Source organism: Salvelinus namaycush, chromosome 2, assembly GCF_016432855.1.
Source record: "Salvelinus namaycush isolate Seneca chromosome 2, SaNama_1.0, whole genome shotgun sequence".
NCBI lineage: Eukaryota > Metazoa > Chordata > Actinopteri > Salmoniformes > Salmonidae > Salvelinus > Salvelinus namaycush.
The window spans coordinates 41,986,663-42,058,427 of record NC_052308.1 but is presented as its reverse complement, the minus strand read 5'-3'; the positions used below and the strand labels follow the sequence as shown (position 1 = coordinate 42,058,427).

Below are 71,765 nucleotides of genomic sequence, written 5' to 3'. Positions count from 1 at the left end.
AAAAGGAGAAAACGAGAGAGAGAAAGTGAGAGGTAGCGTAAGAGGTCTACACTGAGGTGTACAAAACATTGGGAAGACCTTCCTAATATTGAGTTGCAACCCCCCTTTTGTCCTCAGAACAGCCTCAATTCATCAGGGGCATGGACTCTACAAGGTGTCGAAAGATTTCCACAGGGATGCTGACCCATGTTGACTCCAATGCTTCCCACAGTTGTGTCAAATTGGCTGTCATGTTCGTGGAACCATTCCTGGTCAATCCTAACCTTGTGGCATTGGGCATTATCCTGCTGAAGAACTACATTTGCAGATAGATACACTGCCGCCATGAAGGGATGCACCTGATTGGAAACGATGTTCAGATATGCTGTGGCATTCAAACGTTGCTTCATTTTTTATCAAGGGGCCCAACGTGTGCCATGAAAACACACCCCACACCATCATCCCTAGCCTGCAATGATGACACGTGGCATAACACATATGCAAAGACTCGTGGTTTTCTCCATACCCTAGTCCTCCCATCAGCATGAAACAGCAGGAACCGGGATTCATCAGACCAGGCCATGTTTTTCTAATTCTCCAGTGTCCAGTGTTTTCGTTCCTTAGCCCACTGCAACCGCATTTTATTTTTTTGCTGAAGGAAGTGAAACTCAGGTCATCGACTGCCATACCCCATTCGTGTCAAGGTACAACGAGTTGTGCATTATTTGATGGGTCTTTGGGCACCAATGTTGTACTGGACTGTCAGTTGAACTGTAGCCCGTCTGTTGCTCTGCACAATTCGTGTCAGCCTCCTTTGTCCTCTTTCATCAATGACCCGTTTTCGACCACTGGTCTGTTGTTGGCTAGATGTCCTTTGGGTGGGTGGTGGACCATTCTTGATACACACGGTAAACTGTTGAGCGTGAAAAACCCAGTAGCGCTGCAGTTCTTGACACACTCAAACCGGTGCGCCTGGCCTACTACCCTGTTCAAAGGCACTTAGATATTTTGTCTTGCTCTGAATGGCACACATACACAATCCATATCTCAAGGCAAAAAAAATCATTTTTTAACCGCTCCTCTCCTTCATCTACACTGATTGAAGTGGATATAACAGGTGACATCAATAAGAGATCATAGCTTTCACCTGGATTCACCTGGTCAGTCTATGTTACCGAAAGAGCAGGCATTCCTAATGTTTTCTACACACAGTGGAGAAGTACAGAGATATGAGGAGACTGAGGGAAAGAGAAAGTGACTGAAAAAGAGGGGGGAGAAAAACTGAGGAAAGAAAAGAAGTGGTGGGGGAAAGATGCAGGGTGTGTGTGTGTCCTGCTACCTGTGTGTGTGCGGACGTGTTTCTGGAGGTCTCCGGAGGTTTTGAAGGCCTTGAAGCATATGTCTTCAGGACACGTGTATGGTTTCTCTCCAGTGTGTGTTCGCAGGTGACTCTTCAGCCCGTAACCTGTGGCGAACGCCTTTCCACACGTCACACCCGTATGGCCGGGCAGCTGTGTGAGCCCGCTCATGCACCTAACAAGAGAGGGGGCAACGTTAGTATAACATTTACATCTTGTCATGTGGTAACAAGTGTGTGGTGTTTGGTATCTTGAGGTGGCGACGCATGTGGAAAGGACTACAAACGATTACGGCTTATAAAGGGAAAGCCAGCTGTGTGGCAAACACTGATGCCCTTCTCCCAGACCAGCTAAAACACTTTTTCTGACTCAGAGGTAAACAATACCGATCCTCCTACAAGGGCCCCCGGTGCGCAAAGGGACTGTGAGCTCTCGATCTCTATGGCCAACGTGAGTAAGACTTTTAAGCGTGTGAATACTCGCAAGGCAGCCGGCTCAGACGGTATCCCAGGCGGCGTCCTCAGAGCATGCCACAGACCAGCGGGCTGGAGTGTTTACGGACATACTCAACCTCTTCCCGTCCCAGTCTGTAATCCCACATGCTTCATGATGTCCGCCATTGTAACTTGCCTAAATGACTATCGCCCTGTAGCACTGACTTCTGTCATCGTGAAGTGCTTTGAGAAGCTATTCAAGGACCACATCAGCTCCACCTTAACTGACACACTGGACCCACTACAATTTGCATACCACTCCAATAGATCCACGGACGACGCAATCGTCATTGCGCTGCACTCGGCTCTATCCCACCTGGACAAGAGGAATACCTATGTGAGAATGCTGTTCATTGACTACAGCTGAGCTTTCAACACCATAGTCCCCTTCAAGCTCATTAAGCTCAGGCCCGGGGTCTGAACACCTCCCTCTACAACTGGATCCTGGACTTCCTGACGGGCAGACCCCAACTGGTGAGGGAAGGCAACAACACCGCTGCCACGCTGACCCTCACACAGGGGCCCCCCAGGGATGTGTGCTCAGCCCCCTCCTGTACTCACTGTACACCCACGACGACACGAAGGTGGTGGGTCTGATTGCCGACGACGAGAGAGACTACAGGGAGGAGGTTAGAGCCATGGAAGAGTGGTGCCAGGACAACAGCCTCTTCCTCAACGTCAGCAAAACCAAGGAGTTGATTGTGGACTACAGTAAACAGGGGGGGAGCAAGTCCCCATCTGCATCAGCGGGGCTGCAGTAGAGAGGGTCAAAAGCTTCAGCGCCTCTTCAACCTCAGGCAACTGAAGAAATTTGGCATAGCCCCTCAGATCCTCAAGAAGTTATACAGCTGCACCATCTTGACCGGCTGCATCACCACCAAGCTCCCTGCCCTCCAAGGGAAGCACAGGAAGATCATCAAGGACTCCAGTCACATGAGTCACGGACTGTTTACTTAGTTACCATCTGGCAAACGGTATCGGAGCATCCGATTTGACTGTGGTGAAGGGTGTGTGTGATGTAATGTAGAGTAGTGGTTCCAGGGGTACTAGGACCACTAGGGGAAATTGGCCTATCTACAGGGGGTACTTGAGAAGACTCATGAGACCTACTGGTAAAATGCACGAGGGGGTACACTAACCGAAAAGGGTTGGGTGGAGGGTGTGTGTGTGGTACCATGAGGTGGTGTGCTGTGGTGTAGAGGCGTCCACAGCCCTCGTAGTCACAGCCGAAAGTCTTCTTAGATGTCTGCTGACCCTTAGGGGAACCCCTGTACGATGGGCTCTATATCCTGGAGTCCATTAGTACGGTTCATGGTCTCATCCACCTCCACCTTTGACCCAGTCATCTAGGGAGAAAATGGTCAAGGGGAGAGTTGGCGTTATAATGAATCAAAGTCCTACATTGTTTATGTCACCACAACAAGTACAACTGCTTAGTATGAGAGAGAGAGCAAGACAAAAAGAGACCGGGGAAGAAAAACAGAGCCTGCAAGAGAAATAACTGAGAAAGAGACAGAACGAATGCACACAAAACAGGGACATGTGAGATGAGTGATAGAACAGACTGAAAAAGAGAGACATTGGCATAGTTCTCCAGCGTGGTGATGGTGTCCGCGGTGTCGTCCGCAGCCAGCTCCTCCAGGCTGCAGAGTCAGGATTGTGCTGCCAAACTGAAAGCCCAAGGGGTGGTGGATGTACCCTGTGCTGCCATCGTCCAGCTGCACTGCCTCCACAGCACTGGGGTCATACCCATCTGCAGGGGTTAGAGGTTAGTGGATGTTTGAGATCCCTTTCCTTCCATCCTTTTGAGAAGTAATACTAACTGATGTGTGAGGGACTGGACCAAAGAAAACAAGGTGACAACAACTATTGCTTTCACCAAGCCTTTCCTGGAGTGGTGAATGCAGTATCTGGCCCAGGTTTGATGTTAATATACCATTGGGAGTGTGGTGGATGTATGCGGTGGTCCCGTCCTCCAGCAGGTTTTCATCAAAAGCTCTCTCTGTACTTTGCTCAGTTCATCTTTCGCTCAATCCTGACTAGTCTCCCAGTCACTGCAAAATATCCCCACAGCATGATGCTGCCACCACGCTTCACTTTAGGGATGGTGCCAGGTTTCCTCCGGACGTGACGCTTGGCATTCAGGCCAGAGTTCAACCTTGGTTTCATCAAACCAGAGAATCTTGTTTCTCATGGTCAGAGTCCTTTAGGTGCCTTTTGACAAACTTCAACCGGGCTGTCATGGGTCTTTTACTGAGGAGTGGCTTCCGTCTGGCCACTCTACCACAAAAGCCTGATTGGTGGAGTGCTGCAGAGATGGTTGTCCTTATTGAAGGTTCTCCCATCTCCACAGAGGAACTCTGTCAAAGTTACCATCGGGTTCTTGGTCACCTCCCTGACCAATGCCCTCCCCTAATTTCTCAGTTTGGTCAGGCAGTGTTCTTGGGGACCTTCAATGCTTCAGAAATGTTTTGGTACCCTTCCCCAGATCTGTGCCTCGATACAATTCCCTTGACCTCATGGCTTGTTTTTCTTTGCTGACATGCACTGTCAACTGTGGGACCTTATAGACAGGTGTATGCCTTCCCAAATCATGTCCAATCAAATGAATTTACCACAGGTGGACTCCAATCAAGTTTTAGAAACATCTCAAGGATGATCAATGGAAACAAGATGCACCTGAGCTCAATTTCGAGTCTCATAGAAAAGGGTCTGAATACTATAGAAATAAGGTAGTTGTTTTTATTTTTTTATACAATTGCAAAAGAAATTGAAAACTTGTTTTTGCTTTGTCATTATGAGGTATTGTGTGGAGATTGATGAGAAAAACAATTAATTTAATCCATTTTAGAATAAGGCTGTAACGTAACAAAATGTGGAAAAAGTCAAGAGGTCTAAGTTACTTTGAATGTACAGTATGATATACTTTATGTATTTATCGTATGCACTATAGGCACTAACAGTGCTTTGAAACGTTTATGTAAATATACTTTCCTGTGGATATATTGTCTCACATTCCTACCTTCCAAAGGACCTAGCACACAGAGAACTGGTAAAGTAAGTTAAAATAGATTTTTATGTCCCGATACAAACGCTCATTTATGACCGACGTAGAATTCAATGAAATTCAACGTCGTGTTTCCAGGATATGGGGAAGGCAGATTAATATTTTACTGTTAATGGACATAGCTATCTGCTTATGTTCAAATTGACAAAAGGGTTTATGGCATAAGCAGTATGCCATCATTGGGTGCATTTCCAGGTTGTCACTATCGGTTTAGATGGGTTCTTTTGGTAAATGAGGGATATGTTTGCGAATGGCTGAATGAATTATTCTGCAGCAGAACTGGTCAGGCCACACAGCTACCTTTCATTTTAGTAAGTTATTGGGAATAACATTTGTTGTACATTATAGTAGGTGTAACAATATGCCTTGAAGTCTAAAATGTAGCTTGTCAAGAAGTGATGTGGACTCAATAGTCAATTTAAACTGGTTCACAAACTAGGGGTCGAGTGACAACTAAGTAGCTAGCTAGCAAGCTAACGTCGTCATTACACTGAATGGCAAGTTTACCTAGCTAGCAACTGACAGGCTATCTTCAAGAAGCACATTTTCTTCACCGTTGTCGTTACAACTAGTTTAAAAATCACATAACACCAATGATATCAGCAATCGTTGAATTGCTAGCCCCCTAACCTTGACTACATTTGCAATGTCTTTTGACATGTTGCTAACTACTGTAACTAAAGCGCGCGCGAAAGTCTAAATACAACCAGGTCTCATCATTGCAACACGTTTGAGCTCGAATCAGACATTTGTAACGCAACATGGTTACTCCCATCGGAAATAATCGATCCCTAACAAAGCGTCTTCTTTATCTTAATATTTCACCTCAAACTCAAAAGAAATCCAGAAATTCACAAGCCCTTCTTTATTTCCCTCTTCCTATCCTCCATGTTTCTATCCCATCTCTTCCTCGGCTTGACAAGTTGCAACGCAAGCTGAGATACTCACCTCCAGCAGAACGCTAGGCACCAAATAAGCACCCGGGAACCTGAATGGTATGAAAACGAGTTGGGTCACAACACTGATCTATAGTCTGTTTTGTTATGGTGACTTGATAGGCTGTGGCGATTTTACCATGTACATCTTGGTGGGGCGCAGAAAAAAATAAAAGTGGAATGCATGCCACTACAACACTAAACAATATACGAATTGCACTATAATGGTGACAAACGGTGCCCACAAACTGTTAGGGCCTACATAAAGCTGTCCCAACATCTTACCACTGCTACACCTGGCTATCAGCGGAGCGTTGTCTGGCAGCGAAACAGTTCATTCAGCCTCATTTACTGTCTTTATAAAAACATAGCTGATATGGCTGACTTGCTTAAACAACCTCTTTGGGATAGGCGTGCCGCTAGCGCACCATCTCGACAACATCCGGTGAAATTGCAGAGTGCCAAATAAAAAAATAAAAATTCGTAATATTAAACATTCATGAAAATACAAGTGTCTTACATCGTTTAAAAGCTTAACGTCTTGTTAATCCAGCCGCGCTGTCAGATTTCAAAAAGGCTTTACGGCGAAAGCATACCATGCGATTATCTGAGGACAGCGCCCCGCATACAAAAGCATTACAAACATTTTCCAAACAAGCAGAGGTGTCCCAAAAGTCAGAAATAGCGCAAAAAAAAATCACTTACCTTTGATGATCTTCCTCCGTTTGCAATCCCAGGGGTCCCAGCTACATAACAAATGGTCCCTTTGTTCGATAAAGTCCTTCTTTATATCCCAAAAAAGTAAGTTTAGTTTGCGCATGATTCAGTAATCCACCGGTTTCCCTCATTCAAAATGCATACAAATTAATCTCAAAAGTGACCAATAAACTTTGTCCAAACAAGTCAAACAACGTTTCTAATCAATCCTCAGGTACCCTAATATGTAAATAAACAATAACATTTAAGATGGAGAATAGTATGTTTATTACTGGAGAAAAAATAAAGTGCGTGACATGCGCCACAATACTACAGTCAAAATGGGAGCCACAGAGAAAAACTACAAATTCTAGCTCATTTTTCAAAAAACAAGCCTGAAACTCTTTCTAAAGACTGTTGACATCTACTGGAAGCCTTAGGAACTGCAATCTGGGAGGTATTCCATTGATATTCCCAAAGACAGCCATTTCAATGAGTGGTGAGCGCAACAACAAAAAATTCCGGATGGATTCTCCTCGGGTTTTTGCCTGCCATATCAGTTCTGTTATACTCACGGGCATTATTTTAACAGTTTTGGAAACTTTAGAGTGTTTTCTATCCAATACTACCAATTGTATGCATATCCTAGCTTCTGGACCTGAGTAAAAGGCAGTTTACTTTGGGCACCTCAGTCATCCAAACTTCCGAATACGGCACAAATGTGGTTTCTAATGACAATTGAGATGTACAAACTATTGCATAAGGGGACGACAAGTAGTATAAGAGGCAATCCGTAATTTCGATTAAGACAATGAGCGAGCTAGGACAGATATAACGTTAGTCAATATAACTATTTGTTTAGCACTTTTGAAATGTACAGCGACAGAATTCAGAAGATGGGCGTTCGTACAGTGCTCTCCCTGTACACCAAGTTAGAACTGTAGGATAAATAAAAGGGGCATATAAGCAGACAATGAAAGCTCTTACAATATTCAATGATTACATTTCTCTAAAACAGGTTATAGGCTACAGTAGAACAGTCCGAACAGGTGCAATTATGAGGGGTAAATAGACCAAATTATTGGGGTGAGGCACATGGGCTACTAACATCTTACTACACAATATACACCTAGTATTACTTTCTTAGCTACAGTATACATATCTCCCTTGCATGTTACGAAGCAGCATACAATACATTTCTGGACTCACATTGTTGTGCTCGGCTCATTTGAACAGGAAGGTGGCGCGGCGGTCCTCCAAGTTAACAGTTGTTTTGTACGCGGCACAAATCATGCTTCATTGACAGCATGGCCAATGTTGAAGGTTTATCATTTTAAACTTGGAAAAGAGCCCCTTAATCCCAGATTTGGGACCACAGCCACTGTCACGGATTCCTTCCAAACCACTCATTGAATTTGCAATTTTCCAACTTGTGTAATGTTTGTCCACCGATGCGTTTTATCTATAATTTATCTTCAATAGCAATGATTTCCCAGGATTTCCCAGTAGATTCGACTTGATTCATGATGACTGCTAGCTAAGATTTTTAAAGTATGACGTTGACATGATCAGTTCAATCAAAGCTACTGTAGATATAACGTGATTTGACATCATTTTATCTGTGGCAAATGACCTCTGAGCCTTCTTGGATGGGCACTTCTGTGGCAGCAGCTGAAGGGCTAGAACTTTCAATGTCTCCTCTTACATTTGTCAGTGACGTAAAGTCTCCATGAGTGACAGAAAACTGAGCCAACCACAGCGCAACGCTCCGTATTTTCTGCTGGCTTGCCCAAACACCACAGAAAGCACAGCTTGGCTGAAACACCTGTATTTTGGAGCTGCCAAAAAAGGAACGATGTTTGTACGTGGCTTTATTAACTCAATGATATATATTGTTTGATATGTTACACATATTAATGCCAAAATAACATGCAAAACAGGCAAGCCCCCCCCACAAAAAAAACAACAACAGGTGGTGCTCTGCCCTGAATGACGGGTCGCGACTGGATAGGCTAGGGGTTGATACAGGGGTGGGAAGGACTGGTTCTCGATATTTGTTTTTAGGATCAGCTCAGTGACTTTCAACGTGGCACAATCATTGAATGCCATCTTTCCAACAAGTCAGTTTGTGAAATTTCTGCCATGCTACAGCTGCCCCGGTCAACTGTGCATGCCCGACCTCACTAATGCTGCTGTGGCTGAATGGAAACAAGTCCCTGCAGAAATGTCCCAACATGTAGTGGAAAGCCTTCCCAGAAGAGTGGAGGCTGTTATAGCAGCAAAAGGGGGGCCAACTCCATATTAATGCCCATGATTTTGGAATGAGATGTTTGACAAGCAGAGGTCCACATACTTTTGGTCATGTAGTGCATTTCAAGGACCGGCAACTTCAGTCTTCGGGGGCTGGAGAGGTGTCTCACTTTTTCCCCATCCATAGCAAACACAGCATATGAAACAAATTACATTCTAAACTGAAGATCATGATTAGTTTCAGTTTCAAGTTGTATTAGTCGTATGTACGGGATACGCATGGTATACATCGTCCAACGAAATGCTTACTTGCAGGTAAGTAACGTCACGCCAGGCTAAGCCTACACGAAACACAGCCCTTATTTTAAGTGTTTCTAAAATCCCTTATGGGAAAAATGAATGGTATAACAACTATTGGAATCATTTCCCTGTTTGACCGCTAGGTTTTATGGGAATTATGACAACTCCACTGTGGAGCTCTATAGTGATTATTACTTTTTTGATTATTAGAGTCAGGTGTGTTAGCTGGGGCTGGGGCAAAAGTATGACACCAATCAGGCCCTCGAGGACTGGAGTTGACCATCAATTACATATTTAGATCCGTGTGTAAAAATAATCACATTTACTTCTGGAAAATATGTAGCTATATAGGAAAAATCCCTGAATGATTTTAGTATGCATAGAAAAGCAAAGGCTAGCTTTTTCAAACAGAAATTTGCATCCTGTAGCACAAACTCCATGGAGAATAAGACCACCTCCTCCCAGCTGCCCACTGCACTGAGGCTAGGAAACACTGTCACCACCGATAAATCTACGATAAACGAGAATTTCAATATGCATTTTCAACAAGCGGCTGGCCATGCTTTCCACCTGGCTACCCTGGTCAACAGCTCTGCACCCCCCACAGCAACTTGCCCAAGCCTCCCCATTTCTCCTTCACCCAAATCCAGATAGCCCATGTTCTGAAAGAGCTGCAGAATCTGGACTCATACAAATCAGCTGGGCTAGACAATCTGGACCCTCTTTCTAAATTTATCCGCCGCAATTGTTGCAACCCTTATTACTAACTTGTTCAACCGCTCTTTCGTATCGTCAGATTCCTAAAGATTGGAAAGCTGCCACGGTCATCCCCCTCTTCAAAGGGGGAGACACTAGACCCAAACTGTTACAAACCTATATCTATCCTACCCTATCCTTCTAAAGTCTTCGAAAGCCAAGTTAACAGATCCTCGACCATTTCGAATCCCACCGTACCTTCTCCGCTATGCAATCTGGTTTCCGAGCTGGTCATGGGTGCACCTCAGCCACGCTCAAGGTCCTAAACGATATCGTAACCTCCATTGATAAAAGACAATACTGTGCAGCCGTCTTCATCAACCTGGCCAAGGCTTTCGACCCTGTCAATCACCGCATTCTTATTGGCAGACTCAACAGCCTTGGTTTCTCAATTGAATGCCTCGCCTGGTTCACCAACTACTTCTCAGATACAGTTCACTGTTGTCCGGATCTCTGTCAGTCTCTATGGGGGTGCCACAGGGTTCAATTCTGGGGCCGACTCTTTTCTCTGTATACATCAATGATGTTGCTCTTGCTGCTGGTGATTCTCTGATCCACCTCTACGCAGACGACACCATTCTGTATACTTCTGGCCCTTCTTTGGGCACTGTGTTAACATACCTCCAAACGAGTTTCAATGCCATACAACACTCCTTCCGTGGCCTCCAACTGCTCTTAAATGCAAGTAAAACTAAATGCATGCTCTTCAACCGATTGCTGCCTGCACCTGCCCGCCCGTCTAGCATCACTACTCTGGACAGTTCTGACTTAGAATATGTGGACAACTACAAATACCTAGGTGTCTGGTTAGACTGTAAACTCTCCTTCCAGACTCACATTAAGCATCTCCAATCCAAAATAAAATCTAGAATCGGCTTCCTATTTCGCAAACAAAGCATCCTTCACTCATGTTGCCAAACATACCCTGGTAAAACTGACTATCCTACCGATCCTTGACTTCGGCGATGTCATTTACAAAATAGCCTCCAACACTCTACTCAGCAAATTGGATGTAGTCCATCACAGTGCCATTCGTTTTGTCACCAAAGCCCCATATACCACCCACCACTGCGACCTGTATGCTCTCGTTGGCTGGCCCTCGCTTCATATTCGTCGCCAAACCCACTGGCTCCAGGTCATCTATAAGTCTTTGCTAGGTAAATCCCCGCTTTATCTCAGCTCACTGGTCACCATAGCAGCACCCACCCGTAGCACGCGCTCCAGCAGGTATATTTCACTGGTCATTCCCAAAGCCAACTCCTCCTTTGGACGCCTTTCCTTCCAGTTCTCTGCTGCCAATGACTGGAACGAATTGCAAAAATCACTGAAGCTGGAGACTTATATCACCCTCACTAACTTTAAGCATCAGCTGTCAGAGCAGCTTACCGATCATTGCACCTGTACACAGCCCATCTGTTAACAACCCAACTACCTCATCCCCATATTGTTATTTTTTTGCTCCTTTGCACCCCAGTATCTCTACTTGCACATTAATTTTCTGCACCTCTATCACTCGTGTTAATGCTAAATTGTAATTATTTCTACACTATGGCCTATTTATTGCCTTACCTCCCTAATCTTACTACATTTGCACACACTGCATATAGATTTTTCTATTGTGTTATTGACTGTATGGGATATTATCCCATACAGTCAATAACTGTTACGCATGTTTATCCCATGCGTAACTCTGTGTTGCACTGCTTTGCTTTATCTTGGCCAGGTCGCAGAGGTAAATGAGAACTTGTACTCAACTGGCCTACCTGGTTAAATAAAAGGTGAAATAAAATGAAACATACCTGACAAGCAACCTCACTCACAGTAGATCGGAAACACATTTATTTATAAATATTATCCTAACATTCAGCGTCTGACAGATGTCATGACGCTAGCCCTTTAGCAGTGATGTGACCCCCCCTCCTGTCAGGAGGGGGCAGTTTTTGCAACAGCTCCATAAATTCCTGGCAGAGGCCCTCTTCTCCCTTGCAACATGCAGTATAGAGTGTCACAGTAAGACAAAGGGACTCTCCCGCCAAATACTCCTACGTCCCGAATTGGAGAATTAAACATTATTCCTAATTTAGAGAATGTGGAAACAGTCAGTGGAGAAGCCAGCTACGACCCGGTCTGTTTTGTTTCATGTTTATGACCTCATGAAAGACAACACAGCCACATTACCCTAACTCTGTTTAGACAGGTTCCTCAGTTATGAGGCTTGCATCTGAATGTGGGATAAAATGTCTAACGAAGTATAAGAATGCTTTTGAAAAGATAATGTGATTTAGTCTTCTAAAATGAAAATCTTTGTTTTTGGTAACTTGTGCCCAGTCAGTAGCCACGCCCAAGTGAATAGACATTGGTTGGAAATGATGAACCAACCCCTTTTCCACTCTAGAATATAAGCTCCTGTGACGAAAAGTCACCTCAGTTCCAAATACTGTGAGGTCCTCATGTTTAAAAAGGGCTAATTGTAATTTCCACCCTGCAGGCCAGAACACATGAGAGCTTGCTCCACACTTGAAATGGTATGAACTCTGAACTATTGATCACTCAAGAAGTGAGTCCTAGATTACAGACTGCAGCTGGAAAGGTAGCAAATCTAGTAAGAACATTGACCGACGCAGAAAATCACATCATCTCACTCCACAACGACCCGGAAGAATCTACAAAGGACAATGGCGACATCAACTGGGCAAACCAGAGCCTCACACCACCAGCTCAACTATCGAAGCCAGCTTCACATAAATACAATGCATTACCTTTCTCCGAACGAGCGATCATTAGTGGCATGGGTATTTGTGAGAATAGCTTCCCATGTCCGATAGAGACCCTTTCCTTAGTCTTCCTTCTGAACCTCCCCTTTTCCTCTGAATCTATTGTGTTATAACCAAACTTTTTGTTTAGTCCACTAGGGACAGTATTTACTGTATAATGTTATTATGTATTGTATATTCTGTAATTGTTTAATTAGTTAGTAAATAAATAATTGAGCCAATGTGTGTACGGATGATTCATAGTAAAGGCTGGGTTCGTGCAGATAACCAAGAATTTTACAACTTTCAGATGAGACTGATATTATGTAAAGAATAATTAATGACTGATTGATCTTCATGTATTTAAAAAAAAAAATGATTGAACCTTTATTTAACTAGTCAAGTCAGTTAAGAACAAATTCTTATTTACAATGATGGCCTAGGAACAGTGGGTTAACTGCCTTGTTCAGAGGCAGAACGACAGATTTTTACCTTGTCAGCTCAAGGATTCGATCTAGCAACCTTTTGGTTACTGGCCCAACACTCTAACCACTAGGCTACCTGCCACCATTTAAGAATGGATTTGGGAGATAGCCGCTTTATATAAACTAACTCTTCCGTGGTGCACCAGGTTATTAATGAGTTAATTGTTGCATGGTTTAATTCAATCACATAATCAATCAAACGTTAGGTAATCGATTTGATAATAGCTTGGCATCACATTAAAGAAGCCAGAGACGACACAGGAGTGCATGAAATCAAACTATTTGATATAATGCTCTGATTTTAAGATCCAACATGGAAATTATTGCACATTTTATAACATCATGATTTAAAGGGATATCAAAAATACAATAGTCAAATTAAAGTGTTGATTTCCATGACACCTATTAAGCACACACAACCAAAACAAGTGTCCAATTCTTGACTCACATTGCAATTTGATCATACAAAACTATTGTTCAAAGCCAATAAAAAAAGGTTGAATTGCCACTTTCACCAAAGTAATCACATTTAAAGCCAGTGATATACATTGCCCCGTTTCAATACAAAGAACCCACAGTGGACTGCTTGAAGGACACCAAATTAAGTAGCCTTGCGCTTGCTAACAGAAAAAGAAAATAAAACAGGGAGAATATTAGCTACAGATAGTATGCCAGTTAATGTGATATAACCTATTATAAGTCTTTGGTTACTGGACCCCAATTTTTTTTGGTTATATCACATTATCTGGCATACAATCTGTAGCTAGGATAATATATGCAATGACATACAGTGCACTATAAGTAAGGCGTGATAAGAAAAAGGCAAGCTTGAACTCAAGGGAAATGTGTCAGGTTTAGGAAGGAGGTGATGATATTGGTTGGTCAAAGCCGAGGGCCTTGAACCACAACTATATTTTGAGTGGCAAAGAAGATGTAATGGTAAAGATATCTCACCCACCCAACTGGGTTTCAGACAGGAGAGAGAACCTGAGAGCCACTTCCTGTGTGGATTCTAATTTATATCCACCTAGAGAACTTTGATGGGTGGATATAAATGGCATGTTATGGAAGGGTCCAGAAACTTTTTTGCTATTTCATTTGTTTTTGAGAAACTTACCCCAACCAGCAATTCACTTCCTCGTTGTGCAGTATGGTGGCACTGGAAAAAACATGAACAAATCTCCAAAAACATCCAAATACTTAAAAACGGAAAAGCTCTCAGTATAGTGATGCAGTTCTTTAGATGTACATTGTCTCAGCAACGTTATATTCTATTTTGGATAAGTTCCTCAAAAACAAGTGAAATCGCAAAGAAAATGTCTAGACCCTTCTAACATGCCATTTACATATATATATAAAAAAATCGAACTTCTTTAATAGACTATTTTTGGCACTATCCTCCGAGTTCATACGAAAGAGGGAATTGGACATGTGTACTACCAAAGAACAGATGCATTCATAGTATGTATTATGCAATATGGCAGTAGTACATGCCAATACATCCACAGTCATGAAGAGATGAACAATAATAACCACTTAATAGCTTAGGTTCCAGTACATGGACATCATTTGAACTTGAAACAATAAATAATGATAAAAGAAGACAGCTCCAACAGGGAAGCTGAAAAACAGATGAATTTAAAATGTTAAAATATAGCTTAACAATAAGGCCATAACGTGACAATGGTGAATTCTGAGAGATTAAAACTCTATAAACATTATGTTGACAATAGAACAGGATCAAATCTCTGAACATCGATAGTCCATGTCGCTATTCACATAATAAGGAATTCCCCTCAACCATGCCCACAAATTGGGGAAAACAAAACTTATTTCCCAATAACCCCCAGTGTAAAAGAGCCAACTTTGTCATCCATTTTTTGGTAGACAGAAATAACAAAACATGGAGAAAATCTGCTGTGTTGTTCAATGTACATGTAACCAGGTCAAAAATCACGACCAACGGTTCCAAATGCTCCCACACAGGGAAATGGAGCCTGCAAGAAGAGCCCTGTGGCTTCAGGCTATTCTCGGCGTGGGAGATGTGGGGACCTGGTGTCTAAGTAGGCTAAAGGTAGCTGTGTGTGGAAAACATTTAATCATAGGTAAGACATTTAACTTGTTTAGTATAGTCCGTTTGTAACGCCACTCACTACTTCTTTTTGTGTGTGTTTGTCTTGGCTAGCTTAATGTTCCGGTCGGTAGCCGGTAGCACTCACTCGGCTGCTAGCACCATCATGTAAAGGCGCATGAGGGAAGCCCTAGAATATTTGTTTTTTCTAAGTAGTGAGAACGCAAGCAATGTTGAAACAACAAGAAAATTGCAGGGCCGCAACATTTGATCTAATACCGACTGGGACTATAACGTTAGTGACAAAACATCAAACACTGTGACATCATCAACAAATTCTGGCTTGTTAGTGCTCACGCGGGAGACTGGATGACATAGGAAAAAGCAGTGACAAAACAAAAACAGTTAGTGAAAAGAACCTTAAGAAATAGCATTTCAGTCTTTCTGAAATTATGGCACAAGCACTTATCGTCAACTATATATTAAATACAATATCTGCACTTTCAGTAATCAAATGCAATTCACCAAACTGACAAATCAATTTCATACATCCTCCTAACCAACTGTCATTGTTACACTAGCAGCGACATGTTGAACTTAGGTGATGAATACGGTCCGGTATAAGAGTGAGTAGATGAGGGGAGGGCAGCGCCACAAAACTGTCCCATTATTCCTGTTGTGGCTGTGTGATTTGATCACAACTAAAAAACATAACCAAAACAATCTTGAACATTTCAACTGAACAAAACAGAGGCATGACCTTCTGCTGTTAATCAGTCACTCTCTCCATTTTTCCTCTGAGGCAAACAGTCCGAGTTTGGGAACATTCCAGCCTCTTCCTCATCGAGACACACACCGCCAAGCCTGAGAGTGGTCTCTCCCTGCTTACAACCATCCAGTTGTCTTAGATCTGCGAAGGGATATCAACGAAGAGGCACAAGTAGGGGCTAGAGAGGAGTTTGGTATTAGACCAGAAAGGGGTAAGGGTTAGAGATGAGTTTGGTATTAGGCCAGAGAAGGGTAGGGGAGATGAGGTGTTCAGATTTCTTCAGTCTATCTTGTGCCTGTGGTGAGTGTTCTTTCCCATACCTAGAGGAGGGCGGGACTAGCCTGCAAGGGACGGTTAAAAGGTCCAATCACACTCCGACTCTACAGGAAGTGATATTCTCAGCCAGTATGCAGATGTCTGGACTGGAGTGGAGTTTCAAGAGTTCTGTATGACAGAACCCTTCACTCTCTCCCTCCGTCTTCCTCCCATTCTGTCTCATTCAGTTGTTCCTCTCCTCCCTCAGAAAGTGGAGCCGTCACAAACTATGTTTTGGTCTCGGCCGGGGAACAGCTCCATCTGCCAGTAAAGCGGGTCAGCGTACACTGGCAGGGTCAAAGCACAAAGGTCACAATGAGGTCAAACTAAATGCACATTTGTATAGGTCTAAATCAGGCTTTGGTTACTGCCTAGCACAAACACACGATTCAAATAATTAACTAATAATGGTCACAGTATACTTACAATATTACACAGTATACTTGCAGTGTGTGTGTGTGTGTGTGTGTATTCTTCTCACCCATATCTCCAGGTCCCAGCCAGAGGTTGAAGGAGCTGCAGTGTTTCTGACAGTGGTGGACAGGGAGCACTCTAACTGTGGGCAGGCCCTCTCCTACCACCAGCCAGCCCAGCACTCGCACCCCCTAAAACACACACGCAAAAAACCACTGTAACAGCACACGGCTGAATCAAGACAAACACCATAACAACAAACATACAGTGCCTTCGGAAAGCATTCAGACCCCTTGACTTTTTCAACATTTTGTTACAGCCTTATTCTAAAATTGATTAAATAAATAATTTGCTAATAAAAACTAAACCTGAAATATCACATTTACATAACTATTCAGACTTTGTTGAAGCACCTTTGGCAGTCATTACAGAATCGAGTCTTCTTGCGTATGACGCTACAAGCTTGGCACACCTGTATTTGGGGAGTTTCTCCCATTCTTCTCTGCAGATCCTCTCAAGCTCTGTCAGGTTGGATGGGGAATGTTGCTGCACAGCTATTCAGGTTCCTCCAGGGATGTTCGATCGGGTTCAAGTCCGGGCTCTGGCTGGGCCACTCAAGAACATTCAGAGACTTGTTCCGAAGCCACTCCTGCGTTGTGTGGGCTGTGTGCTTAGGGTCGTTGTCCTGTTGGAAGTTAAACCTTCACCCCAGTCGGAGGTCCTGAGCGCTCTGAAGCAGGTTTTCATCAAGGAGCTCTCTGTACTTTGCTCTGTTCATCTTTGCCTCGATCCTGACAAGTCTACCAGTCCCTGTTTCTGAAAAATATCCCCACAGCATGATGCTGCCACCACCAGGCTTCACCGTAGGGATGGTGCCATGTTTCCACCAGACGTGACACTTGGCATTCAGGCCAAATAGTTCAATCTTGGTTTAATCAGACCAGAGAATCTTGTTTCTCATAGTCAGAGTCTTTAGGTACCTTTTGGCAAACTCCACCCGGGCTGTCATGGGTCTTTTACTGAGGAGTGGCTTCCGTCTGGCCACTCTACCATAAAGGCCTGATTGGTGGAGTGCTGCAGAGATGGTTGTCCTTCTGGAAGGTTCTCCCATCTCCACAGAGGAACTCTGGAGCTCTGTCAGGGACCATCTGGTTCTTGGTCACCTCCCTGACAAAGGCCCTTCTCCCCCCGATTGCTCAGTTTGGCCTGGCGGCCAGCTCTAGGAAGAGTCTTGGGTGGTTCCAAACTTCCCCAGATCTGTGCCTTCAAACAATCCTGTCTCGAAGCTCTACGTACCATTTTTTTGACCTCATGGCTTGGTTTTTGCTCTGACATGCACTGTCAACTGTGGGACCTTATATAGACAGGTGTGTGCCTTTTCAAATCATGTCCAATCAATTGAATTTACCACAGTTGGACTCCAAGTTGTAGAAACATCAAGGATGATCAATGGGAACAGGATGCACCTGAGCTCAATTTCGAGCCTCATAGTAAAGGGTCTAGTGTAAATAAGGTACCTTTAAAAAATATATTTTTTTATAGATTTGCAAAAAATCTAAAAACCTGTTTTCGCTTTGACATAACGGGGTATTGTGTGTAGATTGCTGAGGATTTTTTGTATTTTTAATCCATTTTAGAATAAAGCTAACATAACAAAATGTGGAAAAAGTCAAGGGGTCTGAATACTTTCCCGAAGGCACTGTACATGCTTGTCTATTTGGACTTCGTTAGAGGCCAGACTCACTCTGCTCTGAGAGTTGGCACTATGCGTGACCAGGCAACGCTGCAATGTTGTTCCGGCGCTGTCCAGTAGGGGACATAGCTCAGCCTTGGGGAACAGCCACCTTAACACCTTCTCTCTGGCCACAGATGTAAACCTCCTAGAGAAAGAAGGGGAGGACACTGAGAAATGCATCCTTATTTTCTTCCTTCCTTAAGACCTGTTTACTGAATGACTAAGTCATGCTCATTCATATGCATATGTGGGTGTGGTTGGGTTTCTCTGTGTGTGCATGTGCATATCTGCACGCAAGTGTGTGTATCTACATCAAATTTTATTTGTCACATGCGCCGAATACAACAGGCCGTACAGTAAAATGCTTACTCACAAGCCCTTAACCAACAACGCAGTTTTAAGACAAATACCTACAAAAATAAAAAATAAAGTAACAAATAATTAAAGAGCAGCATATATGTGTTAGTGTGTGTGTACCAGAGCAGGGTGAAGTTTGCTGGGCCCTGTGGAAAACACTCGTCATGTGACAGTAGGTTGTCTTTCTCCACTAGTATACTCATGGAGCCGGAGTGCGCTGAGTAGAGCTCCTCTAGCTGCTGCCTCTGCATGCACAGATACTCCCCACCCTGCATAAAGACAGAGGACATACGTCAAGCACAGGGCAGAAAAGACTGCCGACGTTAGCTAAATGAACTAGCACAATATTTATATGCTGTGATGGACCTGTAAACAATAAGCAGACTGAACACTCACTTTCAGGTACATTGTTGTTTTTACAGTCTAACTAAGATTTTCAGTCTAACAAAAACTTTTCCTTTAAGTGATATTGTTGTTTTCCTGTTGAACTAAAATGTATATTTGAGTAAATTTGTATGGTGTTAGTGTTTCAAGTTTTATTAGCCATACAGTATGTACGGGACACGCATGGTTTACATCGTCCAACGAAATGCTTACTTGAATTGCTTACTTTCAGTGGTGGTCATACCTTAAGCAGCACAGGCTGTGGCCCCCTGCGCATGGCTGCAGACTCTCTGAGGGTCTCGGGGACCTCCAGCACAGAGGAGACCTCTGCACAGCCAGAACAGTTGACCAGGCCCTGCCGCAGAGCCCCCACACTCCACCACTCATGGAAACCTACAGGAGAGACAGTCCGGAAGCTGTTATTACACACACACTGGCTAGGAACAAATATCCATCTATAGTGAACAACTAAGAATAGTGTCTAACATAGGTCTTTTCCCTCTGTAACTGTACCTTGCAGGTTGTACTTCTTGGCGATGGGCAGAGCTAGTAGTCTGACGTGGCTGAGGGGGGAGGACCAGTTGTGTCCCCCCGTGTACATCACACCTAGCTGGGGCCGAGTGTGGGGGTAGGTGAAGGCCAGCACCACCACCAACAGAAAGCCTACCGCTACCACAAACTACAGTAAGGAGATGAGGACAAGTGAGAGGATGGTTGATCAATGCAGAGATTGACATTAAGGGTTGCCTTATTACCGGGGCAAGTGACCCGAGTAGACCTGCAAGTTGAGCCTGCTCTGAGGTTTCCACCTTGGGCAGGTGATTTTTGGACTGATAACCAAAATGCAAAGAATTCCAGTAGTCTGGTCTTGCTGGGTCCTCCCGTGTGTAGGTGAATAGCCACTTTACATTTTCAGGCAAGTGATCATAATCTTCCGGCAACCAAAAAAATGCTCCTGACTTGCCCAATTGGGCGAGTGCCTTTCAAACCTTAATGTCAATCCCTGCAATGTGCTTTTGATATGTTGACTGGCATATTATTAGCTGATGGACATCGAAAGTCCCATTGCTTGATGTATGATCTGTGGCCACCACGTGTGTGTGGTGTGTGTGTGTGTGTGTGTGTGTGTGTGTGCATCTTACCTTGATAGTGGCTCGAAGGATGGGGAATTGTGGCGGGTCTCTTCGAGGCTCGTTTGTCTCCAGGACTTGTTTGATAAACTTCTCGATCTCCCTCTCCGACATGCCATAGCGATACCCCGACTGGCGGAGAATATCGATGCTCTCTGACAGCTTGTCGTAGATGCAAGGCTCACTCAGTGTGGTGCCCATGACAAACGTGGTCCAACTGAATCTAGTCAACAGTTATTTTAGAAGGGACAGTGCCTCTAGTCTTTGGTTTGTTGCTGTGTAACTCATATTCCCTCAGAGGTTGGGAAAAACAGCACTTCCAAAGCCCCAGACAGAAGTTACACAAACAATCCAGATGATATAGCAGAACTTGGCCTTGGACTGTGGTCAAAAACATTCACCGTGTCAATGTCAACACAAGCATTCAGAGGCCCACGTGAACTGTAAGCAAATTTTTTTTTTTTAGATTGACATAGAGTTGAACTTGGTAGACGCGTTCTGTACATTTGTAGTTTTATGTTAAGGACATATGTCTCTGCCTGCTTAGATGTTCTCCCAACGTTTTCAACCTCTCAATTGTTTGTTGACAATATTGTCATGTGCACAAAAATGTAACCTTTATTTAAACTAGGCAAGTCAGTTAAGAACACATTCTTATTTACAATGACGGCCTACCCTGGCCAAACCCTAACGCCGCAGGGCCACAATTGTGCGCCACCCTATGGGAATCCCAATCACGGCCGGTGGTGATACAGCCAGGAATCGACCCAGGGTCTGTAGTGACGCTTCTATCACTGAGATGCAGTGCCTTAGACCGCTGCGCCACTCGGGAGCCCCAGTGAATCCAGTTTTTATCGTTTTACCTTTATCATGAAATGAGTGTGTCAGTTGCAGCAGTGGGGTAAACAAATAAAGCTAGCTAAGTGGCTAGGGTCAGATATTTAAGAAAATTAGTCTCTGCTAGGGTTACTAGCTAGCTAACTTAGCTACTAACAGGTGTAGCTATATTTTATAAGATCAAGTAAACATCATATGTCAAACAGTGAACACGAACTCACCGTAATTAACGGTTAATGTGCAATTACAGATCTAGTTTGTCTTGTTCATATTTAGCTTCGTGTCGACCAACCAACCTTTTCCCACTTTTCTTGGTGCTTGAGAATTTGCGATGTCACTTGACTTCCCTGTTTTACAGATTCAAGTTGAGAGTGTCAACATCAGATTCGAGTAGCAAAACTCAAGATTGATGTTTAAATATACCGTAACGACCCTATAATTAGTACATTTGTATGAATTAAAACTAACGTATATTCTTACTATTGTTTGTCTTGTATTGGCAGTATTGTTTCGCATGTATAAAATAAATAAATAGACGAATCTGCCACAAAATGTTATATTTAGTGTAATATAACTTATCAACCGGTAGAGGGCGCACTTTCCAGAGTGACTCGTTTTTACACCTCAGTGATCGCAACTGCAGCTACTCATATTTGCTCCTTTCATCAAAGCGCCCCTTTCCGCGCATTGTTTCGTGGATCAGCTGTGCATGGATCTAAAACCCCACCCGATTAGGAAGGAAAGAAGGAAAAAAAAAAGCAATAATGACCGCAAGAAAATAAGAGGCTTTAAAAACAATTAACATTCTGTAAGGCGTAAAATCAAAACACCGCCGTTTATATTGCGATCCTTGAGGACTGAAACGGGTTACATCTTCGCATTCCTCCCATTTGATCGCAGCGGCGGTGAAGACATTCAGTCAGTTGATATTTTGCTACCCTAGCCACTCTCTCAAGATGATAGCCCTTTTTAACAAGCTGTTGGACTGGTTTAAACAGTTATTTTGGAAGGAGGAGATGGAGTTGACACTGGTCGGTCTGCAGTATTCGGGGAAAACCACCTTCGTCAACGTAATAGCGGTAATTTCTCAGTTTACTCGCTTCGTCTGTGTGTGCACCGATTACGATGGGAATAGACCTTTGCATAAAGTAGAGGTCTCGTGATTGAAACGCCGCTCCTCCTTTCAATTGGTACAGTGTCGCAGCATTATTCGTAATCCGGACCTTTTCGTCCTGGCTAGAAACAAATAGTCTCTGTGTGTGTGAATAATGTCTAGATGTAATTGAATAGGACGATATGCTATATTAATTGGCCTATATGATTTATTGAGGGATGAAGACTGCATTACAACCTTGAAATGGTGCACTGTTATTTCATTGTAATCCAGAGTGTAAAATGTGTTGGGGCTAAATCTGCCCAGGAATGTCCAAACCAAGGTCTTGGATTAGGATGCTGATACTGTTTACATGGATGTATGACAAGGAAGTAGAAAAGGCCAAGACTAGGACCAGAAATGATCAAGGCATAGGCCTACATTGGTTGTAGTACTTTTACACACTGCAGGCTACACCAGGCCCTAAAATATTGTATCTCAATTCAATTGACTTTATTGACATGGCAAGTTCATTATTACTTACATTGTCAAAGTATACATATCGAAAAATCAAAATCAAATATATATGTATATATATACAAAATATATATATATTTATATATAAATAAATGGTGGGACCAACAGCAATAATAATAGTAGTAGTGGACATGGGATTACCATTAATAACAGCTACAACAACAATATTAATCAGAACAACATTACATTAAAGCAATGGTAGTAGACCAGTGTCAACATGACTGAGAAGACATATGACCTGGTATGAAAGACATCTCTCTGACATACAACCAGTAGGTCACAGTTGGGCTGTACATTCAATATTGGCCTCCACTTTGACTGTATTCATTGTATCACCCACTCCTCATTTGCTTCTACTTTGTGGCAACAACAACAGCCCTTTCACCTGCTCCATTGCAACACTGTATCAAGCCTCTCACCAGGCAGCGTGCGATTGTAGTGATATCCTTGCAGTGTGGTATGTCAATGGGTGTATAATGGTTTGTACATTCTACAGGTATTTTTGTATGATGAGGACATGATTAGCCTATATTGATTCGGTGTTGTGTTAATACTGTAGGTGTGTGTGTGTTCATCCCTCTACCAGTGCAGATGAGTATTCCCTCTGCGAACAAACACAAAACCAGGCTGTGCAGAAGAAGGTCATATGTGTATAAATTCACCCGTTTATAGAGCGCATAAATTAAACCTGGACCTCACCTCCTTGCATCTGCCTGCTCCAGCTGAGCCCAGCTGAGCCCAATCTCCCAGCCCTATCTTCATCCCCTAGCCTAGCAAGCTGCCTGATCTTGCGAGCTTACATGAATGTTCGCTGCACGGATATGCAGTAATCGGCCTTATGAGGCTACCCAGGCCCTGCCTCAGACCCTGCCCTTGCTCCTACCCAACCTGAGCCCAATCCTCATCCCCTGCTCCAGCCCATCCCCAGGCTCAGCCAGCCCCAGCCAATTACCCAGCCTCAGCTCATTCTGCTGCCCCATTCACAGCTCCAAGTCCAGACGATTTCCCCATCACCATCCCCATTTTCTGCCCCATACTCAGCCTATTCCCGGCCCTGTGCCCATCCCCCAGGCCCACTTAGTTCAGGGCTCCCTAACTCACTGTCCGGGGCCATATCCGTCTGGTTTCACAGACCGTCCAATTCCCAACTTCCTGATCCTTATGGCGTATCTGTTGAGCTGCCACAGGTGGCAGTGAGTGGGGTTGTGCTGTCTTGTTTGAGGAGTGAGAATCAGAAGGCTGTCAGCCCTGGCCCTGGCTCCCCACTGAGTGTTAGACAGGGACTTGGGAAGATGGTGACTTAGTGACTCATCCTTGTTTGTCAGATCCTCCCATCTGGCAGTTTTGTGTCTCGTCTGTCTCATAACAGTCCCAGTGAGTGGCAGTTAAGTGTCCTTTATCGGTCTGCTTTTATTACACAACTGAAGGCCCAGAGGCTAACTCAGCCATGCTCTGATCAGTATGCACAGGTTATGGGTGACTGCAGTATGATCACATAGTAGGGAAGTGTATTTTTAATGGTGTAGTTTTCAAACTTTTTGGGATGACACTTTCAGATAGGGATGTAATGTATAGAGCATAAATGGCGTTCTGTTCCATTTTAATACAGAGGGAATCATATCAGTTCTAGACATTACATTTCTATGTCCAGGTTGTTGTGAAAGCATTGACGCAAGATCCCACTCGTACTAAGAAATCCAAGTACAGATCTGTAGGCTAGGCTATAGGCTATGTAACAAGATGGCGCCGACAGACATGGTCGCCCTGTTCCTAGCTCCTAGTCTACTTTGCAGTATTTATTTTTTGCTGTGTTATTTCTTACATTATTTGTGCTTAATGTTTCTTGCATTATTACATACAGCCGAAAATAACTTTTGTATATTAGATCGGCAGTCACTCACCAGCATTTCGATCAGAAATGAGACTTTCCTGAATTGGATCTTTTGTTTGTACCCCTGAGGGAATTTCACTCATCCCAGGGGCTGCTCAAAGACGCCGTTGATGGAAAGACGAATATGGAGTGGGCTTTAAGTCTGACTCAGGATGCGTACATACCATCCACCGCTTCCGAGTATATTACTCGCTAATGTTCAGTCACTGGACAATAAAGTAGACAAGCTCTGGGCGAAGAGCTCCTTCCGGAGAGACATCAGGGACATACTTTGTAACATACTTTGTTTTACGGAATGATGGCTCTCCGGATATACTGTCCCTATCCATACAGCCAACAGGCTCCCTTCATCGTGCGGACAGGAAGAAAGAACTATCTGGGGAAAAGAAAGGTGGAGGCGTATATTTCATGATTAACTACTCATGGTGTGATTATGGTAACGTACAGGAACTTAAGTCTATTTTTTTTCTCCCAATCTGGAACACCTCAACATCAAATGCAGACCGCATTACCTCCCGAGATAATTCTCTTCGGTCATCGTCACGGCCGTGTATATCCATTCTGCCCCTCCCCCCCCATAGACAGAAATCTTTGGTCTGACCAATCAGAATCTATGCTTCTAGATTGTTTTGATCACACAAACTGGGATATTTTCCGGGTTGCCTCCAAGAATAGCATTGTCGTATAAACTGACTCGGTGACTGGGTTCATCAGGAAGTGCATAGAGAATGTTATTCCCACTGTGACGATTAGAACTTATCCAAACCAAAAACTGTGCATAGATGGCAGCATTCGCGCAAAAGTGAACGCACAAACCACCGCATTTAACCATGGCAAGGTGACTGGGAACATGGACGTGTACAAACAGAGCTGCTATGACATCCATAAGGCAACCAAACAGACAAAACGTTAGTGCAGGGACAAAGTGTATTTGCAATTCAATATCTAAGATGCAAGACATATGTGGCAGGGACTCCAGAAAATCACAGATTATAAAGGGAATGCCAGCCACGTCTTGGACACCGACGCCATGCTCCCAGACAAGCTAAACACCTTCGCCCACTTCGAGGAAAACACAGTGCCACCGACGCGAGCCACCATCGCCCACAAAGACTTTGAGCTCACGTTCTCCGTGGGCGACGGGAGTAAGACATTTAAAACGTGATAACATTCGCAAGGCTGCCGACCCAGATGGCATCCCTAGCCGCGTCCTCAGAGCATGTGCAGTCCAGCTGGCTCGAGTGTTTATTGACATATTCAATCTCCCCGTCTGTTTTCCCCACTTGCTTCAAGATGTCCACCGTTGTTCCAGTACCCAAGAAAGCGTGGCCATGCACGTCTCCAACTCATTCACCAAGTTCGCAGACAACAGCAGTGGTAGGCCTGATTACCAACAATGACGAGACGGCCTACAGGGAGGAGGTGAGGGCCCTGGCAGAGTGGTGCCAGGAGAATAAATAACATCTCCCTCAACGTTAACAAAACAAAGGAGCTGACCGTAGACTTCGGGAGACAGCAGAGAGAGCGCGCCCCCATCCACATCAACAGGGCCGCAGTGGAGAGGATGAAACGCTACATGTTCCTCTGCGTGCACATCACGGACAACCTAAAATGGGTCCATCCTCACAGACAGTGCGGGGAAGAAGGCACTAAGACCCTCACAAACTTCTACCGATGTACCATTGAGAGCATCCTGTCGGGCATCCTGTAGGGCTCTCCAGAGGGTGGTGCGGTCAGCCCAACGCAGTACCTGGTGAACGCTGCCTGCCCTCTTAAGACATCTACAGCACCCGGTGTCACAGGAAGGCATTTACAGCCACCTGAGCCACGGCCTGTTCACACCGCTACCATCTAGAAGGCGGAGACAGCTGGGACCGAAGAAACAGTTTTTCAATCTCTATCTCCAGGCCATCAGTCTGTTAGTCACCACTAGCCGGCTTCTGCCCAGTACCCTGCCCTGAACTTAGTCACTGTTACTAGCCGGCTACCACCTGGTACTGTACCCTGCACCTTAGAGACTGTTGCCTTATGTACAGTACATAGTCATTGAACACTGGTCACTAATGATGTTTACATACTGTTTTACCCACTTCATATGTTCATACTGTATTCTAGTCAAGACTCATCCTATATACAGTTGAAGTCGGAAGTTTACATATACCTTAGCCAAATACATTTAAACTCAGTTTCTCACAATTCCTGACATTTAATCCTAGTAAAAATTCCCTGTCTTAGGTCAGTTAGGATCACCACTTTATTTTAAGAATGTGAAATGTCAGAATAATAGTAGAGTTTACATACACTCAATTCGTATTTGGTAGCATTGCCTTTAAATTGTTTAACTTGGGTCGAACGTTTCGGGTTCCCTTCCACAAGCTTCACACAATAAGTTGGGTGAATTTTGGCCCATTCCTCCTGACAGAGCTGTTGTAACTGAGTCAGGTTTGTAAGCCTCCTTGCTCGCACACGCTTTTTCAGTTCTGCCCACAAATGTTCTATAGGACTGAGGTCAGGGCTTTGTGATGGCCACTCCAATACCTTGACTTTGTTGTCCTTAAGCCATTTTGTCATGAGATGTTGCTTCAATATACCCACAAAATTTTGCTTCCTCATGAAGCCATCTATTTTGTGAAGTGCACCAGTTCCTCCTGCAGCAACACACCCCCACAACATGATGCTGCCACCCCGTGCTTCACGGTTGGGATGGTGTTCTTCGGCTTGCAAGCTTTCCCCTTTTTCCTCCAAACATAACGATGGTCATTATGGCCAAACAGTTCTATTTTTGTTTCGTCAGACCAGAGGACATTTCTCCAAAAAGTACGATCTTTGTCCCCATGTGCAGTTGTAAACCATATTCAGGCATTTTTATGGTGGTTTTGGAGCAGTGGCTTCTTCCTTGCTGAGCGGCCTTTCAGGTTTTGTCGATATAGGACTCGTTTTACTGTGGATATAGATACTTTTGTACCTGTTTCCTCCAGCATCCTCACAAGGTCCTTTGCTCTTGTTCTGGGATTGATTTGCACTTTTCGCACCAAAGTACGTTCATCTCTAGGAGACAGAACGCGTCTCTTTCCTGAGCGATATGACGGCTGCGTGGTCCCATGGTGTTTATACACTGCTCAAAAAAATAAGGGGAACACTTAAACAACACAATGTAACTCCAAGTCAATCACACTTCTGTGAAATCAAACTGTCCACTTAGGAAGCAACACTGATTTACAATAAATTTCACATGCTGTTGTGCAAATGGAATAGACAAAAGGTGGAAATTATAGGCAATTAGCAAGACACCCCCAATAAAGGAGTGGTTCTGCAGGTGGTGACCACAGACCACTTCTCAGTTCCTATGCTTCCTGGCTGATGTTTTGGTCACTTTTGAATGCTGGCGGTGTTTTCACTCTAGTGGTAGCATGAGACGGAGTCTACAACCCACACAAGTGGCTCAGGTAGTGCAGCTCATCCAGGATGGCACATCAATGCGAGCTGTGGCAAGAAGGTTTGCTGTGTCTGTCAGCGTAGTGTCCAGAGCATGGAGGCGCTACCAGGAGACAGGCCAGTACATCAGGAGACGTGGAGGAGGCCGTAGGAGGGCAACAACCCAGCAGCAGGACCGCTACCTCCGCCTTTTGTGCAAGGAGGAGCACTGCCAGAGCCCTGCAAAATGACCTCCAGCAGGCCACAAATGTGCATGTGTCTGCTCAAACGGTCAGAAACCGACTCCATGAGGGTGGTATGAGGGCCCGACGTCCACAGGTGGGGGTTGTGCTTACAGCCCAACACCGTGCAGGACGTTTGGCATTTGCCAGAGAACACCAAGATTGGCAAATTCGCCACTGGCGCCCTGTGCTCTTCACAGATGAAAGCAGGTTCACACACACGTGACAGACGTGACAGAGTCTGGAGACGCCGTGGAGAACGTTCTGCTGCCTGCAACATCCTCCAGCATGACCGGTTTGGCGGTGGGTCAGTCATGGTGTGGGGTGGCATTTCTTTGGGGGGCCGCACAGCCCTCCATGTGCTCGCCAGAGGTAGCCTGACTGCCATTAGGTACCGCGATGAGATCCTCAGACCCCTTGTGAGACCATATGCTGGTGCGGTTGGCCCTGGGTTCCTCCTAATGCAAGACAATGCTAGACCTCATGTGGCTGGAGTGTGTCAGCAGTTCCTGCAAGAGGAAGGCATTGATGCTATGGACTGGCCCGCCCGTTCCCCAGACCTGAATCCAATTGAGCACATCTGGGACATCATGTCTCGCTCCATCCACCAACGCCACGTTGCACCACAGACTGTCCAGGAGTTGGCGGATGCTTTAGTCCAGGTCTGGGAGGAGATCCCTCAGGAGACCATCCGCCACCTCATCAGGAGCATGCCCAGGCGTTGTAGGGAGGTCATACAGGCACGTGGAGGCCACACACACTACTGAGCCTCATTTTGACTTGTTTTAAGGACATTACATCAAAGTTGGATCAGCCTGTAGTGTGGTTTTCCACTTTAATTTTGAGTGTGACTCCAAATCCAGACCTCCATGGGTTGATAAATTTGATTTCCATTGATAATTTGTGTGTGATTTTGTTGTCAGCACATTCAACTATGTAAAGAAAAAAGTATTTAATAAGAATATTTCATTCATTCAGATCTAGGATGTGTTATTTTAGTGTTCCCTTTATTTTTTTGAGCAGTGTACTTGCGTACTATTGTTTGTACAGGGGAACGTGTTACCTTCAGGTGTTTGGAAATTGCTCCCAAGGATGAACCAGACTTGTGGAGGTCTACAATTATTTTTCTGAGGTCTTGGCTGATTTCTTTTGATTTTACCATGATGTCAAGCAAAGAGGCACTTTGTTTGAAGGTAGGGCTTGAAATGCATCCACAGGTACACCTCCAATTGACTCAAATTATGTCAATTAGCCTATCAGAAGCTTCTAAAGCCATGACATAATTTTTTTGAATTTTCCAAGCTGTTTAAAGGCACAGTCAACTTAGTGTATGTAAACTTCTGACCCACTGGAATTGTGATACAGTGAAGTAATCTGTCTGTAAACAATTGTTGGAAAAATGACTTGTGTCATGCACAAAGTAGATGTTCTAACCGACTTGCCAAAACTATAGTTTGTTAACAAGAAATTTGTGGAGTGGTTGAAAAACAAGTTTTAATGACTCCAACCTCAGTGCACGTAAACTTCCGACTTCAACTGTATCTACTGCTGTACACACCTTTTCTATTCATATACTGTCCATAATGTCTATACACACCATCATAAACATATAGATTTATTCCGGACTCTGACATTGCGCGTTCTGAAATGTCTTAATTATTTTCTTTTTTTGGATTTGTGTGTATTATTAGGTATTACTGCACTGGAGCTAGAAACATAAGTATTTCGCTGCACCTGCGATAACATCTGCAAAATATGTGTACGTAACTAATCAAATTTGATTTATGTACAAATATGTTTTCATATAGGATGGGATAGATGAGGTGAGATACACCCTCCCACCCCCATATAGCAGACTGGGACCAACAGAGCTAAGTGCAATCTATTATAGCTAGGGCCCTTACTCTTTTCTTACCATGTGACCTGACCAGGACAACCTCAAGGCCTAATTCCTTTTCTGGTCAGGTCATGCAGTCAGGAAAAAACTCAGGACCCCAATTATATCATCATCTCTAGACAGGGAGTGACATTATGCTTAAATGGCATCTGACTTAACAATGAGTTCCATGTGACGTTGATACAATGTTGTGAGGTCATGTGAGGACAATGGCCCTCCTTGACAGGATGCCATGACAGGCATTCACTGAGAGGTTTTTATTTTTTATTTACCTAGGCAAGTCAGTTAAGAACAAATTCTTATTTACAATGACGGTCTAGGAACAGTGGTTTAACTACCTTGTTCATGGGCAGAACAACATCTTTTTACCTTGTCAGCTCGGGGCTTCGATCTAGCGATCTTTCGGTTACTGGCACAGCGCTCTAACCACTAGGCTACCTACTCTGGGATCCTCTCCAATATTTAGGTCAGATGTTGTTCAGTGGTTATGAAGGAGGAACAAAGGCCTCACTTATTTCCTCCCAAGTTGATATGAAGTCACTCCATGATCAAAACAGTAGGCTTGGCTGTAGGCAAATCCTATTGACCTTTTTACATAGGCTCCCTGTTTGGGGTTTCTATATCCAGGAATGTTTGCCCTTTGAATAAAAAGTGATTTCTCTAGTTTTGCTATCATTTCATTTGGACTGTTATGGAAGTTTACAACTTAATCTTAGGGATTTAGGTCAAAATCACAGTTTTGATTGATTCCATGTGAACTTTGAGCTCACAATCTTTGCATTGGGCCATATGCAGCTTTTGCATGAGGAAATACACAACAGATAAAGCTCGCCACAGTTGCGTCCATTGATCCCAATTGATCGTCGGGCTATTTATTATTTGAAATACACAAACAGGCTACACACAGTTCAGATAGGCCTACACACAGTTCAGATAGGCCTACACACAAGTGTATGAACCCCCTGCCTGCCCCGGAAAGTCTGTGCGAGACTTATTCCCTTGGCTGAACAGGTCTTTGCTAGTAATGTGTCGGTCTGGCTGAAATATAGTTCCAGGTTGCATTAGTCTTGTCTGAGCCACCTCTACAGCATGATCAGGTCAACACATTGCCCCCGGGACGACGGAAATTACACTAGTCTCAGGACCCTATAGAGTGAAAGTGGAATATTGATGTCAAGTAGAGATATGGCTTTGTGCCCTAGTGTTCTACTTTGACTTAGTATACTTCTTTAACCTTTGCCTCAACCGAACTGACTTCATAAACATCATGTTGCATCAGGTGGTGGTGTGTAATAAGCTAGTTTTGTAATGATGATGCTCTTTAAGTTGTTCATTTAATGTGCAGCCGTTCCCTCTGCTTCCTGTGTTGCTCTCAACTCGAAAAGGTCGTTCGTCAGAGAGAGTACAGTAGCAGTATTCCGACTGTACACGATGAAGGCTTTCTTCTTGAGTTAACCTACAAGCGCCTCCAAATGGAGTCTTTTCATAATGCATTTTACTCATATTTTTCACTATTTGGTTTATATTTCTAAACTGATTTAGACTTGGAGATTAACATGACACGACCACTGCGTATGTTTAGTCTCTGGTGTCAGCATTCTGCAGATTTAATGACTAGTCAGAAATGTCAGCTCCGGGGTGAAGTTTCCCCTAGGTACAGATCAAACATCCACTTTCCCTCCCCATTCCTAACCTTCAAAAGGGGCAATCTGCAGTTTCCACATACATTTTTGGAATTGTAAATGAATGATATGTACTCATTGATTCTTGAAGAATATAACTTATAAATGCCTCATGAGCTTAGTTCAACTGTCGTACCCCATCAGAAACCCATATATATATATATATATATGCTTGTTTTACCTTTTTGTTTGTAAACAAAGTAAATGTAAACACACACTATATAGCCTCAAAACATGGTTTAATCTATCACTTTGATATCATGGATGGTCAGTCCTTGCACCCATAGCTCTGTCTATGAATTTGAGAGCGGTTACATTTCTTCAGCCCCGTCCCTCAGCTGTTTACCAAACCTGTGGTGGGCGGACTGCTTTGTTATCGCTTGCTTGAACCGCACATTTGCCCCTTTTATAGAAAGACCTATTGACAGAGTCATTGGTATTACTACCTCATTTGATAATGTTAGCTTCCCTTTAGTATAAAATAGAAAGTGAGGCCTATTTCGTTGTATCCAAAGGTGGCTAGATAATTCATTGATCCTGCTTCATGAAATACGCTACCACCTTGCTTTCAGGTGAGAAACAAAGTACATAGGCCTATCCACTGTACACTGAGATCTGAGTGTCTACGGTACAGGAACCCTATTACCTCTTCTTCATACACACCTCCCAGGATGCATCTGATGACGTAGCCTGGGGAGTGTGATGCAAGTGCTGCTGGCCGTTGGGATCAGGTGACTTGCAGGCATGTCTCTGAGTTATGCATCATCGTCCAATATGGCTCATAATAATGATGAATGTGTCTGCTGAACGGTACTGCGTGTCTAACGGTCGCTCTCTCCGTCTGTCCTCTCTCCACCCCCCCCTCTCTCTCTCTCTCCCGCCAGTCAGGGCAGTTCAGTGAGGACATGATTCCTACAGTGGGCTTCAACATGAGGAAGATCACCAAGGGCAACGTCACCATTAAGGTCAGAGCATCAGACCTGATGACGAGAACACAGGCAATGTTTTGATGATGAGCTGGACTTGTCCTTGGTGCTCATGCTGATAGTGTGTGTACGTGTCAGGTTACGTGAGACTGAGAGCGAGTCCACGTGTGTGTGTGTTTGTACGCTTACATTCCATTGTTCTCCAGCTGTGGGATATCGGGGGTCAGCCTCGATTCCGGAGCATGTGGGAGAGATACTGCAGAGGAGTCAGTGCCATTGTGTGAGTATACACACACCCTCATCAGAGATCCATGTACCCTTTTTACCTTTCACATGCTCATACAGTAATACGTAATGCTGAATCTCTCTCCTCTCTCAGTTACATGGTCGATGCTGCAGACCCAGAGAAGATTGAGGCCTCGAAGAATGAACTGCACAACCTCCTAGACAAACCCCAGCTACAGGGGATCCCAGTGAGTACAGCCTTTTACAAAAATATGATATTGGTATCGGTGTGTCGAAGTTACTGAAGAGGTCAAGATGAGTGTAGGTATCGCAGAGTATGGAGGAATCGGGCAGCAGTGGCTCAACTTGACCTGAGCCGTACACAAGTCGAGGGGCCGGAGGAAGAGAAAGAGTCGAGGTTTAAGAGAGACAGGGGAGAGCGGCGAATGGACAGAGCAAACAACTGGGTGGTGGTTGAGCAGTGGAGGTTTACTAGCATCTCGAAGGCTAGTGCCGTAGCAGTGCTGGAGGGAGGGATGGATGGAGGCGGAGGGAGGCATGGAGGTGGGGGAAGGACAGAGGGAGGGGATTGTGTGACTCTGTCTGGGGCCGGACGTGTATTGACTTGGGGGGGGACCATTAGCAGACCTGGGCAGTGCAGTGAGATCCAGACAGGATGGCAAATGATTCTCAGACTATTGTTAGTATCGGGTCATCTTTACATCTTTAAACACATCACTGCTCTCATAGACATGACGATAGGGGCCTAGCACACAGGGATGGATGACACGAGTCACATCACACATGCTGCTGACCGGGGTGAGGACATGTTTATTTAAAGCCGTGGGGAGTGTGGCTGTCAGCCATTTTAAATGAGAGAGGGAAAATGGATAACGTTGTTCTGACACTAGCTAGCTACTTCTCCTCACATCAATTCACTTTAGCTGCCTTTGTTTCTCCACTAGCAGATATTGGCTTCCAACTGTTATTTGGAATGAGCTCTAGTTACTGTGTTACAGCGTTAGCCTGTGAAATGTAGTTCACAGCTCCAAGTGGACTACACAGCTCTAGTAACAGTGTTATAAAGCCTGTGGAATCTATTGTTAAATGGAATTGGGTTTGCAGAAGAAAAGCCTAATAGCAGGCGCATTGGCAAAGGCAAAATCACTCATGTCATTTCCGTTGACTCTCAGGTACTGGTTTTGGGGAACAAAAGAGATATTACGGGTGCCTTGGATGAGAAGGAGCTGATTGAAAGGATGTGAGTATGGGAGCTCTGCCATTTCCTTTAGCGTGATAATCTACTGTGTGGGTCTCTGTCTGTCTGTGTTTGTCCTTGTCTGTGTGTGTCTATGTCTGTCGGTGTGTCTGTCTGTCTCTGTCTTATGTGTGTCTGTCTCTGTCTTATGTGTCTTATGCGTGTGTGTCTGTGTGTGTCTATGTCTGTGTGTGTCTATGTCTGTGTGTGTCTATGTCTGTCTGTGCGTCTGTCTGTGCATCTGTCTGTGTGTGTGTGTCTGTCTGTCTCTGTGTGTCTATGTCTGTGTGTCTTATGTGTGTCTGTGTGTCTTGTCTGTCTATGTGTCTGTCTGTCTGTGTGTCTATTTGTCTGGGTAATTGAAGTTTTTCTCTCTTTAACATTGCCCACACACAGGAACCTGTCAGCCATCCAGGACAGAGAGATCTGCTGTTACTCAATCTCCTGCAAGGAAAAAGACAACATTGGTAAGTAAACAAATGGTTAAATGATTCCGAGGGGTTGGGTTAAATGATTCCGAGGGGTTGAGTTAAATGATTCCGAGGGGTTGAGTTAAATGATTCCGAGGGGTTGGGTTAAATGATTCCGAGGGGTTGAGTTAAATGATTCCGAGGGGTTGGGTTAAATGATTCCGAGGGGTTGGGTTAAATGATTCCGAGGGGTTGGGTTAAATGATTCCGAGGGGTTGGGTTAAATGATTCCGAGGGGTTGGGTTAACCCAACCCCTCGGAATCATTTAACCCAACCCCTCGGAATCATTTAACCGTTAAATGATTCCGAGGGGTTGGGTTAAATGATTCCGGGGGGTTGGGTTAAATGCATTCAGTTGTACAACTGACTAGGTATCCTCGTTCCCTTTTAATGTTACGTAATTACATAATAATGGCCTGATAACTATACCTTTATACTTTATGTGTCGTTGGAGTAATTGAAACAAACAAAACAATAGTGTTTCTATCTTCTGGCAGACATCACACTACAGTGGCTGATCCAGCATTCCAGAACCAGGAGGACAACAACATGAGGCCTCAACTTACTGGATGACCCCCCCCCCCCCCCCCCCCCCCCTCTCCCCTCCAGGACCACAACTCCAAGACCAACCGTACCCCTCCTTCTCATCTGCTCTCTCCTCTCCCCCTCCTTTCCCTCCGCTCCTCCCTTCTCTCATCGCCCTGGTTCCATTTCTAGTCCCTCCGTTTCACTCCTACCCTCTTGGTGTACACAGATCTGAGAGGATTGGATAGGTGTGAGCAATATGGCCGAATATGGAGCCATCACCACAATGCTTCTAAATCTCCAATCTTCTCGGATCTGCGTACATGGAATGAGTAGAGGCTAAGAGGGGCTGTCCTGTCATCCTCAGCTCTCCTTCCTTTTTTTTCTTTCTTTTTTTATGTATGAGATCCCTGCATTTTACTCTTTAAAAACACCCCCCCCTCGCCCCCCCTACCTGATTCCGTTCTTGTAAAGAGTGTGAAAAATTATGATTTGCACTGTTTGAATTGTTTTGGTATGCATTTTTTACACTTCAGACTGGATAATGTTGACTCTTGACAGTCACCCACTGAGTAGTTATTGTTTGCATTGACTTATTTTTTTTAATATATACTATACTTGTGCAGTGTGGGTCTGATTGGATGAGATTTTGGTCAATGAGGTAATATATTTTCACCAGCTCAAATGAATCATGTTAGCCTGTCATTCAAAGTTAAAACTACTCACGCAGACACTCACTCATTCTGTCTACTAACCTGTAGCTTCACAGCTGTTCCCATAGCAACATGGTGGCCATTTTGTCTCTTAATCTGATCAGGTGATCAGCTCTGACCAATTATTTGTTGAGATTTATTGGACGCAGTCATTTCTCCTTTCTCTTGCATGTTTTATCTAACTGAAAGGAAAAGCATTCCACTACAATATGAAGGACACATACGTTTAATACATAGGTCAGCTCACAAGTTAGCAAAACTGAGATATATATGACATTACAGGAAATTGTTCCATATTGATGCAACATAAATCAATAAAGTTTCATGCAGGTTCGATATCGTTGACAATAAGTATAACAATGTGACGGTCTTAAACAAACATGTTCACCTTAGTGCTGCTTTTCAAACATCTTTTCTCATATCACAGTCAAAGTCTGTTCCAATTCCAAATGCAAAACAATGTAATATAAGATTGATATCGTGTTATTTGGGGTAGATTTGGACCCTGCTTTGAGTTGTTGTACATATTCTCACCAATATCAGTTTGCAACGTTTTACTTGAACCCTCCTTTTAAAAGTCCTGCGGGACACTGTCATAACAGTGACGTAAGTTATGTCAAACAGTCATGTCTGCTTATGGCAACGGATGAGTTGGAGAGGTCAGATGGAGAGATCAAGTAAAGTGTAACTATTGCAATCAGACACTTTAGCTAGCTATACCCAATGTTACTTAACAATATTTGAATTGGCTATTCCTATGTCACCTCACATTAGCATGCATTGACATTCACACGCTTTTCCGTCTGACATGTATCTTACTAAAACACATGTCCATGAATTGTAATGAATGCTACAGTACTTGCCATCTCATATAACGTGTTTATAAGGCCATGTTTATGGACTCTTAGGCTTAGGTTTTCTTTTCATGTCTTAACTTTGAACATAACCACGAAAAAAGATGCAACACAACAATTCAATACTAAAATCAGCGGTATGTTCTTTAAAAACATCTCATAGAGCACAGAAATGATGTAAAGCACACAATATCCAACTTGTATATTTTGTTACCAGTGGGTTTTGTCTGATTATTCATAGAATATGAATCTAGCCATTGCCTCCACTAACAGTTCCTCCCTGTTGGATCTTTAGATTTCAGCTCAGCCTTTAGTTTAGTGCCATGTACTGTACTGTAGCTATAGGGTGCATACTAGTAGTCTACTGTTGCTTCCTCCCCCCTTTTCTCCTTTCCTACATTCACACAGATATGAGCGAACTAGACTGGTTAAAAGAGGCATCCATCCACCATATTGCTTTCACACGTCCTGTCTGTCCAGATCATTTCAGGTAAAGACGATGAGTTGAACCGAGGAAGTCCCTTTTAGAGTATTGCGGTGCACCCCTAGTCCCGTTCTTCACTTCAACACCACTCCATAGGCTTAATACCTCTTTAAGGTTGCTAGTCGTTATTTGAAGTTGGACGTTTGTACCTGACAGAATGTACCATGGGTGAATTGGCTTGTTTAACACAAAGTAAAAATGGTCTTGTCTCTAAAATGAAGTGAAAGATGTAATTTGTTTCACGATGCACCTGGCTACAGTAACTGACAGTGATGTGTTTCAGTGTTATTGGTTAACAGTAAAGGACGTCTTCGTCTTAGTTCCTCTGCCTGAGAATAGGAGTCTCTTGCCTTATGCTGAACAGGCCTGTGTTGTGTTGGGTTTTATGTGTGTGGGTTCAGAGAAGTCTGGTGCCAGTCTGTTTCTGCTCTCTTGACAATTCCATAATGCAATGTTTAGATTGACAATGGAGTTGGCAAAAGCACAAACAGATCGGGGACCAGGCTAGGTTCAGAGTACAGTGAAACAGAGAGAACTCATATCATGACTGTCTGCTGGAATTATCTCAGCCTTTTATTTTCTCTTTTTAAATTTTTTAAAATGATTTTTGTTTCAGTTTAATGTTAATAATACACCTGCTTTTTGGCAGAATATACACATTCCTGATTAAAAGGAATCAGGACTAAGAAACGGAGCTCTATGTACTAGGTGTTTTTAATACTTTCAGATAGGATCTTGTACATAGCAACTTTCAACCAAAACAACTCTCCTGAATATCAGGCCTGATGAATATGGCTATTCTTTTAATACAAAACTACACACCCTTTTCCTACAGCAGCTGTCTGCAGCCATAACAAGCTGTTATGAGAGCCAGGAGGTTATCCTTGTAGCAGTCTTCTGAATGCATTGTGATAAAGTGTATATCATTCTTATGGTGGGGGGTGATGGGTTGTCTGTGTGTCTGTCTGCTGTGAGCGAACGTGTGATTTTGGATGAGTGGGTGATGCGTCGTTCCCAGTGGTTAGCACATCTGAAATGCAGTGGCGCATCCTTCTCAGTTGTTAGTACCTCCTGAAATACGATGGTGCGTCATTCTCAGTTGTTAGTACATCTGAAATACAGCTGCAGTTGAGAAGCTCAAAACTATTAGTTTCCTCGCTCTCTTAATACATTATGCAGAGTGACTTACAGGAGAACTTAGGGCACATTGACTGATTTTTCACTTAGTCGGCTCGGGGATTCGAACAAACAACCTTTCGGTTACTGGCCCAGTGCCCTTAACTACTAGGCTACCTGCTGTATTAATACATAAAATACATGAAACCAGGCTGACCAATTGACTAGTGAAAGACCAATAAGGCCACATTAACATATTAAATATATAATTTCATATTGGCACATATTTAAATATTTCCATCATGGTTCATGAACCTCTTTGCAGTGGACTACAGTAAACCAATCTCTGCTCCATGATCCCAGCATAAGGAGGAGAGTGATCCACAAAACTCTTGAATCAAACGTCCAACCTGCTGTTTGTGGAGCTCCCAAGGACAAGAGACATGGTTAGCCAGTTGAACTAAAGGCCACAGTGTGAATGTACAAAAAAACTACGTCTGATCTTTGCAATTTCTTTGAACTATTTTTCGATATCAGTTGATGTGGTCGACAAGGTCGGACAAAACATAAAGTCCAGGTGTCTCTGTCATCATGAGGACACACGTGACTTTAATTAATGTATCTTCATTTTCTGTCTGTCAGTGACCACTCTGTATATGTCACTATTGTTATCTTGAGATGAGAATAAAATAAAACTGTCCCACTCTGTAAACCCAATTTATGGATTTTTTTTTCTGTGAGTTTCATTGTATGACTGTTATTTATTATATACAGTACCATTCAAAAGTTTGGACACACCTACTCATTCAAGGGTTTTTCTTTATTTTTTACTATTTTCTATATTGTAAAATGATAGTGAAGACATCAAACTATGAAATAATACATATGGAATCATGTAGTAACCAAAAAAGTGTTAACTTCTTATGGCTGGGGGCAGTATTGAGTAGCTTGGATGAATAAGGTTCCCAGAGTAAACTGCCTGCTACTCAGGCACAGAAGCTAAGATATGCATATTATTAGTAGATTTGGATAGAAAACACTCTGAAGTTTCTAAAACGGTTTGAAAAATGTCTGTGAGTATAACAGAACTCATATGGCTCATAGAACGTCAAAATCTGAGGTTTGTAGGTTTGCCTATCCAATATACAGTGTCTATGGGGTCATATTGCACTTCCTAAGGCTTCCACTAGATGTCAACAGTCTTTAGAACCTTGTTTGATGCTTCTACTGTGAAGAATGAGGGAATAAGAGCTGATTGAGTCAGGGATCTGGCAGAGTGCCACGAGCTCACTCAGGCGTGCCCCCGTGAGAGTTAGCTGCGTTCCATTGCATTTCAACAGACAAAGGAATTCTCCGGTTGAAACATTATTGAAGATTTATGTTAAAAACATCCTAATGATTGATTCTATACATCGTTTGACATGTTTTTACAAACTGTAATGGACTTTTCGTCTGGCCTGCGTGTCATGAATTTGGATTTTGGAAATAAACGCGCGAACAAAAAGGAGGTATTTGGACATAAATTATGGACTTTATCGAACAAAACAAACATTTATTGTGGAACTGGGATTGCTGGGAGTGCATTATGATGAAGATCATCAAAGGTAAGTGAATATTTATAATGCTATTTCTGACTTCTGTTGACTCCACAACATGGCGGGTACCTGTATGGCTTGTTTTTGTGTCTGAGTGCCGTACTCAGATTATTGCATGGTGTGCTTTTTCCGTAAAGTTTTTTTGAAATCTGACACACCGGTTGCATTATGGAGAAGTTTATCTAAAGTTCCATGTAAAACACTTGTATCTTTTATCAATGTTTATTATGAGTATTTCTGTAAATTGATGTGGCTCTCTGCAAAATCACCGGGTGTTTTGGAGGCAAAACATTACTGAACATAACGCGCCAATGTAAACTAAGATTTTTGGATATAAATATGAACTTTATCGAACAAAACATACATGTATTGTGTAACATAAAGTCCTATGAGTGTCATCTGATGAAGATCATCAAAGGTTAGTGATTCATTTTATCTCAATTTCTGCTTTTTGTGACTCCTCTCTTTGGCTGGAAAAATGGCTGTGTTTTTCTCTGACTAGGTACTGACATAACATAATCAGATGGTGTGCTTTCGTCGTAAAGCCCTTTTGAAATCGGACACTGTGGTGGGATTAACAACAAGTTTATCTTTAAAATGGTGTAAAATACTTGTATGTTTGAGGAATTTTAATTATGAGGTTTCTGTTGTTTGAATTTGGCGGCCTGCACTTTCACTGGCTATTGTCAAGTCGATCCCGTTAACCGGATCTCAGCCGTAAGAAGTTAAACAAATCAAAATATATTTTATCTTTTAGATTCTTCAAAGTAGCCACCCTTTGCCTTGATAACAGCTTTGCATGCTATTGGCATTCTCTCAACCAGCTTCACCTGGAATGCTTTTCCAACAGTCTTGAATGAGGTCTCACATATGCTGAGCACTTGTTGGCTGCTTTTCCTTCACTCTGTGGTCCAACTCATCCCAAACCATCTCAATTGGGTTGAGGTAGGGTGATTGTGGAGGCCAGGTCATCTGATGCAGCTCTCCATCACTCCCCTTCTTGGTCAAATAGCCCTTACACAGTCTGGAGGTGTGTTTTGGGTCATTGTCCTGTTGAAAAACAAATGACACTCCCACTAAGCGTGAAGGCCTGATTCACGCAGTATCCTCTGAACAGTTGATGTTGAGATGTGTCTGTTACTTGAACTCTGTGAAGCATTTATTTGGGCTGCATTTTCTGAGGCTGGTAACTCTAATGAACTTATCCTCTGCAGCAGAGGCAACTCTGGTTCTTTCTTTCCTGTTGTGGTCCTCATGAGAGCCAGTTTCATCATAGCGCTTGATGGTTTTTGCGACTGCACTTGAAGAAATTGTCAAAATTCTTGACATTTTCAGTATTGACTGGCCTTCATGTCTTAAAGTAATGATGAACTGTCATTTCTCTTTGCTTATTTGAGCTGTTCTTGCCATGATATGGACTTGGTCTTTTACCAAATAGGGATATCTTCTATATACCACCCATACCTTGTCACAACACAACTGATTTGGAAAGAAATTCCACAAATTAACTTTTAACAAGGCACACCTGTTAATTGAAATGCATTCGAGGTGACTACCTCATGAAGCTGGTTGACAGAATGCCAAGAGTGTGGAAAACTGTCATCAAGGCAAAGGGTGGCTACTTTGAAGAATCTCAAATATAAAATATATTTTGATTTGTATATATACATATATATATATATATACATATATATAATATAGACACTTTTTTGGTTACCACATGATTTGATATGTGTTATTTCATAGTTTTGATGTCTTCACTATTATTTTACAATGTAGAAAATAGTCAAAATAAAGAAAAACCCTTGAATGAGTCAGTTTGTCCAAACTTTTGACCGGTACTGTGTTTGCTACATAATGAAACTATTGGTCACTATTTTTGGAGTGCGGACTGTCTACAAATGAATCTGGAGTTTCATTGTTGGAATGGATTTTCCATGGTAAGTACAGTTCAACACAGATGAGAACACTTCTTTATTTGTCCAGATCATTATGTGTTGCACAGACGAGAACAGTTATTTCACTGCATAATAGATGTAATTCCCAAGTAGACCCAACAAGAGGCGGTATAGGATCAGGTTTCAGATGGAAAGGGGTGTCTTTCTGGGGGAGGGAAAGGGGATACCTAGTCAGTTGCACAACTGCATTCAACCGAAATCTGTCTTCCGCATTTAACCCAACCCCTCTGAATCAGAGCGGCTTGGGAAAAGTAATAATATGGGTGGACCTTTCTCTTCTCATCCTTGAACTTTTTTTTTATTGTCTCTCTCCCTCTCTCTTTCTCTCTCCCTCTCTCATATTCACATGCATAATAGACTCGGTGTAACTCAGGAAAGAGTTAAACTCATTAAGTAGTGTTGATGGGTCCAGCCTGTTTGGCAGTGGAAACGAGCAAGAGAATGAAGGGACAACCAGATTACAAATGTCCGACACAGATGGGTGCTGATGAGACGCCTTGCATTTAGCAAAGAAAACAACTCACTTGTACAGAACGTTCACCATTTCATCTACAACAGTCTTATCTCAAAAGACCTGCTAGTTGGACTGTCTTTCAATAGATGTTGGTTTTCCGGGGCCTGCCTGACTATGTAAAGCTGTGAACCAGTAAATAGAGCCAGTGAAAGCACTGTTTAAACTGGGATAGAAAGGTGATGTGATGTCTTTAGAGCTTATTAATGTTTCCCATGTTCTCTTTAAAACCAAAGCCAAACACCCTCACAGAGGAAGTGTCCTGTGGTGGTCTGTCACTGGTACCAGTCCTGATTGAAAAACAACCCCAGTCACTCACATAGTCCCCCCCCCCCCCCCCCCCCCCCCCCGCTGTCCCGACTCCGGTCCGGTTCCACCCCCAGCAGTGACAATCACAGGACAGTGACAGAGCGGACTGAGCCGGTTCTGTGTTCTGCTGACAAAAGGGACACATGGAGACTGAGAGGTCCAGAACCTCTGCCCTCTCTGGGAACTGGGCCCAGGGTTCTCTGCAGGGTTCTAGCCTATGGGCCTGCGGAGCGCTGGACCCACAAAAACTGGTTCTGTTTGCATTCTTCAATGTTCCAGAGCTGGCTGCTAGGCAGTAGCCGTGACAACGTGTAGATTGTGGTGTGATCAGAGCCTGCTGAGCAAGGAGGGAACAAGACAAACAGAGGGCCTTAACACTGTCAGTACACACATGGGGAGGCTGAGAACACACACCCACACACACACATATTTTTCTCGCACTTCTCTATTTTCTCCCATCCTTTCTCACCGTCAATGAATAAATGGACATAAATTCCCAAAATGCATTCGCATATGTGTACGACTGTGAATGAATGGACATGTGCATCTGTATATAACTATGAATAAGATTTGCTTGTGTGCACCAACAAAGATGCCTCTTTAATTTCATAGACAGCTTGTGTCACTGAACTTGTCTCAATCACAAGCTATCCCTTCACGGCTGAGAAGGAGCTTTACTGCGATACAGTGGGGATCTGTGGCCTTTCTAAACACAGACGGCGCATTTTAGACACTGGCTGCCTCTCAATGGTCAAAAACCGTTTCCCTCTCCTAATCTCCTTTCCTTAATCTGCACTGACGAGAACGAGCTGGACAGGTGAATGTACATTCACAGTTGGCACCCCACCATACTGCTTTCACCTGTCCCGTCCCATTAGACCATTCCCTTTTCAAAAGTCTGCACTGAAACCATGCTCTTCTTTCATACCCATGCTAATGTGAAAGCACTGATTAGATGAAAGCTTTATGGTGGATTCTCTACTCTGACCTATTGGAGAGCTAGGAGAAACCTATTATCTCCATATTGTTGTCCACTCAAGTGCTTCCCAAGCTGTTTCTCACCAAGACTGGTTCCTAACTGGCTAGAACCTGTTCACTTGGTGTGTCACCAAAACACTCCAACCGCGTTATGTGGGTCACAGTTTCAATAAGTTGTGTCAACTGTGCCCTCCTCTTCCTGGCTTTCATTGCTGCGCTTTGTCACCTTAACCTACTTCAAGAGTCACTTCAGCCCCACCTCGCTTCATCTCGGATGCAGATCAGGTTTGAAAACCTTGTCTGATGAGAAAAGTAAGCAGTCTGAGAGAGCGATAAGGCCTCTCATTTTAATGAACCTTCCCATTATGCAGCCTCAGACACTCAATGGTGGCTTGGTAGACAGAGGAGAATTTCATGCGCAGCAAAAAACGGAACGTCTGGCCCGAACAAACAAGAGACCAGACCAGAAAAGGCCCCTCGTCCGTCGTCATGGGAACCACAGGGGAACTGAAGGGTTTGGGAAAGTGCGGGTTGTTTTGGTCGCCTAGTGCCCCCTTTTTCCCTCATTCTTCCCTCTCTCCTCTCGTCTCCCTCTCTTGGTTCTGTTTGGTGACTGCGAGGGGGACTTCAATGTGACGGTAGCTTGGCAACTCCCCCGGTGGTTGGACATTGATATGCAGTGGAGGGACTGGGACTGGGGAGAGGGCTGAGGAACAATGCTCTCCTTATGAGAGTCCCCCCCCTCTCTCAGGCCCAGGCAGAACTAAGTGGGAGGACAAATATTTCAGCTCAGGGAGCCGAGACGCAACACATAAGACAGGGTCGACCAGCCGAAGGATCCTCACCGTCAATGTCCTCTGTGCTGTTAGTGTGTGTGTGAGAGGGATGATGGATGAGTATATGTGTCTGTGACAGAGAATGTGTGTGTGTACTTGTGTGTGTATGCGTCCGTGTGTGTGCATGTGTGTGCGTGGGCAGACGTGGTGGTCTCTTTAAATTGATAGTGATTTGTTCATGCTCTGATAGATGCATGCTTCCCTCAGCCATGATTTATTTGCCAGTAAAAACAAGACCACAGACACTGTCTTACTATTTATTGAGCACTGAATAAAAAACATACAAAAGACCCGCTACGAAATACTACCTCAGATAAACTATGTTAGATTCAAATCAGACATATTTGCAGTAAATTCACAATATAAGGGAATATATACTAACTCCAAAGAAAAACAATGCATATATTGATCATTTTTTACTACATTCATATGATTTGACTGATCTCTTTTTGAGGAGTGAAAGTTTTCCAGATTGTACACATATGTACACTGAAATACACTGAAACATGTACACTAAAATATTGTTCATTGGGTCCTGCAATCTGAGCAGGTCGAAATTCCAGTATTGTGTCACATGACAGCAAACCACAATAGATATCAGCATTGTATCAGTCAGATTGTACTCTACACAGATTCACCATGTTGATAGGGATTGGTTAGGTTCTATCTCGACATACAGTATATCAATATATTGACACAGGAGCCATTGTATAGACTAGCGGTTACACTAATCGCTTTTAATAATAATAATAATAGTGTTTATCTGTAGAATAGACGTGGTGTAAAATCTGGGCACGGTGTCAACAAAGCGTCTCATGAGTAGGAGTGCTGATAAAGGATCTGTCCATATAATAATATTCAAGTTTGATCCAAAAGGCAAAACTGATCCTAGATCAGCATTCCTAGACTGAGACGCTTGGTGGATACGGGCCCTGAGCAATGTTCGTAGCTCTGCAGAAGATGCTCAGCAGCATTGTTTTTGACGGGCAAAATGATGAGAAAACCCTGAGCAACACAACAAACAATACTGGAACAATTCTTAACACACCAGACCGTTGATTTGCGCCCACTGTCACATTGCTCTGGAGAGATCATAGACGACTACACTGTACTGGTTGTTAGTTACTTAGCTAATGACAAGGTCAATGAATATTTACACCACATGTAAACAGTCTGTCACCAGCAGTAGAGGGTGTTATGACTGGCGTTTGACGGGTACCATTCTACCACATTCCTTCCCTTGTCGATCACTGTGATATGAGGTGCAGGGGGTTAGAAGGAGGTTAGAGAGGGAACATGTACCCCACAGACACAGTCAGAGGATCCCTCAAAGGCTCTTTCTGTTGTTAATCTCCACTAATAAAAACTCAGGAAGTAAAAAAAAAAATACACCAAGAATCCAGACCATTATTCACAGCTAAGATAATTGTTTCCTTTTTTTTGTAAGGATAATGGAACTTCTTTGTTGGTGTTCTTTTTATTATAAGAGAGTATAGAAACGAGTAAAAAAAAGTTGAGAAAAGTTTATGGCAGTTGATTCAGCTCTCTTCTAGCTTTCAGCTCCACCACTACAATTGATATGTTGTCTCGTGTCATAATGGTTAAGTTATCTTCATAACTTATCTCACGGCTGGGAGGGATTGAAGACAACCAAAGCCCATCAAGTAGTCATAACCACAAATTATCTCAAAACCAATGACCTTAACCTCATAAAAAGTGGGCTTTAAGCAGGAAGTCGCCCCCTATGCATGATGATGTCAACAGTGCCGACCTTTCATCTCAATAGTCTTCTTGGTAAAATAAAGGTAAAATAAGTCACTCTCTAAAGACCCAGCATCATAGAGATCCTTTATCTTCATTCAGTTCAATGCCCAGCACAGCCACCGTGGGCCGAGAGAGGTTGGGGTAAGAGAGCTGGAGGTCTGGAGGTCTAAGGGTAGCTTGGTCACTTTGTGCTCCAATGAAGTGACTCCTGGCTAGTCAGGGAGAGGACCTCAGCAGGGTGTTCCGATGACAATGAGAGAGGAGCTGTCTTTGGCCTTGTCATAGAAGATGGCTGGTGTGGTCCCAGACACAATCGTCAGCTTCTCCTCCTTGGTGGAGGACGGAGAGAGTGATGACGGAGAGGAGAGGGAGGTGGAGGCCGCTGTGGCGGTAGTCGAGGAAGACAATGATGAAGAGGCTCCGTCTGGTAGACACTCCTCACAGCAGCAACAACAACAGTCCATGAAGGCCTGGCCCAGTGAACGACACAGACACAGCAACAACACCGGTGTCACCGAGCAACGGACAAACAACAGGAACTGGCCAATCAGAGCCAGCAGGGCCTCAGTTGTCGTGGAGACGGGGTTGGCGATGTAGGCCAGGGCGATGTTACAGACATTCTCGGGGAGGTTACACGCGGCGTAAACGATGGCCAAAGCCACGACCGTAGAACTCAACCTACGCTCTCTCTTCAGCTGCTGCTGCTTCTTAGGAGCGGAGGAGGATGACGATGAAGAGGAGGTGGAGGAGGAGGAAGGGCGTACTCTTTTTCCTCCTACTACTGTGGTTGTCCCCTGTTTCCTCCGTGCCTCTTCAGCGACAACGTGTCTCGTCACCAGCTGACAGGCGAGGGTGAAGAGGAGCGGCAGGCAGAAGTAGCAGCCGAAGCACCACCACATGCGGGCCTCGTGGTAGGTCAGCACCAGCGAGTAGACCGACTCAGGAAGGCTGAGGGAGGGCCTCCGGATACACAGGTCCACCACGAAGCCCCCTGGCTGGACGGAGACCTCCTGGGTGAGCTGCCACAGCAGCAGCTCTGGAGCAGCCAGGACCATGGAGCCGATCCAGACCACAGACAGCTTGGCCAGGATGGACTGGCAGGGCTCCACCCGCGGGGCCTGGGGCTGAGGGCTGGTCGCTGCGTGGAACCGGTCGATGGTCAATGCACACAGGCTGAACGTGGCTACTCCCAGGGAGGTCACCTGGAAGGAGAGGGGTAGGAGAAGGACAGAGGGAGAAGTAAGGAAGAAGATGGGGGAGAGATGTAGAGAGGGAGGCGAAACAGGCAGAGAAAGTGAAGATGGGAGAGAGGGGTGAGGGCAAAAAAGGAGAGGAGAGAAGAGGACAGTGGAAAGGAGAGGGAGAGTGAATGGGATAGATGGAGTGACACTGGTTTCAATACAAGATGTTCATTTGGCAGGTCTTGATGCTGATTCTGAGGCTTCTCCAACCCGCCAAAGAAAAAACTGGGGGAAGCACTACCGCCCTGAATAGATGCCCCAGGAATATGCAAATGTCCTAAGCTTGATTAAAAAGAGCATATAGACTAACATTAGAGCGTCCTGTCTGACCCAGATCCCCCTCCTCGATAAAGCTCCTAACAACCTCAATTAGTTAAGCACACCCCGCCAGACTATTAACGTGGGGCACTTGTTAGCATAACAATGGGCTAACTACCATAACACAGAGGGGTCTGGCAGACTGGGGCGGTCTGAAGACAGCTATATACACGGGCAGTGGTGCACATAGTGTAATTACAACTATAAAACACACACATTATAGTGATTAAGTATAGTTTGTGTTTGAAATATATAAATACCCAGACAAGTAGAACAGCCAGAACTGGGCTAGCACCATCAAACCTGCAAGTGGACTATTTCAGCCCTGATGGCAGATGCCCCATTGCACTAACACAGGGAGTATTCATACTCATAAATATGTGAATAGTAGCCTATCACCCTTATATATAAATAAGAAGATAAGACATTTTACAATAAGAGTTCTTTGTATCTCTTCATGAACTCTTTATTTATATATTTGCTACCTATCACGTCGTCCCTATATGTGTACCGAGGTATAATCATTTGTATTTATACAAAAGTATGAAAACTTGTGTGTATGACTGGCCTAGCCCTACTGTTCAATAATGGGAGAACGAGGAGAGCTAGATCCTATGCAGAAATAACGGGCACCTGCGCATGACGCAACAGGTGCATCTCTTTGCGCTTGTGAACGCACACGGCCGAAAGGTCCTCACGTACGTGGACGTTCAATGTGAACTTTTTACCTCCATGTAAGGCACAATCCGACATGACAGGTCGCCTAGCAACCGTCTCTTGGTGAGCTCGTTGAAGACGACCACCGGCATGCAGAAAAAGAGCACGAGGAAGTCCCAGAACGCAAGGCTGGCCAGGATGCAGTTCCACGCGCTCTTCAGGTAATAGTTGTGCCAAACGATACACATGAGCGCGAGGTTACCGACGATGCCCATGGAGAATAGGATGAGGGCCAGCAGCATCACTGCGTAAGCCCGGTAGGAGCTGTCAGTTACCGGGTAGAGTGGGTTGTGGAGCAGCACCGACCCCTTGAAATCTCTGTCTGGAGTGCTGTTGGCCAGGTGTGCATTCTTGGGCGTGGTAAAGTAGCCGTCCGGGTCATACGGTCTGGGATGTCGGTAGCTGTGGGGAGACTGCTGGTCCCGTTTTCTCGAGCTCCCATCATTGGCGCCCCGGGGGATTCTCTTTGGGTTTGCGTCTGGTTCCTGCAACAGAGATTCGATATATCCTCCTCCAATCTGATTCTGATTCACCCCAGTGTCTGACTCTCCGTTCCCCGTGGTTAATACACGTGCTGACCCGTCCCTGTCCTGGGTCCTCAGCGCCGTGTAACCAGAGCCGACATGTCGGGGCTCCGCAGCCCTCAGGAAAAGTACGAACAAAGCAAAAAGCGGAGTCATTTTACCTTGATAGAACGCTCAGAGCAAAGTACGTAAATATTCTGAAAGTGTTGAGCTTGTTTATAAGGGATCACTCAATAAAAGCCTAAATGTATTCACAAATAGTTTCAGAAGCGTATCCAAAAATCCGTCCACCGGCTGGTCCTGATGTAGAAGTTTTGAGCGTCTGTCTGGCTCCAACAAGGATGGCCGTTATTCACTCATGCCCTGCACATTCAAGAGACAACATCCGCCCTCTGGTGGCCTAGATGGGCGAGACAAGGACCTTAAGCCCTGTATTCAGAGCAAAAGCCTAGTTCAGTTCAATCAAAGCAAGGCAATTAATATTGGCCATGTTTCCCACAAAAGTGGCAGAAAGCAGGCCTAAACAAAAAACACAATGTCCTGTGGACAGGAGATGTTAGGCAAATATATTGTTCAAAAGAGACGTTTTTAATGAATATACTTTTTCTTATGTCTTTCTATAGAATGTATTTATTATAGGCCTACAGATGATTTATTTACGTTAGAGAGATCTTCACACTCCAACAGCGTATCTAATTTTCCATGACGTCTGGATTATTTAATGATGGGGTTCCATGCAATGCAAACAGCAATCCTGATTGGCATTTTATGGATGTAGGCCAAAGCCACAGACACCCTGGTAGAGACAGAATAACCTAAATTCCATTGAGGAGTTGGATAGATCGAAGTAGAAAGTGAAAGATGGAGAGGTAGATAGGGGAGACTGGGGCACAAGGTAACACTTTCAGTCCTTTTCTTATTCATGAAAAGATGATTTGAGTTAGATTAATACTATTTATTATAACAACATACAGTGCCTTCAGAAAGTATTCACGCCCTTGACTTTTTTGAAAAGCTGAAATGTCTTGAGTCAATAAGTATTCCAGCCTTTTGTTATGGCACGCCTAAATAAGTTCAGGAGTAAAAATGTGCTTAAAACGTCACATCATACTTGCGGGGTGGCAGTTAGCCAGGTGGTTAAGAGCTTGGGGTCAGTAACAATAAGGTCGCTGTTTTGAATCGCCGAGCTGACTAGGTGAAAAATCTGCCAATGTGCCCTTGAGCAGCAAGGCACTTAACCCTAGTTGCTCTGGATAAGAGTGTCTGCTAAGTGACAAAAAATATATATAAGTTACATAGACTCACTCTGTGCAATAATAGTGTTTAACATAATTTTTTTAATGACTACACCATCGCTGTACCCCCCGCACACAATTATTTTTATTTATTTAACCAGGAAGGGCACATTGGGATTTAAAATCTATTTTTCAAGAGCGTCCTGGCCAAGATAGGCAGCACCAAGTCATTACAAAAATGACTGACAAACATGAAAAACTACAAGTAATCTAGTAAAAACCATAGTATTCACAAGAGTATAACAAAAATCAAAAACAGCAAATTAAAAACATTGACAGGTCAGGGAATCAGTCTCAAGATCATTCAACAGTGATTTAAAAACACCAATCGGGACAAGTTGCTGTTTTCCAGTTGCTTTTTAATGTAGAAAATTATAATGTAAAAACACTTTTAAAGCCGCAAAGGATAAGATGATCCAACTTTCCAAACAAATAATGTTTGGCTAGCCACAGCATTCAACTAGCCATTTAGCTTTCTAGCACATTGACTAATTTATTTGTAAACAATTAACAAGCTATTAAGCTACCACATGTTCTTGTCAAACTGTGAACACAGTAGCTAGTGAGCAACAAGATATGCCAAATAACAGTCTAAAAAAAACACTTCTTGAGGACAAATAAATCACATTTGACCGTTCAGACGCAAGTCACATGGCCGGGAATCAGATTTGTATCAGACTTGGAATGTGGCTTAAAATATCAGATTTGATGTGCTTTTTGGCTGTTCATCAAAGTAGACTTTAATGACATATGCCATTTAGCAGACGCATTTATCCAAAGCGAACTGTGTACATGGTAGTGGAAACAGATCATAGAAACATGATTACTATTTTGATATCATGGATGGTCAGTCCTTGCATCTTTAGCGCTGTCTATGAATTTGAGAGTGGTTACATTTCTCCATCCCTCAGATTTTTACCAAAAGAGCAGGGAGGCACTTTGTTATTGTTTCTGCTGCTGATTGCCATTTTAAGAAGTTAAGATGCAGATTAAATACACACCGAAATATGTTACAGATACTATAAAAATGTCCCATCACTCAGACAGTTAGTGAATACACAGGATCCAGCACAGCAAACAATCAAATGTATTTTACAAGAGCCCTTTTTATATAAAAAATAATAACCACAGTGGTTATAGAGGGTGCAAAAGTTCAACACCTCAGGAGCAAATGTCAGTTGGCTTTTCATAGCTGAGCATTCATAGGTTGAGAGAGAGAGTCGAAACAGCAGGACCGGGACAAGGTTGAAACGGGTATAAAAAGAAATATTGGTGTAAAAACAAGTCCACTCCGATTCCCTTTATGGATGGGTGTATCTTTGAATTTGCTGTTGAATGGCCTGCTCCTTCTCCATTTTCGGAACACCAGCCCGCTCCCCCAAAGTGATCTTTTATGGTCTTCGCAGATCTCACTCTCCGTCAGGTCCATCTGTGGCGTATAGGGGCAGGCCTCAGATGTATACTGATGGTTGTGAGCACAATCTAGCTGGGCACTGAGCTCTTTAGTGATGGTCCCGGTGGACCTCTCCTCTACTGCAGCACAGGAACACTGGCACCCAGGGGTCAGTTTGGCATGCTGTACTAACCCTTCTTTCCTGTTGGTAGAACAAAAATTAAGGCAACTATTCGGCTATAGATATATTCAAGAATCACTGCATATACTTGAAATTAACAATAGCCTTAGAAATAACATGGATTACACATATCTCCTCTGCCTCCTGCAGTCTCCTCCAGGATGAAAACAGTTTCAGGGATGAAGATGTCATCCTGAAAACAAACAAACGTTTTGTTAAGACATCTGAACCCAAATATATCAGTTGGCATTAACAAGCTACCTGTCTTGTAGGCTTTGTCAACACACACACACACACTTCTTTTTCAGCAAATATTAGCTATGTCAACTTCAGTCTGGCTAAATGAGGTGGAGCTAACAAAACTTTACAAAAACAAATCTGTCAACAAAATGCATTACAGTACTTGACTATCTGAGGTGGAAAGTAGCTACAGTAACTAATGTAAACTCACCCCATTCCGGACAAATGTGCGTAACCGCGACATTCAAACGAGGCTGCAATGAAAACGAATGGGACTGTAGTGACTGTTGGCATCAATCTGGGGTGTGAACTACGTTTCGATTCAGCGTTGATTGACATGGTAATGGACTAAGAGTATTTGAGAAAAGATGAAAAAACTGACCCCTCCGACGCTGTACGCTACATCGTGACGTGTCACCACGTTACGTACAGCGCGCATTTGCAACTCATTTTGTGCCGTACAGCCTCTTTCCACCAGGGGTAGCCCTTCTCTCGCAGATTAAAATCATGCTTAACCATATACACTTGTAAGAAAACTTCATTATTCATGAATTTGTCTAAATTAATATAATTATTGCTAATATTAAAGTAATATTTCATGACTAGGGTGCCAATTGCATTTTTTTGCGTGTCATTACTGCGAGCCATCATGACACTCAAAAGCCGGAACAGCTGCAGTTCACTTGTGAGGCTAACTTTAGCGCAGCCCTAAACCCCTCTTCAAATTCGACACAAGCCTTCAAACAGGTATGTGATGAGACATTACATAAACTCTTTGTTTTATTTACATTTTAAAGTTGATTAGTTGGACAAATCGGGTGAAAAAAACTGTTTTCTTCACACAACATATTTCCCCCTTTCAAGATCACTTCGTAGCCTTCGCTCCCCACCCGCCATTTTTAAAAAGACCCGACGCAGCTCATTGCCTTGTTGAATTAATGTAAACTCACTCACTTTTGTACATCGCCTTGGTCCGTACAATTGACCTTATTTTTGCGCCCAAAAAACGTAATACTTCCAGATCAACTGTAATATCAAAACCAATGTAAAGCACAATGTCTCCCCTTTCCAACAAAATTAATGAGGCTACTAAGGCTTCATTGCGAAGTCTACCTCCACGAATTGCTGTCTGCAGATCCTGCTAGCTCGAGCTGGCGCTTCCTTCCTCTTCAGGACATGGAGCCACTTCTTCAAAAGTTTTGGGTCCTTGGTGTAACGGTACTCCTCTTCGTCTGAGGAGGAGTAGGAAATATCGGACCAATGTGCAGCGTTGTAAGTGTCCATAATTAGATTTATAATAAATCAAATGAACACAGAACAAAATAACAAAAACACAAACAAACAACCGAAACAGTTCTGTATGGTGAAACACAGACACAGAAATTAATTACCCACCACCCATAGTGGGAAAACAGGTTACCTAAGTATGATTCTCAATCAGAGAACGATCGACACCTGCCTCTGATTGAGAACCATACTAGGCCAAACACATAGAAATATAATATACAGAACAAAACATAGAATAACAACATAGAATGCCCACCCCAACTCACGCCCTGACCAAACTAAAATAAAGACATAAAAAAGGAACTAAGGTCAGAACGTGACAGTACCCCCCCCCCCCCCCCCAAAGGTGCGGACTCCGGCCGCAAAACCTGAACCTATAGGGGAGGGTCTGGGTGGGCATTTCACCGCGGTGGCGGCTCTGGTGCGGGACGTGGACCCCACTCCACCATAGTCTTGGCCCACTTATGTGGCGCCTTTGGAGTGGCGACCCTCGCCACCGACCCCGGATTGGGGACCCTAGCAGCGGGCCCCGAATAGACGGGAGACTCTGGCAGCGCCGGAGTGAAGGGCGACTCCGGCAGCTCCGGAGTGAAGGGCGACTCCGGCAGCTCCGGAGTGAAGGGCGACCCCGGCAGCTCCTGACTGACGGACGGCTCCGGCAGCTCCTGACTGACTGACGGGCGGCTCCGGCAGCTCCTGACTGACGGGCGGCTCTGGCAGCTCAGGACAGACGGGCGGACCTGTAGGGAGGCGACGGAGAGACAGCCTGGTGCGTGGGGCTGCCACAGGACCCACCAGGCTGGGGAGACCTACAGGAGGCCTGGTGCGTAGAGGAGGCACCGGAAGGACCGGGCTGTGGGGGAGCACTGGAGCTCTGGTGCGCAGCCTTGGCATCACTCCTCCAGGCTGGATGACCACTTTAGACCGGACCCTCCAGAGTGCAGGCACAGGTTGAACCGAGCTGTGGGTGAGCACTGGAGATCTGGTGCATACCATTCGCACCTCTCCCTAAGTAATTGTAAACCAAAAACATACGTTCCCAGAACTTCCAAGAAACCAAATATGCTAGCTGGGTATTCTCCATCTTTGTAATGACTAAACTCTCAATGTGTCTCAAGCTGTTGTTGTTAATGTTAAAACATCAAACCTGGAGGGGTTGAAGATGTTAGTATCATAACTTAAGACAATGTCTAGGATTTCCCCCTTTTACATTAAAGATTACTAAAGTAGCTCATATTGTCCCAATATACGAGGCAGCTTTTCCATCTGGGAAGTACTGATAATTGTAGTTTCGATAGGGTTCAAGAACAATAATAAATGCTCAAAATAATACTAAGTATTAGTTTAATTTAATTTAATAAATAGTAAGCCTATCTCCTGTTTCCATAGCATTATGCAGCTTGATGTACAAGTACACCCACAGGACAGGACGCTGGTCTGTCGCAGGGAAATTAATCAATACTTGTTTATAATGGTTTCCTAATGTGTATCATATTGAATTGTATGCATTTGAAGGCAGATGTGGACCCTGTCACCTCTCATGTAATTACACAATATGACCACACAGAGACAGTGTAAGATTCTCTCTCGCTCTCTCAACTAAGGACGCTTGCCACCTGCTAAGGTATGACAGAGAAAGTCATGAGTTGTGTTTGAATACTCATACTAACTGTACTATTTGTGATGTAAATTGAGTATGTAGTATGCTTATTGGACAAGAAGTGGACACTACTTCCGTGCTTTTAGGCCCCATAATACGATTATTCAGAAAATGGGCGTGGATTTGATTTGAGGAAAATAGTGGAAAATATGCAGCCGAAGTCCGACGAGAGCGGATACAAATGTATTGCTTTAACCAATTATGACAAATGTTAAGAAAATGTTGAGCAATGTAATAAAGTAATGACTTTTCAAATGAGTTATGTTACACGTTATGTTGGCTGACAATTTGTTAGCTACGCTATCCTTACGAACCGCATAACATATCATTATAGCAGTATGTACCGGTATGTTAGCTAGCTATCTAATGTTATTTAGCTACTAATACATTGAACTTGCCTAATTATCTACCCAACATTTATTGACTTGATTATTAATATCATTCTTAGCTAAGTGGTATAGTCGTTATGCGTTCTCAATGGACATTGTTAATGAAGTCGTAAAATGCCTAGCTAGTAATTTGTTATGCTACCAAGCTAGTGGTTGCATAGCAACAGCATCAACTTCCGGTAGACAGGCGAAGCGCTAGTACGCTCAACTGAAAGGATACCTTTCGTTTACAGTATACAAAAAGGAACTAATAGTATATAGTATGTAGTATATACTCATTAAGTATGTAGTATACAGTATGTTAGTATGGGTATTCGAACACACCTATGGTCTTGACTGACATACAATTTATAGTTTTATTCCTGTTACAGCAGATGCCTTCCAAACGTCCAATATTTTCAGTATGCAATCATTTCATGGAGAAATATAGCCACCATCATCACCTTTATTATGAAAGGGACCTTATTGTAGTTATTTTAGTTATCACTGTTCTGGCCACTGTTTAATTAACAATTAATCATCAAACCATAGAGAGGAAGGCAGCAGCATCCCTCAGGAGGCAGATGAAAAACAGATCCTGATAACCCCGAGAGATGACGCACATTTATTTCTATGGGCACAAGCACTGTTCATGACACCAACTGTTCACACCCCTCTTGATGGCGGAGAGAATTTTGCAGGTTTAAAGTTGATTTCCTGCAATTCTACACATTTTGTGATGGGTTCAAAGAAACTCTAGCAGTTTTAAAGAAAATGTCCTTGCAATTGCATACATTTTGCCATTTGTAATGTGTATTCATGTGATATTTGAGTGACCAAAAAATTACAACAATATCTATGGGCTAAAAAACCCAAATAAAAAAACTTGAGTTGACATGGGCTAGTTGATTTAAATACAAAACCTAGGAGGCTCGTAGGCCTTACCCTCTTCAATAGACATACATGGTAATTATGACCACTTCCGGGGGCCGTCCTCCAACCAATCAATGTTTTTGCAATGTGAACTGACATGTTGTCCATCCAATCATAGGATTAGGATCATGCTAACAACAATGTAGTTGATTTTTTGTTGAAGAACCCCTTTGTTGCCGCATCGATCATGTAATGGATGAATGGATGAACGTCTGTGTATTTGAACTGCGCAACACAACGAGAAGGTAAGAAGAAACAGTGTCACAAGCAGCTTATTGGCAAGAGTTGGCTTTTACTTAGGGCACAACGAGAAGGAAAGTTCAGCTAACAGAGGCAGCTACAAGGAGCTTACAGAGGTATTTACACATTACGATGCTTTACTTGCTGAGCATATGGAAGTTTGTACTGTCTTCTCTGGGATGTCGAAATCAATTCATCGCATCATCCATTAAAAGTGAGATTAAAAAGAGGGGAGTGACGTAGCGCATTTGTTCACGCTTGCTCAAGTAGGCTTTCCACTTTCCTCCGGGTTTTATTTAGCAAAGGTAATAACAGATCATCACTCCCGACAGACACAAGCAAAACCTATTTACATAAATGTTGCAGAAGCCTAGGCACACCAAAACATTAGAGATCTGACACGCTGTATGGAATGAAAACAAGACGATTTTTCAGTCTGATCAACTGTAGGCTACTAATAATAGAGCCCAACAGTGGAGGTGTCACAATACCTATAAAACCTAGCGATGTAACAGGGAAATGGTTTGTGGCATGATGTTGTGATAACCATGTAAATCTCTCGGACAAGGTGACTTATCAATATATTCGGCTATATTTACTCTCAGATTAGAAAATCCTAATTGGCATCAAAGCTCCTACACGTCATCTCTACCTTTGCTAATATGTATTGTGTCAATTTAAAACTTGCACAAGACAGTTCAAAGAATCGTCAATTTAAAGAAATGTAGCCAATGTATACATTACAAAATGTAGATAACATTAGATAGTTAGTCCAGAGATAATTTTCTTTGCCTCAATTCGGCAGTTTTGTCCAGATCGTCATGGCATTTGTAGTTCTTTATGATAGCTACATTAGCAGCTAATTAGCATTTTATTTTGGGGGGGTAAATACAGGCAAATATATTGATAGAAGTCACCTTGTCCTGGAGAGATTTACACGGTTATTAAAACGTCATGACAGAGTAAGCCTACACGAAACACAAAAATATGGAACCATTTCCTTGTTTGACCGCTAGGTTTTATGGGTATTATGTCATACTGTAGTACTCTATAGCAGCTGCATACAGCCTATGTGCTCTGTCCATCTGGTCAGGGTAAACAAATTGGTAACATTATGCATTTAGTCCATTTGTTTGTCAGGAGAACATTTTAATGTGATCAAATTTGGTTTATATGCAAACTTGGGCTGGCTAGACATTTTCAATCCAAAATTATTCACTTGAATTAATCAATCAACATAATAGTGATGACATAGATACATTTTTAATTAGGCCTGCAGTTGCATAGGCCTGCATGATGCAAAGATGCATAAATCAAGCTCAGCCCTGTGAGTTCTATTGTCTATCTGTTGTTGTCTCTGTGTCTGGGTAGAGGAAACCCCCCTGTTAGTCTAGTCTAAATATAATTCATATAAACAAGTATAAGGTTGCTGTAGTTTGACAGGGTTTTCATCCTCCCCAGGGCTTGTTGACCAAACCTTGTTTACCAAACCTATGGTGGCGCTGCTGTAATGGAATGTACATTCAGAAAGTATTCTCATCCCTTGACTTTTCCCACATTTTGTTATGTTACAGCCTTATTCTAAAATGGATTAAATAAAACATATTCCTCATCAATCAACACACAATACACCCTAATGATAAAGCGAAAATAGGTTTTTAGACATTTTTGCAAATTTATATATAATTTTTTTAAACTTTACATAAGAATTCAGACCTTTTGCTATGAGACTCAAAATTGAGCTCAGGTGCATCCTGTTTCCATTGATCATCCTTGAGATATTTCTACAATTTGATTGGATTCCACCTGTGGCAAATTTTAGAAAGGCACACACCTGTCTACGTAAGGTCCCACAGTTGACAGTGCATGTCAGAGCAACAACCCAAGCCATGAGGTCGAAGGAATTGTTTCGTAGAGCTCTGAGACAGGATTTTATTTTTATTTTATTTCACCTTTATTTAACCAGGTAGGCTAGTTGAGAACAAGTTCTCATTTGCAACTGCGACCTGGCCAAGATGAAGCATAGCAGTGTGAACAGACAACAACACAGAGTTACACATGGAGTAAACAATAAACAAGTCAATAACATGGTAGAAAAAAAGAGAATCTATATACAATGTGTGCAAAAGGCATGAGGAGGTAGGCAATAAATCAAATAATTACAATTTAGCAGATTAACACTGGAGTGATAAATCATCAGATGATCATGTGCAAGTAGAGATACTGGTGTGCAAAAGAGCAGAAAAGTAAATAAATAAAAGCAGTATGGGGGGTGAGGTAGGTAAATTGGGTGGGCTATATACCGATGGACTATGTACAGCTGCAGCGATCGGTTAGCTGCTCGGATAGCAGATGTTTAAAGTTGTTGAGGGAGATAAAAGTCTCCAACTTCAGAGATTTTTGCAATTCGTTCCAGTCGCAGGCAGCAGAGAACTGGAAGGAAAGGCGTCCAAATGAGGTTTTGGCTTTAGGGATGATCAGTGAGATACACCTGCTGGAGCGCGTGCTACGGGTGGGTGTAGCCATCGTGACCAGTGAACTGAGATAAGGCGGCACTTTACCTAGCATAGCCTTGTAGATGACCTGGAGCTAGTGGGTCTGACGACGAACATGTAGCGAGGGCCAGTCGACTAGGGCATACAGGTCGCAGTGGTGGGTCGTATAAGGTGCTTTAGTAACAAAACGGATGGCACTGTGATAAACTACATCCAGTTTGCTGAGTAGAGTATTGGAAGCTATTTTGTAGATGACATCGCCGAAGTCGAGGATCGGTAGGATAGTCAGTTTTACTAGGGTAAGTTTGGCGGCGTGAGTGAAGGAGGCTTTGTTGCGAAATAGAAAGCCGACTCTAGATTTGATTTTGGATTGGAGATGTTTGATATGAGTCTGGAAGGAGAGTTTGCAGTCTAGCCAGACACCTAGGTACTTATAGATGTCCACATATTCTAGGTCGGAACCGTCCAGGGTGGTGATGCTAGTCGGGCGTGCGGGTGCAGGCAGCGAACGGTTGAAAAGCATGCATTTGGTTTTACTAGCGTTTAAGAGCAGTTGGAGGCCACGGAAGGAGTGTTGTATGGCATTGAAGCTCGTTTGGAGGTTAGATAGGACAGTGTCCAAGGAAGGGCCAGAAGTATACAGAATGGTGTCGTCTGCGTAGAGGTGGATCAGGGAATCGCCCGCAGCAAGAGAAACATCATTGATATATACAGAGAAAAGAGTCGGCCCGAGAATTGAACCCTGTGGTACCCCCATAGAGACTGCCAGAGGACCGGACAACATGCCCTCCGATTTGACACACTGAACTCTGTCTGCAAAGTAGTTGGTGAACCAGGCAAGGCAGTCATTAGAAAAACCGAGGCTACTGAGTCTGCCGATAAGAATATGGTGATCGACAGAGTCGAAAGCCTTGGCCAGGTCGATGAAGACGGCTGCACAGTACTGTCTTTTATCGATGGCGGTTATGATATCGTTTAGTACCTTGAGCGTGGCTGAGGTGCACCCGTGACCGGCTCGGAAACCGGATTGCACAGCGGAGAAGGTACGGTGGGATTCGAGATGGTCAGTGATCTGTTTGTTGACTTGGCTTTCGAAGACCTTAGATAGGCAGGGCAGGATGGATATAGGTCTGTAACAGTTTGGGTCCAGGGTGTCTCCCCCTTTGAAGAGGGGGATGACCGCGGCAGCTTTCCAATCCTTGGGGATCTCAGATGATATGAAGGAGAGGTTGAACAGGCTGGTAATAGGGGGTGCGACAATGGTGGCGTACAGTTTCAGAAATAGGGGGTCCAGATTGTCAAGCCCAGCTGATTTGTATGGGTCCAGGTTTTGCAGCTCTTTCAGAACATCTGCTATCTGGATTTGGGTAAAGGAGAAGCTGGGGGGGCTTGGGCGAGTAGCAGCGGGGGGGGCGGGGCTGTTGGCCAAGGTTGGAGTCGCCAGGAGGAAGGCATGGCCAGCCGTTGAGAAATGCTTGTTGAAGTTTTCGATTATCACGGATTTATCGGTGGTGACCGTGTTACCTAGCCTCAGTGCAGTGGGCAGCTGGGAGGAGGTGCTCTTGTTCTCCATGGACTTTACAGTATCCCAGCACTTTTTGGAGTTAGAGCTACAGGATGCAAATTTCTGCTTGAAAAAGCTGGCCTTTGCTTTCCTGACTGACTGCGTGTATTGGTTCCTGACTTCCCTGAACAGTTGCATATCGCGGGGGCTCTTCGATGCTATTGCAGTTCGCCACAGGATGTTTTTGTGCTGGGCGAGGGCAGTCAGGTCTGGAGTGAACCAAGGGCTATATCTGTTCTTGGTTCTGCATTTTTTGAACGGAGCATGCTTGTCTAATATGGTGAGGAAGTAACTTTTAAAGAATGACCAGGCATCCTCAACTGACGGGATGAGGTCAATATCCTTCCAGGGTACCCGGGCCAGGTCGATTAGAAAGGCCTGCTCGCAGAAGTGTTTTAGGGAGCGTTTGACAGTGATGAGGGGTGGTCGTTTGACCGCGGACCAGTAGTGGATACAGGCAATGAGGCAGTGATCGCTGAGATCTTGATTGAAGACAGCAGAGGTGTATTTGGAGGGCAAGTTGGTCAGGATAATGTCTATTAGGGTGCCCATGTTTACGGATTTAGGGTTGTACCTGGTGGGTTCCTTGATGATTTGTGTGAGATTGAGGGCATCTAGCTTAGATTGTAGGACTGCCGGGGTGTTAAGCATATCCCAGTTTAGGTCACCTAACAGAACAAACTCTGAAGCTAGATGGGGAGCGATCAATTCACAGATGGTCTCCAGGGCACAGCTGGGAGCTGAGGGGGGTCGGTAGCAGGCGGCAACAGTGAGAGACTTATTTCTGGAGAGATTAATTTTTAAAATTAGTTGTGTCGAGGCACAGATCTTGGGAAGGGTACCAAAACATTTCTGCAGCATTGAAGGTCCCCAAGAACACAGTGGCCTCCATCATTCTTAAATGGAATAAGTTTGGAACCACCAAGACTCTTCCTAGAGCTGGCTGCCTGGCCAAACTGAGCAATCGGGGGAGGGCCTTGGTCAGGTGACCAAGAATCCGATGGTCACTCTGACAGAGCTCCAGAGTTCCTCTGTGGAAAAGGGAGAACCTTTCAGAAGGACAACCATCTATGCAGCACTCCACCAATCAGGCCTTTATGGTAGAGTGGCCAGACGGAAGCCACTCCTCAGTAAAAGGCACATGACAGTCCGCTTGGAGTTTGCCAACAGGCACCTAAAGAACTTTCAGATCATGAGAAACAAGATTCTCTGGTCTGATGAAACCAAGATTGAACTCTTTGGCCTGACTGCCAAGAGTCATATCTGGAGGAAACCTGGCACCATCTCTAAGGTGAAGCATGGTGGTGGCAGCATCATGCTGTGAGGTTGTTTTTCAGCGGCAGGGACTGGGAGGCTAGTCAGGATCAAGGGAAAGATGAACAGAGCAAAGTACAGAGAGATCTTTGATGAAAACCATCTCCAGAGCGCTCAGGACCTCAGACTGGGGTGAAAGTTCACCTTCCAACAGGACAACGACTCGAAGCACACAGCAAAGACAATGCCGGAGTGGCTTCGGGACAAGTCTGAATGTTCTTGAGTGGCCCAGCCAGAGCCCGGACTTGAACCCGATCGGACATCTCTGGGGAGACCTGAAAATAGCTGTGCAGCAGCGCTCCCCATCCAACCTGACAAAGCTTGAGAGGATCTGCTGAGAAGAATGGGAGAAACTCCCCAAATGCAGGTGTGCCACGTTTGTAGCGTCATTCCCATGAAGACTCGAGGCTGTAATCACTGCCAGAGGTGCTTTAACAATGTACTGAGTAAATGGTGTGAATACTTATGTAAATGTGATATTTAATTTTTACATTTATTTTTATAAATTAGCTAAAATATCTAACACCTGTTTTTGCTTTGTCATTATGGGGTATTGTGTGTAGATTGATGAGGGGAAAAAACGATTTAATCAATTTTAGAATAACGCTGTAACGTAACAAAATGCGGAAAACGTCCAGGGGTCTGAATACTTTTCGAATGCACTGTATATGCTATTTGTATTTACAGTGTGTGTTGTGTTATTGTTGTTTTGTGTTCCCAGTCGACTCCTGTCCTGCCCTCAGTGGAAGAGTTGATTTCTTCTCCAACACCCTCCATCCATGATGAACCTGTCCTGCACTGAAGCCTCTGAACACCTCAACCCCAACCCCTGAAGTCAAGTCTCTGAACACCTCTGCTCATGCCTCATACCCTCATTCAGTCACTGCTGTGATCCCTTCCCAACACTGTGTAAGGAGCCCTTTCATTCCCATTCCCCATAATATTGTACTATAAATGTCTTTATTAAATGCTTTAGGTTAGAATAATTAGTCTTTCACAATTTTTTTACACGCTTTGTCGTCTCCATGCGGTCCGAGCCTATACTGTGGGTCTCCCATCCTCCTCAATTTTTCAAGTCACCACCCTCCACTGGTGCATGTGTTTGTGTTAGAAGATCGCAAACCGCAGAGGAGAATCCCACCAGTCTGCCTTTCCATTGTCTCGAATGCCTTTGTCCAACTCTCCTTTCAACATCACCTTGGTTTCTCACATCGATTATCTTTCACTTTCCCCAAAGCTGACAGAACTAGATTATCTGGTTCTTGCTAATCCCTTATATAACAAAGGTTCTGTTTAAGGAATGCACACATTTCTCTGTCCCATGATGCAGAAAACCACATCATTGTGTTTTGATCGCCTCAGTGGGAACTACCTGAGGGACTGACGTAAATACCTTACATCACTGTCTAGCCTTGCTACACAGGACAGAGGCACTTTGTAACCATAAATATGTTTTTATCACTTTACCTGAACATAAACCTCTTACCTTATCCTTAGCCATAAATCAGTTGTAGAGAGATACAGTTTTGAAAGTGAGGGGCTTGTAGATAAAGCAGTCAATGGTAGACTAATTCATATAAAAACAAAGCTTTTTTCATGAGAACCTTGTCCATCTAATCATCTGATCAGCAGCAGCAATAAGATGTTGCCTGAATGGTAAACAAACCCTCACCAAACTCCTTCATTGGGTTTAGCTGCTTTAGTGCCTTCCACAGTCTGGTAAAGCAGCACGCAGATCCCACATAGACGTCTCTCTTCCAGATACAGTTTGTTGAAAGGTCTGTAAAACTTTCAAAGACGTTGCTCCTAAGGTACACTATATTAAGAACAGTTGCTGAAGCCATGGTTTTGGTAGGAGGCAGAGCGAATTGGATGAAAGAATGGTTAGCTAATCATTGATACTTAAAAAAAATAATATCAGTCAATCATTTGTAAATGGTCATTTAGAAACTTAAACTTATCAACACTCTCTGGATGCACTGCAAACCAGAATCAATTTTCTTTTGACCTGATAAGTCTAGAAGCTGATTGGCTCTCTGCTTCTTGAGATAATCGGATCTCGGCTGACTGGAAACAGGTCTGTGTTAACTGTAAATGAGCAACCATCTCTCGCCAAACCAGTCCTTAACTCAAAGAACGAACACCCTTTGCCCTTTGCCTTGGTAGGAGGACTGGGAAGATGATTGCTCTGCATGATTGCTGTTATGGTGTGCACGTTGTTCTAAGACTTCCTTCTCTCATTCTTATTGGTGAATACCTGGGCATATTTTCCCACTATGTCTTGGCAGTGGCCCAGAAAAAGTATCAGACAATTTGTGTGACACAAAGATACAGAAACAGTAGAGGTCACTTTTAACGTTCTGCTGAGTAATGGTGGTGGTTACGATGATGTAATGCGTTGAAAACAGACGCCCCTTTATTATTATTATTTTTTAAACTAATTTGTTAATGTATTTGTCTTAATTATTCGAAATGGTGTATTCTACATGCTTTAGCGTTAGTATCAGTTAGTTATCAGGGCAATAGATGGCGGTGTAGCACTGTGCTAGTAGGAGAAACAGCCAATTCTGGCCAAGCACGCACACCATTCTTCAGAATAAAGAAAAAGGCTGAATTTTGCAGATGTTAACTTGTGTCCTTTCTTTTTACTATTATAGGCCACCTCAGCTACAGACGGAGGCCGGTAACAATGACATCTGTTTTAGTGACTTTGATAAAGTGTCTGGCTGGAAAGCTTTTGGACATTGACACGACTTTGTAAACTATCTATTGATGGCTTATGTGAAAGTGCCTGCAGTTATACCTCGAGTATGAGGTGGAATTTCAGGTTAACGATGATGTCATAGGTCAAGGGGTCAAGTTTGTCTCCTGACCATGTAGGCTACCAGTACCATGCCTTAAATGCACCTTAATAACTTGATAACATTTTGTATATCTCATACGGCTTGTTAAAAAATAAGACGTATTTGCTATCCAAATACTGGCTGAAAAACAGCTGTGGTTTAGAGAGGACACAAGAAGATGTTGCCTGACCAATTGAATACAGAAAAAAACAACCCAAATCCAAGGTCTGACCTCCAAAAAAAAAATGTGTTGAAGAAAATACAAAATATAAAAATATAGATTTTGTACACAATGAAGAAAATAAATTAGGGGTCAACATCTAAATATTGCTCCAAACGTTGATCAAAGCTCAGCTTATATTCTTGTTCTGCCTGAGTCCTAATCGGGCCTCCCTCTTTGCTGCCTCTTTGTCCCTGCCTCTCTATCCTCTTGATTCCTGCTTACAGGCAAAAACTCAAACAGAAAGTGCCAGTGACGAACTGGATACGTAAGTGGTCAAATTACGCTGATGCTAAGCTACAGGACTGTTTCGCTAGAATATGGAAAATGTTCCAGCATTCATCCGACAACATTGAGGTGTTTACCACATCAGTCACCGACTTCACTACTAAGTCCATCAACGACGTCATTCCCACAGTGACCTTACATACATATCCCAACCAGAAACCATGGATTACAGGCAACATCCGCCCTGAATTTAATCAAATCAAATCACATTTTATTTGTCACATACACATGGTTAGCAGATGTTAATGCGAGTGTAGCGAAATGCTTGTGCTTCTAGTTCCGACAATGCAGTAATAACCAACGAGTAATCTAACCTAACAATTCCACAACTACTACCTTATACACACAAGTGTAAAGGGATTTAGAATATGTACATAAAGATATATGAATGAGTGATGGTACAGAACGGCATAGGCAAGATGCAGTAGATGGTATCGAGTACAGTATATACATATGAGATGAGTAATGAAGGGTATGTAAACATAAAAGTGCATAGTTTAAAGTGGCTAGTGATACATGTATTACATCAAGATGGCAAGATGCAGTAGATGATATAGAGTACAGTATATACATATACATTATATTAAGTGGCATTGTTTAAAGTGGCTAGTGATACATTTTTGATACATTTCCATCAATTTCCATTATTAAAGTGAGCTGGAGTTGAGTCAGTATGTTGGCAGCAGCCACTCGATGTTAGTGGTGGCTGTTTAACAGTGATGGCCTTGAGATAGAAGCTGTTTTTCAGTCTCTCGGTCCCTGCTTTGATGGACCTATACTGACCTCGCCTTCTGGATGATAGCGAGGTGAACAGGCAGTGGCTCGGGTGGTTGTTGTCCTTGATGATCTTTATGGCCTTCCTGTGACATCGGGTGGTGTAGGTGTCCTGGAGGACAGGTAGTTTGCCCCCAGTGATGCGTTGTGCAGACCTCACTACCCTCTGGAGAGCCTTACGGTTGTGGGCGGAGCAGTTGCCGTACCAGGCGGTGATACAGCCCGGCAGGATGCTCTCAATTGTGCATCTGTAGAAGTTTGTGAGTGCTTTTGGTGACAAGCCGAATTTCTTCAGCCTCCTGAGGTTGAAGAGGCGCTGCTGCGCCTTCTTCACAACGCTGTCTGTGTGGGTGGACCAATTCAGTTTGTCCGTAATGTGTACGCCGAGGAACTTAAAACTTACTACCCTCTCCACTACTGTCCCGTCGATGTGGATAGGGGGGTGCTCCCTCTGCTGTTTCCTGAAGTCCACAATCATCTCCTTTGTTTTGTTGACGTTGAGTGTGAGGTTATTTTCCTGACACTACACTCCGAGGGCCCTCACCTCCTCCCTGTAGGCCGTCTCGTCGTTGTTGGTAATCAAGCCTACCACTGTAGTATCGTCCGCAAACTTGATGATTGAGTTGGAGGCGTGCATGGCCACGCAGTCGTGGGTGAACAGGGAGTACAGGAGAGGGCTCAGAACGCACCCTTGTGGGGCCCCAGTGTTGAGGATCAGCGGGGTGGAGATGTTGTTACCTACCCTCACCACCTGGGGGCGGCCCGTCAGGAAGTCCAGTACCCAGTTGCACAGGACGGGGTTGAGACCCAGGGTCTCGAGCTTGATGACGAGTTTGGAGGGTACTATGGTGTTAAATGCTGAGCTGTAGTCGATGAACAGCATTCTCACATAGGTATTCCTCTTGTCCAGATGGGTTAGGGCAGTGTGCAGTGTGATTGCGATTGCGTTGTCTGTGGACCTATTGGGGCGGTAAGCAAATTGGAGTGGGTCTAGGGTGTCAGGTAGGGTGGAGGTGATATGATCCTTGACTAGTCTCTCAAAGCACTTCATGATGACAGAAGTGAGTGCTACGGGGCGGTAGTCGTTTAGCTCAGTTACCTTAGCTTTCTTGGGAACAGGAACAATGGTGGCCCTCTTGAAGCATGTGGAAACAGCAGACTGGGATAAGGATTGATTGAATATGTCCGTAAACACACCAGCCAGCTGGTCTGCGCATGCTCTGAGGACGCTGCTGGGGATGTCGTCTGGGCCTGCAGCCTTGCGAGGGTTAACACGTTAAAATGTTTTACTCACGTCGGCTGCAGTGAAGGAGAGTCCGCAGGTTTTGGTAGCGGGCCGTGTCAGTGGCACTGTATTGTCCTCAAAGCGAGCAAAGGCTAGAGCTGCCGCTTTCAAGGAGTGGAACACTAATCCGAACGCTTATAAGAAATTCCGCTATGTCCTTCAATGAGCCATCAAACAGTCAAAACATCAATACAGGACTAAGATCGATTACAAAGGGAAACCCAGCCGCGAGCTGCCCAGTAACGCAAGCCTAACAAATTAGCTAAATTCCTTCTATGCTTGCTTTGAGGCAAGCAATACTAAACCATGCATGAGAGCAGCAGCTGTTCCAGAAGACTGTGATCACGCTCTCTCCGTAGCCGATAGTGCTGAGCGATTAGTGCTTTTTGAGGTCGGTTCGGTTTCGGTTCAGTTGTTAAAAAATAATCAAGGGTTTAGATTTCGGTTTCAATCATTTTTTTAAACATGAAATGCATTATTGAGTAATGACAGTACAATGATTTTAGAGCTTTTTAATGTAAATTCGAAACAATTGCCAAGACATTGAAAATATTCCATTGTCTTTGTCAGGTCCACAATAGAAAGATAGGACATTTCTATAAAATAATACAATATTTCAGTGTATATTACTCAGTTTTTGTTTGATTACTTTATTATTTTTTTATTCCTTGAAAGTAATCATCTCATCTCTACTCAGGCAGTATCTATGTGCTCCCCATCCTGTACTGTCTTTCAACATCCTATTTCGCTAGCCTGCCTAAGAATGCTGCAGAGCTGTCTGACAAAATAATTTGACTAGTTCTTCAAAGTAGATAAGGCATACTTTCGTGAACTAACTCTGTCCCTCATTGTTGTGGTGTGTGTGGTCTGTGTGTATCTAACCTAACGTAGCAAACATAAAAGTGTATCCGTCCAGAGATCTGTATATAAGGAAGAGATGCTCATTTCTACGCCCAAAGGCAGGCCCAAAGTTGTTGGCCCAAAGGCAGGAAGGCAGAAAATAAATTTAGGTCCAAAATAAGCCAATAGAAACACATTGGGATTATTTTGTCAAGAATGAAACCTCTCGCTTCACCTCTTCCTCTCTGAACCGTGTCTGAACCAGAAAAAACTGTTGCAATGGATTATGGTCGTTGTCGTTAATTACCACGGTTCAGCACTGAACTAGGTTGAATAGTTGTTTAATGAAAACAACAACTCCGTTCAGCCCAGCATTCCACATAGCTCTAGAGTTGATTTCTCACGTGAATGATTCGATTTCTCTTTAGAGATATGGCATGTTGGGCTCACAAAAAAACGAACTATACTGAACAAAAATATAAACGCTACATGCAACATTCAAAGGTACAGTTCATAAAAGGAAATCACTCAATTGAAATGAATTCATGAGGCACTAATCTATTGATTTCACATGACTGGTAATACAGATATGCATCTGTTGGTCACAGATACCTTAAAAACCAGACAGTATCTGGTGTGACGACCATTTTCTTTATGCAGCGTGACACATCTCCTTCGCATAGAGTTGATCAGGCTGTTGATTGTGACCTGTGGAATGTTGTCTCACTCCTCTTCAATGGCTGTCCAAAGTTGCTGGATATTGGCGGGAACTGGAACACGCTGTCGGACACGTCAATCCAGAGCATCCCAAACATGCTCAGTGGGTAACATGTTTGGTGAGTATGCAGGCCATGGAAGAACTTTAAAATGTTCAGCTTCCAGGAACTGTGTAGAGATCCTTGCGACATGGGGCCGTGCATTATCATGTTGAAAAATTAGGTGATGGCGTTGGATGAAAGGCACGACAATGGGCCTCAGGATCTCATAACGGTATCTGTGCATTCAAATTGTCATCGATAAAATGCAATTGTGTTCGTTGTCCGTAGCTTATGCCTGCCCATACCATAACTCCACCGCCACAGTGGGACACTCTGTTCACAACGTTGACATCAGCAAACCGCTCGCCCACATGACGCCATATATGTGGTCTGCGGTTGTGAGGCCAGTTGGACATACTGCCAAATTCTCTAAAACGAAGCTGGAGGCGGCTTATGGTAGAGAAATTACCATTACATCTGGTGGACATTCCTGCAGTCAGCATGCCAATTGCACGCTCCCTCAACTTGAGACATCTGTGGCATTGTGTTGTGTGACAAAACTGCACATTTTAGAGTGGGCTTTTATTGTCCCCTTCACAAGGTCACCTGTGTAATGATCATGCTGTTTAATCAGCTTCTTGATATGCCACCCCTGTTAAGTGTCTTATCTTGGCAAACGAGAAATGCTCACATGGATGTAAACAAATACGTGCACAATATGTGAGTGAATAATGTTTTGTGCGTATGAAAAATGTCTATGATCTTTTATTTCAGCTCATGAACCATGGGACCAACACTTTATCTGTTCAAATCAAATCAAACTTTATTTGTCACACGCTGTCACAGATCCCTCTGGAACTTTCATTGCGCACACCTGGCCCCTATTCCCACTGATTGTATTTGTATATACAGTTGAAGTCGGAAGTTTACATACACCTTAGCCAAATACATTTAAACTCAGTTTTTCACAATTCCTGACATTTAATCCTAGTAAAAATTCCCTGTCTTATGTCAGTTAGGATCACCACCTGATTTTAAGAATGTGAAATGTCAGATTAATAGTAGAGAGAATGATTTATTTCAGCTTTTATTTAATTCATCACATTCCCAGTGGGTCAGAAGTTTACATAAACTCAATTCGTATTTGGTAGCCTTGCCTGTAAATTGTTTAACTTGGGTCAAACGTTTCGGGTAGCCTTCCACAAGCTTCACACAATAAGTTGGGTGAATTTTGGCCCATTCCTCCTGACAGAGCTGGTGTAACTGAGTCAGGTTTGTAGGCCTCCTTGCTCGCACACGCTTTTTCAGTTCTGCCCACAAATTTTATATAGGACTGAGGTCAGGGCTTTGTGATGGCCACTCCAATACCTTGACTTTGTTGTCCTTAAGCCATTTTGCCACACCTTTGGAAGTATGCTTGGGGTCATTGTCCATTTGGAAGACCCATTTGCGACCAAGCTTTAACTTCCTGACTGATGTCTTGAGATGTTGCTTCAATATATCCACATAATTTTCCTGCTTCATGAAGCCATCTATTTTGTGAAGTGCACCAGTCCCTCCTGCAGCAAAGCACCCCCACAACATGATGCTGCCACCACCTTGCTTCACGGTTGGGATGGTGTTCTTCGGCTTGCAAGCCTTCCCCTTTTTCCTTCAAACATAACGATGGTCATTATGGTCAAACAGTTCCATTTCCAGAGGACATTTCTCCAAAAAGTACGATCTTTGTCCACATGTGCAGTTGCAAACCGTAGTCTGGCTTTTTTTATGGCGGTTTTGGAGCAGTGGCTTCTTCCTTGCTGAGCGGCCTTTCAGGTTTTGTCGAGATAGGACTAGCTTTTGTACCTGTTTCCTCCAGCATCTTCACAAGGTCCTTTGCTGTTGTTCTGGGATTGATTTGCACTTTTCGCACCAAAGTACGCTCATCTCTAGGAGACGGATCTCGTCTCCCTCCTGAGTGGTATGACGGCTGCATTGTCCCATGGTGTTTATTCTTGCGTACTATTGTTTGTACAGATGAGCGTGGTACCTTCAGGCGTTTGGAAGTTCCTCCCAAGGATCAACCAGACTTGTGGAGGTCTACAATTTTCTTTCTGAGGTCTTGGCTGATTTCGTTTTATTTTCCCATGATGTCAAGCAAAGAGGCACTGAGTTTGAAGGTAGGGCTTGAAATACATCCACAGGTACACCTCAAATTGACAAACATTATGCTAATTAGCCTATGTGAGCGGACCAAGTAATTGGGCGTCACTCTAAAGCGGGAAGGTGGAACAAACGAGTCAGGAGTAGGTTTTCTTGATTGAACAAAGTTCTATATTGAGGGCATTTGGTCAACACAAACACTCCAACAGAATCAATGAAACTCTCCAAAGGAAAAAACATATATCTTCTTCTCCAGAGCAAAACAGGAACACAATACGATTGTCTTTAAACTACCACAAAAAGTCACGACATTGTCACCGTCTTAATGGTTCTTCCTAGATAGCTCCTCTGTCTCGGTGGCCATCTTCCAGAGATAGTTCCCCTTCTTGCTGGTTCCATACTCTCTCTTATAGGGGAAGGAGAATATCTCATTAGTAGTGTCAGCTGTGCTTAATTGCCTCTGGTTCACTTGTCTCCCATG

The 71,765-nt window shown here is 43.7% G+C and overlaps 3 protein-coding genes, 1 long non-coding RNA gene and 1 pseudogene across 5 annotated transcripts; 1 reads left to right on the top strand and 4 right to left on the bottom strand.

Moving 5' to 3' along the window:
• Positions 1-5,981, bottom strand: part of LOC120021724 — a 7,856-nt pseudogene extending 1,875 nt beyond the window's left edge.
• A 7,356-nt stretch (positions 5,982-13,337) lies between these two features.
• On the bottom strand, positions 13,338-21,422 carry LOC120063062 (bombesin receptor-activated protein C6orf89 homolog). 2 transcript variants are annotated; one of them, XM_039013201.1, is made up of 8 exons: positions 21,307-21,422; positions 20,261-21,111; positions 19,632-19,797; positions 19,363-19,511; positions 18,855-19,003; positions 18,387-18,522; positions 16,710-16,833; positions 13,338-16,515 (listed from the first exon to the last, which is right to left on the bottom strand). In XM_039013201.1, the coding sequence occupies exons 2-8, from the start codon at positions 20,447-20,449 to the stop codon at positions 16,433-16,435; spliced, it is 996 nt and encodes a 331-aa protein (XP_038869129.1). In that variant the 5' UTR covers positions 20,450-21,111; positions 21,307-21,422; the 3' UTR covers positions 13,338-16,432. The 2 variants fall into 2 exon arrangements, with proteins under 2 accessions (XP_038869129.1, XP_038869120.1); XM_039013192.1 differs by having other exon boundaries at positions 20,261-21,414.
• Positions 21,423-21,720: 298 nt separating this feature from the next.
• On the top strand, positions 21,721-35,869 carry LOC120063053 (ADP-ribosylation factor-like protein 8A). The gene is made up of 7 exons (XM_039013182.1): positions 21,721-22,164; positions 32,726-32,806; positions 32,974-33,047; positions 33,147-33,240; positions 34,186-34,253; positions 34,647-34,717; positions 35,219-35,869. Exons 1-7 carry the CDS (start codon positions 22,042-22,044, stop codon positions 35,272-35,274), a joined length of 567 nt encoding a protein of 188 aa, XP_038869110.1. The 5' UTR covers positions 21,721-22,041; the 3' UTR covers positions 35,275-35,869.
• Positions 35,870-46,594: 10,725 nt separating this feature from the next.
• Positions 46,595-49,320, bottom strand: gpr37l1a (G protein-coupled receptor 37 like 1a). Its single transcript, XM_038965562.1, has 2 exons — positions 48,652-49,320; positions 46,595-47,566 (listed from the first exon to the last, which is right to left on the bottom strand). The coding sequence occupies exons 1-2, from the start codon at positions 49,318-49,320 to the stop codon at positions 46,595-46,597; spliced, it is 1,641 nt and encodes a 546-aa protein (XP_038821490.1).
• A 1,498-nt stretch (positions 49,321-50,818) lies between these two features.
• On the bottom strand, positions 50,819-52,521 carry LOC120026108. Its single transcript, XR_005473061.1, has 3 exons — positions 52,485-52,521; positions 52,160-52,226; positions 50,819-52,054 (listed from the first exon to the last, which is right to left on the bottom strand). It is a non-coding gene; the product is annotated as an uncharacterized LOC120026108 (long non-coding RNA).
• Positions 52,522-71,765: the final 19,244 nt, after the last annotated feature.

Excerpts from the sequence above, each read along its gene's own strand:
- LOC120063062 (XM_039013201.1), bottom strand. The coding sequence starts at position 20,449 with ATGGGCACCACACTGAGTGAGCCTTGCATCTACGACAAGCTGTCAGAG. Across the intron at positions 19,512-19,631 it reads CAAGAAGTACAACCTGCAAG|GTTTCCATGAGTGGTGGAGT; the intron begins GTACAGTTACAG and ends TCTCTCCTGTAG. Across the intron at positions 18,523-18,854 it reads GCAAACTTCACCCTGCTCTG|GAGGTTTACATCTGTGGCCA; the intron begins GTACACACACAC and ends TTCTTTCTCTAG.
- gpr37l1a (XM_038965562.1), bottom strand. The coding sequence starts at position 49,320 with ATGACTCCGCTTTTTGCTTTGTTCGTACTTTTCCTGAGGGCTGCGGAG. Across the intron at positions 47,567-48,651 it reads GGATTGTGCCTTACATGGAG|GTGACCTCCCTGGGAGTAGC; the intron begins GTAAAAAGTTCA and ends CTCTCCTTCCAG.
- LOC120063053 (XM_039013182.1), top strand. The coding sequence starts at position 22,042 with ATGATAGCCCTTTTTAACAAGCTGTTGGACTGGTTTAAACAGTTATTT. Across the intron at positions 22,165-32,725 it reads CCTTCGTCAACGTAATAGCG|TCAGGGCAGTTCAGTGAGGA; the intron begins GTAATTTCTCAG and ends CTCTCCCGCCAG. Across the intron at positions 33,241-34,185 it reads CCCAGCTACAGGGGATCCCA|GTACTGGTTTTGGGGAACAA; the intron begins GTGAGTACAGCC and ends GTTGACTCTCAG.